A 60948-nucleotide genomic window follows, 5' to 3' on the forward strand; every position below is an offset into this window, starting at 1 on the left:
AATAGGATGACTTGTATGTGTATAGAGACACATTAGATACAAGTGAGATATTAGGAGGATGAGCAAAACTCAAGATATTGATTTAATGTATCTATTTGAGTTTTAATTCTATCAAAACACATGGATTTTATGAAGTCCAATTATGGGGAAAGAAAATGTGCAAATTATGTGAATTTAGCCCAAAGATCATAGTTAAAAATTTATTTTGAAAATGATTTCAAAAATACTTTGAAAAACCTTGGTGAAGTCTATTGTTGATAAGAATCACCATTGAATAGTTTGATACAAAGTTAGAGTGAAGCATTGAAATTTTTAATGGTTTTCAATTTTATATTGGTCTTCGAAAATAAGATATATTTTTATATAAAAAAATATTTTTCTATGATAGTATGTGACATAAGTAATATATATGTGAAGTTTCGTGATTTTTTGAATATCACAGAATTATTATAAGTTTCTTAATTTCATCTGAAATTGAATCTGAAATTTTAGACTCACCAATTGATTGGGCATTATTGTCAATCAATTGGTACGTGTGAAATTGATTGGTCGGAGACACTAATATATTGACATAGGTTGGAATTGATTGGTATATTGATATATACCAATTGATTTGAAGTGACTGATTTTGAGTGAAATAGGTGATTTTAGTCGATTAAGTCGTAGTTAGGTCAATTTAACTATTCCTTATTGGTGCAGGAAGCACTAGAATCGAACCTATATTTTGAAATTATCAAAGGTTTAAGTCTTGTTGTGATATGATGAATTGATCAAGTGTGTAGGATGTTTAATTTGGAGAGTCCTAGTAGGTTAGTTGGACCCGATACTAGACAAAAGAAATCTTAGTAGATCATGGAAACCAGACAGAAAGTCTAGATAGATCAAGTGTACCTGACATTTAACAAGTGGATTCGATAGGTCTGGAGGACTTGATATCGAATCAAGTGGAAGCCCTGATAGGCCTATCTGATGCTAAACAGTTGAAGTCCAAATAAGTCTGGAGGACCTTGGCAGGTGAGTTGAGGTAAGCTCTTGGAGGGAGTGTAGTGAAGTTGTGTCCAAGAAGGGACAACACCTTAGGCGCTGATCCAACTGAATAAAACCAATGGAGATTTCTAAATTGAGTTCAGGACAGTCCTTACTGTCCTACTCATGTATTTATATATTTGTCTAACTTTATTTTGAAGGACCATTATTATTATATTGGCGTGCTAACTTTGTTTTACAGTTGAGCAAAGTTTGGGTTAACTGAGAGTTCGATCGACCGATCAGACAGTTCAATCGACCGATCATGCCATTGTGGCATATATACAAACATGTTCTGCAAACTTGGAAATACAAGGTTATCAGTCAACAGAAACCTTGGTTGGATCAGTCGACCGATTCAATTTTGATAACGACAAAGATCAGATTGAATCAATGTAGAAAAGGCAGATTCAGTTCAGTTAACTGAACCGCGTTGATCCTGTCTGAAAGCTGAGAAGACGGAATGATTGGAATGATGTGGTTGAAATGTTGACCGAATCACCATAATCTCGAGGGAAAAGAGGGGTGAGTTGTCATCTGGGTTGACCAAGTTATCAAAAGGTCTCTGATCAACACTACATATAGACAGCGATCGGGTTACCCTGATTCCTACTATCCTGATGCTCGAGGTAGGTCCCAAAAATATATAAGGAATTAAATAAATAGTAGAATAATAAAGTACATGGAGAATAAGCATGGAAAACATACCCTGGCCTATGTCCTGGTTCCCGTGTACAAAAAATTTGTACAAGTCCTGAACCATTCCTAACAACCTATTGTGTTCTTTAGAAATTAAATTTGGAATTGCAAATAGAACTTAACATTATTGATTCCAAATTTGACTTATCTGTTCTTAGAGGTTTAGACTTGGATCGCAAACGATGCTTAACATTATTAATCCAAATCCACCCATGTTACAAATTCGATTAAATATTTATTTCAGAGATTGGCTTCCAGGTTAAACCTGTCGAGGCACTAGGCCTTCTTGGTTATGGGAGCATCCACCACTTCCTAGACAAAGTCTTTCAATGAAATTCAATATTTAATCTCCTTATAGTAACCCTAGGTTTAACCATTAAGAACAATCTGATCACAAGATCGAAATAAAATAAAATAAACACAAACTCGAATCATAAATTCGAAACCTAGAATCGTTAGCCTCTTGTGTTTGGTATTTCAAAATCTGTACAAAGAAAACTAGTATGATGTGGAACAAGACAACTAGTTATACCTTTCTTTGTAGCTAATAAACCTCATGATCTTCTATCGTATTCCTCTTTTTATCTCGGAAGTCGTGTGGACGACGATCTACCGAGACGAGAATCCACCCAAGCTTCCTTCTTCTCCAAGCAAGTTTTGGCCACCAACAATCTTCAAGAGATGAAGAACTTTCGGCCACCAACCAAGCTCCAAGGGATACTAAGAAACAAAGCCTCCTTTCTCTACTTCTTCTCCAAGCAAAGTCCGGCCACCAATAAGCTCCTTGAGAGTTGATGCCGCTGGCCACCAAAGAAGAAGAAAAAGAGGAGATGAAGAAGATGAGGGCCGACCACCACTAAGGAATTGAGGAGAGGAATAATAGATGTGTTGTTGTGAGGTGAGGCACCTCTACCATCTCTTTTATATTCCTTGGTCTTGGCAAATAAGGAAAGTTTTAATTAAAACTTCCTTAATTTCCTTGCCAATAAAAGAAAATTTTAATTAAAAATTCCTTTTATTCTATTAATGTGGCCGGCCCCTACAACTCTTCCAAACAAGACAAGTTTTAAACACAAAATTAAAACTTCCTAATTTGTTTTCGAAAATTTTTAAAATAAAAATTTCTCTTTTAAAAAAATTTCCTTCATAGTTGGTTATAAAAGGAAACTTTTATAAATTAAAATATCTCTATTAAAACATGTGGATGATTACAAAAAGGAAAGTTTTCTCCAAAATTAAAATCTTCCTTTTAACTACAAATAAGGAAAGATATCAAATCTTTTGTAGAAAGCTATAAAAGAAAAGATTTAAATTTTAAAATTCTCTTTTAAAATCATGAGGATGGTTACAAAAAAAAAAAGTTTTATCAAAAATTAAAATCTTCCTTTTAACTACAAATAAGGAAAGATATCAAACCTTTCTCTTAATCTTTTGTAGAAAGCTATAAAAGGATAGATTTAAATTTTAAACTCTCTTTTAAAATCATGGCTTCCACATAAGGAAAGATTTTAAAATAAACACTTTTTATTTTTTTATGTGGCCGACCACCTAAGCTTGGGCTCCAAGCTAGGGTCGGCCACCACTTGGTCCATCCAAGGCTTATCTTGGTCGACCCTTGCTTGGGCTCCAAGTTTGGCTTGGTCGGCCACCTAAAGATGGGTAAGAAGGTGGGTATAGGTGGGTATAAGACTTTATAAATAAGAGGCTACAACAGGGACCGAGAGGAGGAATTGGTTTTGGTCTCCCGATGAACTTGAGATTCCCGTGTTCGTCCCGAACACCCAACTCAAGTTCATCAATAATATCTCATTCCACTAAAGAGTTATTATTGCACTACCGCACCAATCCCATATTACTATATGGGCTCATTTTTATCATGAGTGTGTTAGTCTTCCTATGTTTAAGATATAGAATGTTCACTAATTAAATGAGTTACTGACAACTTAATTAATATCTAGCTCCAAGAGTAGTATCACTCAACTTTATCGTCATGTCAGACTAAGTCCACCTACAGGGTTTACATGACAATCCTTATGAGCTCCTTAAGGGAACATCATCAACCTAAATTACTAGGACACAGTTTCATTCTATAATCAACAACACATCATATAAATAATATCATTTCCCAACTTATCGGGCCTATTGATTTAACGATCTAAATCACAACCTTTGATAAATTAAAGAAATAAGTATTAAGTATATGTGTTTGTTATTATATTATGATTAAGAGTACACACTTCCATAATAACAGAGGTATTGTTCTTTTATATAGTCAGTATAAAAAGAAATTACCTCAAATGGTCTTGCTCAATACACTCAGAGTGTACTAGTGTAATTTTATAGTTAAGATAAATTAATACCAAATTATACTACGACTATTCCAATGGTTTGTTCCTTTCCATCTTAGTAGTGAGCCACTGTTTATAATTTATAAGGAACTAATAACATGATCTTCTATGTGTGACATCACACACCATGTTATCTACAATATAAATTAATTGAACAACTACACTTAGCATATAAATGTAGTCATTTGACCAATGTGATTCTTTATTTCAAAATAAATGTTTACAAAAAGCTAGGCTTTTAGTATACACTCTAACAGAATAAGCATGAAAAATGTACCCTGGCCCATGGAGCGCCCTCTAGTAGATTGGTGAGCTAGTTGTGATGTTGATCGAGTCATCGTGCCCCAAAAGAGTAGATGACTGTGAGTTGGATGAGGAGCTAGATCTAACGACACATAGTTGGACACAACATGGATTCAAAAGGCGGCACGTAGGCCAAAATATGATAGCAGTACGTAGGTCGGGATATAACTGTTGGGACACTCTGGAGATAGAGGGGGGGGGGATAACTCGTCTCGCTTCGTCAATGATGATTTACAATAGAAAACACAAAGAGAACTCCTCCAATGCTAACACAAAAGATTTACTTGGTATCCACCTCAAGATGAGGTGACTAATCCAAAGATCCACACACGAGCACGCTCTTCACTATCAAAAACACTCATTCTTGGAACAATTTAGAGGTGAAGAAATCTCGTATAACTCAAGAAGAAGAATACAACTTTAAACAAGAAGTAAATGTAAAAATACAAATGGAAAACTCTCTTGCTTGATCTTTTGTTGATTGAAGATGCCTCTTGTAAGCTTAGAAATATAGCAGCACTTTAACCCTAAACTTGCAAGAATCGACGATGAAGAATCATAAACTCGGTGAGTTGTTGTGGAGAAGTGATTTCGCATTTAAACTCGCTAACGACTTTATCTCTACGCTTTTAGAATTTCGAATCGATTGGGTCTGCTCCCAATCGATTGCCACGTTAGATCTACATATCCCAGCCGTCCAAAGCTCTCAACCTATGCAACGATCATCTCCTAATCGATCAGCTGATTTATTAGGGGTAGTTGGATCGATCAGATGATCAATCTAAAAGGCTTCTGTGCTCTCGCAGAAGGCCTCGGAATCGATTGGTCAATCGATTCCAATTGCCTCGCAATATCACAAGAAAACCTTCACCAATCGATCAGCTAATCGATTGGAGTGTCCCATTGGGGAGCACACTGTGCTCTCTTGTGAAGTGCCTTAATCATCAATTAAGCTCTAGATGAATCCATTAGTTGATCAATTCACCTTCCCTCTTCGCGATGACACTCTCAATCAATCAACTGATCGATTTGGTTCTACCCTAACTAAAGTCTAAGGTTCCCATGCCCAACTTCCGGTCAACCATGACTTGTTAGGACTCCCTCATGCCTAACATTTTGTCAACTTTACTTGCTGGGACTTCATCACCAAGTGTTTAGTCAATCTTTTGACCCACTTAGACTTTCCTCTTCGTACCAAGTGTCCGATCAGCCTTGACCCACTTGGACATATTGTCTCGTGCTAAGTGTTCGGTTCTCTATGATCCACTTGGACTTCCAAACATCAGGTGTCTGATTAACCTGGACCCACCTGGATTTACCATCTCATGCCAAGTGTTCGATCCTCCATGACTTACTTGGACTTCCAAACACCAAGTGTTTGGTTAACCTTGACCCACCTAGATTTTCACTATTTAGCTTCACTCACCAAGACTTCTCACCACCTGGCTTCACTTACCAGGATTTTCTCACTGCCTAGGTTCACTCACTAGGGATTTTCACCTGCCTTCACTCACCAGGATTTTCACACTGCCTACCTTTACTCACTAGGGTTTTTCACCTAGCTTCACTCACCAGGACTTTCCCAACTACATGACTTCACTCACCAAGATTTTCCAACTTTCATCTGCCTAGCTTCATTCACTAGGGTTTTCCAACTGCCTAGTTGCACTCACCAGGACTTTTCAGTTGTCTGGCTTCACTCACCAGGACTTTCATACCAAATGTCTAGTCAACACTAACCCACTTAAATTTTCTTATTTTTCCAATCTTTCCGTTGGTTTTACCCTTACCTAACCTCTAATTAGGACTTCCCGGTCAAGTATCTGGTCGACCTTGACCTACTTGAATCTTACGATCAACCTTTGACCATAAATATCACATATGAACAATTACATCTGTAATCTTCATATATTATCAAACATCAAAATTCAAATATCAAGACTCAAGTTTGAGTCAACTCAAGTTTAGTCAACATGGTCAACCTTGACCCAAAGAAAATTATACCAATAATTTCTTCCTTTTTGATGTTTAATAATACATTTAAGTTAGGCTCACACTAGCCTCAACTTCTTCATGCCAAAGCATGAATGAGGGTTTCCTTAATTTTCCCTCTTAACAAGAGGGTAATCTCCCAATAAAGGTTTCCTAACTTAAAACCTACACTCTCCCCCTTTGGCATATATCAAAACTCTCTCCCTGAAGAGTTATCCATATTTTATTCACAACTTTACTTATTGTTCACAATATCATAATAAAGGTCTCATACCCTTCATTGTCTCCAAATGCTCATCTTAGAGTATACATCCATCACAATGAAGATTTCTAATCTTCCATTGTTCTTCAATGCTCAACCTTGAGCACTCGTAATAATGAAGGTTTACATCCTTCCATTGTTTCAAAAAAAAATAATTCATGTCTTTTACGAGTATCTCCCCCTCAAAACATGTTTCAATCTTCTAGCGTTGCACCAACAATGACTTGGAATTCTTAAACCTTTAGAAAATCTAAAATTTGAAGTTTTGAGGTTTAAAATTTAACTTTAAATTAAACCTCATTTTAAACTCCAACTTGCTCTTCTTTAACCAATCCTTTCTTGTTTCATTAAGAAAACTATCCTTAATTATATATAAATGCATTTCTTAGGGTTAAGGATAATTAACACAACTAAAAGTGGCTTAATGGATTGAAATTAGACCAATACAGTCAAAAACAGCCTCTCAATCAATCAACTGATCGATTATAGGTGTTGATCGATCAACTGATTGATTCCGTGGGCTTTTGTTCATGAAAAACTGCTTCAATTGATCAACTAATCTATTGAAGCCGAGGCCAATCAATTGGTTGATCGATTCTACAAACTTTTGTTCATGGAAAACCCCTTCAATCGATTGACTAATCGATCCACACCCGGTTGAATCGATTGCTTGATCGATTGAGTTTCTAAATTTCCTGATTTCAAAATCATATCAAAATTCAGAAATGCCTAACTAATTCTACGTTTTTCCAAAAATCATAAAATTTTATATAGATATTATTTAAGGCATATATTATCATGAAAAAAATAATTTTCTAAGAAAATAATTCCTATTTTCAAATATTGACACAAAACTTGAAACCATTGAAATCTTCAATATTTTGCTCTAGTTTATGTCTAACTATACAATGGTGATTCTTATCAAAAGATAGCCTTCACAAAGGTTTTCCAAAAATATTTTGAAATGATTTTTAAAACTAATTTCTAACCATGTTCCTTGGGCTAAATGCATATGACTTGTACACTAGCTTTCCCAATACTTGGATAACACATAATCTATGTGTTTTGATGAAATTAAATTCAAAAAGATATACTAAATAAACATCTTGAATTTTGTTCATTCTCCTGACATCTCAGTTTTATCTAATGTGTACTAAAACACATACAAGTCAACCAATGGTCTTTGTGGGATGTAGATATTAATTTTTCTTAATATAAGGGTTCATGCATATCTATCTAGGCATTTAAATTATGATCATCCACCTAGGATGTTATTTGATAGCTAATATCATTGTCCTTAATTACAAGGAATTAAACTAATGCATAATAATTTATGACATATATCAAAATGAATAGTTTTTAAAAGAAAACATACTGTAGCTATATGATGATGTGAGTGCAAAATATGATGTCATGGTATATGATGGGCAGACAATTATACAATTTAACATAAATAATATATCTAGATTATCTAAGTTTCCCTAATTAATTACTAAATTTAAAGAATAGACTTAAGTTTGTCCTTATCTCCCAAGAGAATGTCAAACTCCCAACTTGACATTTATTTTACTCTTCTTATTTGTGCCAATTTTATTAAGCTCAAATCTTCAAATTTGGGCACATTTTACTCTTCCAAAGAGTAACTATTAAACCTACATTTTCAAGGTTGACAAGACCTTAAAAATGCCTCCAAACGTCAACTTCATTAAGGTCGGGTTAACTGCCCTTCCAATTGGAGTTGATACTATTTAAATCCATCTATTATATAGAGAACATACTCTTAGGAACTCAAAATCTATTGGTGCTCCTTGGATGTGCTAAATACTCACTAGAGATAACTTCCCTAGTTACCTTCCTAATGACGTTCCTATGCTTCTTAGAAGCCTTGGTCATGCTAGACTCCTCTAGGTCAACCCTAGGGATGACTTTGTTGGTGCGGTTAGCACTAACGGTCTAACTCAGGTTTTGATGAATGACAAATCAGGTTAAGTTAGGTTCGTCGTTATCTAACACTCTGATCGAGTGTGCAGGATAAGTCCAGACAGGTCGACGGGCTGACCGGATGTCTGGCACGAAGTCCAAGCGGGTCGACGGGCTGACCGGACGCTTAGCAAGAAGTCTAGCTAGGTCGATGGGCTGACCAGATAGCTAGCGAGAAGTCCAAGCGGGTCGACGGGCTGACCGGACGCTTGGCGAAAAGTCCAGCTAGGTCGACGGGCTGACCGGATAGCTGGCGAGAAGTCCAGACGGGTCGAAGGGCTGACCGGACGTCCGGCAGGTGAGTAAAGGTAAATCACTGGAAGGGAGTGACTGTGAGGGCGCGTTCCCAGGAAGGGAACATTAGGCGTCGATCCGGCTTAGATCCATTTCGGATATCTAAGTCGAGATCGTGACTAGATTCCGGTCTCGGAAAGACGGAATCTAAGTCATAATCTTCTTTGATTAAAGTATAAACTGTGCTAACATCTTATTTTGCAGGATATACATATTGTTTGCCTTGGACTAACTCTTTCTTGCAGATAAAGGAGTTTCTGGAGAAAAAGTGGTTCGGGCGTCCGGAAGGGATCCGAGCGCCCGGGAGGCAATTTCTATCCTTGGCGTGCGTCGACACGTGGAGCTCGTTGGTTGGACGGGCTACGTCACACCAGGGCGCCCGGAAGGGATCCAGGCGCCCCGAGCATCCTATAAAAAGAGGGTCAGAGGGAAGCTTCAAACACAACTGAAAAAAGAGATCTTCTACTGCTTGCTCTGCTGCTCTGCGCTCCTGCGACGTTAACGAAGCTCCGACAACACACGTTTTCTTTTCGATTCATTCCTTTGTCGGTATTGCTGTCATTTTCATTAGCTTTTTCTGTACTTAGTTTGTAATAAATTTCGAATTGCTAGTGATTGCCCACCGAAAGCGGTCAACGACCGCGGGCCTTGGAGTAGGAGTCGACACAGGCTCCGAACCAAGTAAAATTGGTTTGTGTTAGCATTGTTTCTCAATTTCCGCTGCGTTTATACTCGAACGAATTTCTTATTCGATATTCACCCCTCCTCTATCGAACGTCTATGATCCAACAGACTTCCCTTGTGATCTTCTTAATGTCTTTCTTAGGTTTCTTAAAAATCTTAGTCACATTGTTCTTTTAAAGGTTAACTCTAGGGATGACCTCTCTTGTAACCTTGACTTAACCCCTAGACCTAAGGTTAGTTTCATAACTATATGGAAAATTACAAATGGAAAACCTTCTTACTTGATCTCTTATTGCTTGAAGATGCCTCTTGTAAGCTTGGAAATGCAGCAAGACTTTAACCCTAAGCTTGCAAGTATTGGCGATGAAGAGTCATAAGCTCAGTGAGTCGTTGCGGAGAAGCGATTTCATGTTTGAACTCACCAATGGCTTTATCTCTACGCTTTTAGGGCACCCAATCGATTAGGCCTGCTCTTAATTGATTGTCACGTCAGATCCATGCAATCCTAGCCGTCCAAAGCTTACAACCTGCGTAAAATTCATCTCCCAATTGATTGGCTGATCGATTGGTGGTAGCTGGATCGATCAGATGATTGATCCAGAAGGCTTCTCTGCTCTCATAGAAGGCTCCGAAATCGATTGGTCAATTGATTCTGGTTACCTCGCAATATCGCGAGAAAACCTTCCCCAATTAATGAGATAATTGATTGGAGTATCCTAATTGATCAGCTGATCAATTAGGGAGCACACTGTGCTCTCTCGCGAAGTGCCTCAATCGATCAACTAATCAATTGAGCTTAGACTAAATCATTCGATTGATCAATTCACCTTTTCTTTTCACGATGGTACTCTCAATCAATCAACTGATCAATTGGATTCAACCCTAACTCAAGTCTAGAGTTTCCTTGCCCAACATCTAGTCAACTGTGACCTGTTGGGACTTCCTCATGCCTAGCATTCAGTCAACCTTGACCTGCTGGGACTTCATCACCAAGTGTCCGGTCAATCCTTTGACCCACTTAGACTTTCCTCCTTATGCCAAGTGTCCAGTCAGCTTTGACCCACTTGGACTTACCGTCTCGTGCCAAGTGTCTAATCCTCCATGACCCTCTTGGACTTCCAAACATTAGGTGTCCAGTCAATCTTGACCCACCTGGATTTATCATCTTGTGCCAAGTGTCCGGTCTTCCATGACCCATTTGCACTTCCAAACACTAGGTATCTGATCAACCTTGACTTACATGGATTTTCATTGCCTGATTTCACTTACTAGGATTTCTCACCACCTGACTTCACTCACTAGGATTTTCTCACTACCTAGCTTCACTCACTTGGATTTTTCACTTGACTTCACTCACTAGGATTTTCACACTATCTAGCTTCACTCACTAGAGTTTTTTACCTGACTTCACTTATCAGGACTTTCCTAACTATCTGACTTCACTCGCTAGGATTTTTCAACTGCCTAGTTTCACTCACCAGGACTTCCATCTATCTAGCTTCACTTATTATGACTTTCCAACTGCTTGACTTCACTCACTAAATTTTCCAGTTTCCCGGCTTCACTCACAAGGACTTTCACACCTAGTGTCTGGTCGGATTTTCTTCTTCTTCCAACCTTCCTGTTTTTCTTGACCTTACCTAATCTCAGTTAGGACTTCCCAGTTAAGCATTTGGTCAATCTTGACCTACTTGACTCTTCTGGTCAACCTTTGACCGTCAATATCTCATACCGACAATTGTACCTACAATCTCTATATATTGTCAAACATCAAAACTCAAACATCAAGACTCAGGCTTGAGTTAACTCAAGCTTAGTCAATCTGGTCAACCTTGACCCAGGGAAAATTATACCAATGATAACAACAACACATAGTCTGAACATCGCCAATACCAGAACATAGCCTCGGCTTGAAGGCCGGAACATAATACAAGTCCAGAACATCATATCGTCTCGAACGCCGAAACATCATATCAACTCAAAGGACAGAACACAATAGCTAGGTGCACGACGCGCGGTGATTCAGAGGAGGTTGGATCGCATCAAAAGTGCATGCCAACGTGGATTGGGGGCCAAATCGATGCTAAAAGAATGCATTAGCACGGTTCGAAGGGTGACAACATGTGTTGAGCGGCTTTGGCTATTGGAGGTAGGTGCCAGCCACTAGAGGTGGCAGCGGCCGCGGGAGGTGGCACCAGAGGCGGTAGCTGCTGGTAGCGGCGGTCGCTGGTAGCAGCGCGGAGATGGCAGCTGATAGTGGTGATGGGCGCTGGTGGTGGCAGAGAGGGGAAGGAAAAAGGGCAGCGAAGGCAAGGCTGCTCATAGGAGAGAAGAGAGGAGGAGGAGCGAAGATGTCGTTGTCGGCTACCAACATAATGGTGAGCAGCGTCCGAAGCCCTCCACCGGTGGTGGCGGCGTACGCAAGGTCCTGGCAACATGAGAAGGAAGAGACAAAGGGGACCAACCCTTCTTTTGGTGGTAGTGTGCTGTTGGATCGAGTCGCACATAAAGGGGGGGTGAATCATATGATTTTCAAAAATTTAATTTTTTGTTTGAAATCAAAGTAAAGATGAAGCGGAAAAGACGCAAGTGAAAAGCAAGTAAAATACACGAACGCAAGCGGTTTTTTACTTTGTTCGGAGCCTTCGGCAACTCCTACTCCAAGACCCAGGTCTTGCAGATCTATCGACTGGTAATCCACTAAATGCCTCTTCCAGAACCGCCAGAAGAGGAGATCGAGTACAAAAATATCGGAGAAGTGTAACACACTACACTTCCCGTTTGTAGAAATTAAATGTTATACAAAACTTTAGTTACCAAACAATGTCTAAAGTTGGTCGGCTTGAGCTCGGTGTTTGGTCAGCTTCTTAGTGACAGTCGGGCATAGCAAAGTCGTAACAGAACAGCAGTAGAATACTGGAATAGTCAGAAAGTCATTTGGATGCGCAGAAGCTCTTATATCAGTTGTGTCTGAAGCTTGGGTCGAGAAGCCCTTATAAGGGTTGTGGAAGGCGCCTTCAAGGACCTTGAAGGCGCCTCCAACCTGAGAAATTTGATCCCGACTTTGTTGTGCCTTATTTGCAACAAGGTCCAAGATTTATCCTATGCAAGGCGCCTTCCATGAACAGTAGGAAGTGCCTTCCTTCAGTTAGAAGGTGCCTCAGACACTGTTCACCTGAGACCTTTGTGCTCCTTTTGTCCTGCAAAATATGTTAGTCCAATAATATAAAGTATATCTTACAAACCAGAGTTATCACAATCATAATAAAGAATAGGAATTAGATCTCCTCTCGCCGAGACCAAGATCTAGTCAAGGTCTTAAGTTAGGTTTCTGAAATAGACTTAAATCGGATCGACGTCTACTGTCCCTTCAAACGGGGGCGCGTTCTCACTTAGTTACTCTCCTCCGGTGACTTACCTTTACTTACCAGGTGTAGAGTTACCTCTGGAATCACACATCCGGACTTCGAGAATCACACATCCCGATCTATCGAAATTACACATTCGGTATTCTCTAATTGAGAATTGCACATCCCGATCTATCGACATCCCACATCCGATCTTCTCCAATCAAGAATCGCACATCCCGACTGCCAAGTGGAAATCCAACATCCCAACTGGACTTTCTTTTAGTCAGGAATCGAACATCCTGACTGCCAATCGAGAATTGAACATCCTGAAACCTGCACACTCGGTAAATGTGCTAGATCAAGATAACACCTAACTTAACTCATTTGTCATTAATCAAAACCTGAGTTAGATCGTTAGTGCAAATTGCACCAACACGTGTGTGTGGGGAGAGAAATGGAGGAAAGAGGACTTCTCTGAGGAAGAACAAGACTAAGCACAAAAGCGGTCAACATTGGATGTAGCAAGTATCAGAGGCAAGGGAGGCAGTCTGAAACAAAAGGCTGTGACACCCCCTAAAAAAACGCAGCCAAAGCCCCCTCCCCCCTTAAAAAACATAGCCAAAACCCCTCTTTCATCGAATTCTCTCCTCTAAAAACCCTAACAGTGCATTGACCAAAATGCCCCCTCTCCTCTCCCAAATTCCCTTGGTCCCCTACATACATACGCATTACACATGATTTATGAAATCAGACTGATCATATTTGAGCAAAGAAGGAAAGACACAGAGATTCAGTCAACGGATGGTTGGTTCAGGGTAGGTTCAGTCGACTGAACATGTTTTCAGTCGATCAAACGATGCCTATATAAAGACCTCGAGATCTAAGCTAAGATTAAACTCATTCCATTATTTGTTCTTCTACTATGTTTATTCACTGCTCGTGCAAGCTCCTACTATTACGATGTTGGAAGGCTCAGCGACAACCAAGCTTCATCTTCATTTTTATTTTGTCGGTATACTTGTATTGCTTGCATTTATATCTGTACAAAGATAGTATTATCATTACTATCCTCCTCATTTTATACACTTCAATTATTAATGAATTGTCCAACGAAAGTGATCAAGAATCGTGAGCTTTGAAGTAGTAGTCACAGAACTACGAACCAAGTAAAAAGAAAACGTGTCTTCATTTAGTTTTCTGCTACAAACTTTGTTTTCACTTTGATTTATTTTAAAGAAAAGGTTTTAGACAATCAAGATTCACCCCCTCTTTTACTCTTATGATCCAACATTTCTAACACTATAAATTCTTAAATAAGTGTTAAGGGTAATGTTCTTGATAAAAATGAGAAAAGAATAGTTAAAGGAGACTAATTGAGAGTTAAGGAGGAGTTTTAGATTCAAGGTTGATTTTTTAATCTCATGACTTCAATTTAGAGATTTGCTAAAGGTTTTGGAATTCTAAATTATTACTAGTGCAATGATAGAAGTTAGAGCATATTTTGAGCAGGAGTTTCACCTTAAAGGCATGATTGCAATAAGAAAGTAGAAATTTTGAAAAACGCTGAAGGTTGAGCATTTGAAAATAATGGAAGGTGGGGAACCTTCATTGTCATGGTTAAATGAATCTTGTGAGAATATTTTTGATATATATGTCAAAGGGGAGAATATAGAGTTTAAATTAGAAAACACTCATTTATAATTTGCCATGAGAAGAAGAAGGAAGTTGAGTTAATATGATTAGCATAACTTAATTATATTGTCAAATGTCAAAAAAGGGAAGATTGTTGATATAATCATCCTTAGGTTAAGGTTAAAGTTAACCAGTTTGACTAAGCTCGGGTTGGTCTAAACTTGAGTATCGATGTTTGATAATGTGGTAGAGAGAAGTCATGTAGGTCAAGGGCCGACCATATACTTAATTGAGAAAATCTTAATTGTAGATTAGACAACAGAAAATCCTAATCGGAGGTTAGACAAGAGAAAGTTCTAGTGGAGCTAGGCAGTGGAAGACTTAGTTGGGAACTAGGCAATGAAAGTCCTAGGGAGGCTGGACAGTGGAAATCCTAGCGGAGCCGGGCAGTGAAAGTTCTAGCGGGGGTAGACGGTGGAAATCTAACGAGAACATTGGCAAGGAAAAGTTTAAGTGGGTTAAGGAGGGTCTGACACTTAGTGAGTTAGTCCTAATAGGTCAAAGTTGATCAAATATTGGACAATGAGGAGTCTCGACGAGTCAAGGATGACCAGATGTTGAGCAAATAGAGTCTTGGTAGGTTAAGGTTAATCAAATACCAAGAAAGAGATGAATTTAGTCTTGAGAGAATTGAATTCAGTATTACCAATCGATCGAGATGATGTGTTACTCAATTGGTAAACCCAAAACTCATATTTCAAATTTAGGGTTGGGCAATCGATCAGTGTAATTAATTGGCCTAAAGCAATCGATTAGTATAATTAATTAGACATATTTTCGCAAGAACACAGAATGTCTTGGAATTGATTGGGGCAATATATTAAGGTTAACCTAATCGATCAAGTTGATCGATTGGGAGCTTATTCATGATAGAATAGGAAGTGTTGGAATCGATTAGGGCAATTGATTGGAAACTTTCATAAGAGCACAGAAGGTGCGGGAATCGATTGGGACAACTGATCAACAATGTCAATCGATTAAAGCAATCAATTAGGTAGTATTTTCTTTCGCAAACAAAAGCTTAAGAATCAATTGACTTAATTGATTGATATGACTCACCAATCGATTGATCAGGTGAAAAGGAGTTGTTCTACCGGTTTTGAATGGTTGATTTGAAATGGCAATCGATTAAGGCTAAGGCTAATCGATTGGAAGACATTTTCCAACATAAAAGGAACCCTAGAAAATCAGAGTTTATGGATATTTGAAAGAGCCAGTTCTTAGGTGTTTGGGAGACAAGTGCTACTTTATTTCCTACCACCAAGAGACAATCCAAAGCAAGAAAAGATAAAACAAAGCAATGTTCATGTTGTAAAGTAGTGTTTGATTGTATTTCGTATTTGGTTTTTTATTTTCTTGCTGTATTTCTTGTGTTCAAGTTTGTACAAGACTTTTCCATCTTCGAAAATTTTTGAGAATGAGATATTCACAGTGAAACTGTGAGTGTGTTCAGTGAATCTTTGAATTAGTCATCTCAAAAAGATGTATATCAAATAAAATTTAAATATTAATATTATGAAATCTTCACTTCAAATTTTCCATTGCAAGCGAGCTATTACTTTTAGCTCATACGTGTTCTAACAGGTCATCCTCCACACTCGGGCGAATCTCTCTCCTATCTCTTTCCTTCGTACTTTTTCGTCAGCTTCTCAACTAAATCTAAGATCCTGTGTGTTAACACATGTAGCAAAAAAAAGGCGAAATCGCTCGTCCCCAATGCTCCCGTCACATTCGACCCAAGGTCATCACGAGGGAGGTAAATCACAGCATCCTGAGCGAGCATGTGGTAGGTGGGGTGAGTTGCACAGGGATCGGAGATTTATGCCCCAATTACTCTGAGTTTCGACCCCATGACCTCATGTGGTAAGCATTCTACCACATATCAACTCGGATGACCTGTGAGATCATCCTATGTGTTAACACACGTCACTAGATACCGTTGCGATCCTCCGACAATTAAGTCCGACAATTAAGTCAATGCTAGACTGAGAGTGGAACTCACTGGTGTGTGAGGAAAATACAAAAGAATTGAGAGAGAGCTTGAGAGAAGAAAAGTCTCTGCGTATGAGAGGAAATCATACGTTCACTTATCTTCACCATCCTTATATAGCCGAATAGGAAGAAGGTCTGCATGGACTACCACTTGAGCCGAGAGCCGACTGAATCAACGGAAAAAAGGTCGGCCGCCAGACGAGAGCGGTAGAATTGTACATCTGACATGGTCAGGCTGTTAGCTAGGTGTCTCATCTGGTGCAGGCTACACCGTCAGGGGCAATTATATACCGGTTAGTCCAGATGGACCCTTAAGAGGAGGTTCCAATCCGTGTGGGTGGGCTTGGGTACATCAATGCAAAATATAAATGATGTCTTGAAGGGTTTCTTTTTCAGGAAACGATAGAGGTAGCAGAAGAAGAGATGAAAATTTTTATTTTATTTTTCTCATTTATATTAAAAGAAAATTTTATAAATCATCTTTTACACAAACTCTACAAAAGTAAGAACCAATATCAACATTTTCCTCCTCGACATCTCATTATTCATTGTAAATCGAAATGATTTATTCACCCATTGATATTCATATGTTTCAATTCATCTCCCAACTCCCATGCCATGTCCTTCAATTTGAGCTTCGACTCCCCCTTTGCCTTAGCCTTCGACTTCCACGCCGGCCGCACGCGACAACAAGTGCACATTGACAAACCGCATCGGCTAGTGAACTTTGAGTGGTTGGTGGGTCTTGTAGACACTTTCACGAAGATGCCCGCGGTCGGAGGCGAGTCAAGCCTATTCAACACTCGGGATTTGGGCTTCGGGTTAAGAGGGGGAGGGAGGATGATGTGGGTTCGAACCATGCCGTGTTGTCTACCCTCGCGTCGCATCTCTTCTTCTGCTTTAAAGTACTAACTCGAGGTTTATTCGACTACTTGAATTTGATGGGGGAGGATGGTGTTGGAATGTCGCTTATAAATGAGTAGATTGTGCTTTGATCCTTGGAGATCAAGGAGTTCAACATGATACTTGGGGTGCAAGCCAAGTTCGAATTCTATATATCAGAAAAGATATTCAATGGATATGCTTTTTTATATATAGCAAAAGAAAGTCACGAACATCATTGTTTACTCGATTTTTTTTTTAGATTATTAATTAATGAGAAGGGTAACGATAAAATTGAATGATGACTCGTGTGGTAGAAATCTACCGTCTCATTCGGGGTCACTGGTATATATAAAAATTATTCGGTAGTTATTATAATAAGTAGAAATTATCATGTAATTATTACATTGTTGGTATGAGTTTAGGATTTAAGAATATCTGAATGCTGTATAGTATATCAAAATACTATTTATTAATTTGATTAAAATTATTTATACTTTATCAAAATAATTTTAAAATAATTGTAAAAGTTATTTTGATATAATCAGATATCCTAATTCCTAACCCTCTATTTGAATTGAATTGGATTGGATGAGTGAAGATTCATTAATAAAAAGAGAAAGGAGTGAAAGGGAGGGGAAGAAAAGTATTTATATTTTCTTATTTAGGGGAGGGGGGGGAAGGTTCATTAGTATAACATGTATTATTGTATTTGGGAGGAAAATGAGGGTAACGAAGGTTAAATATATAAAATTACAAAATTACTCTCAGTTTTGTTAAAAACTTAGACATTTAAGAACATAGTGCATCTTGCATATATTTATTGCTTAAGACTTACGCATTCAATCAATTGTAGCTTATTTGTTAAAGTCGGCATGAGCGTTAACGTCGAAGTTAACATTAGCGTCGAAGTTGGTGTTGGCATCCAAGGACGTCAAAGTCGGCGTCGACGTCGGTGTTGAAGTAAGCATCGAAGTGAGCGTCATCGTCGAAGTCAACGTCATCGTTGAAGTCAACGTCGACAAAATGCGAGCGTTGCGAGTGGTTTTCATCGCGACGCAAAGAATACCTTAAATAATGATTTTTGGAATTAATATAATAAATCAAGGATAAAATTGGAACATAAATTTTTTTAATTCTCCTTGCTCTTCCTTACATCCCAAATCAGGATGTAAGAAATTTTTTCGTTTCATGGGTAAGAAAAGTTAAAGTTTACCTTTCCTTACTTTTTTTTTTTCGTAGTTCACTTCCTCCCAAACAAAGATTTCAAGTCTCCCTTCTCCTTCCCTACCCTTCTCTCCCCTTCCCTCACCTCTTCCCAAACAGTGCGTAAATCATAAACTCACACAAACTACATTGTAGTAGTTACTGAGTAGTTTTTATACGGTATAAATTCTAAATCCTAAACTCACCCTAAATATATTATAGCAATTACTAGGTAATTTTTACACATTATAGCAGCTACTTGGAAACTTCTACACATTGTAGAAACTATTATGTAGTTGCTACACATTGTAAAAGCTACCATCTCATGATTTTATTCTGAAATTACTCTTTGACTCAGGGTTGTTGTAGAAGCTATTGAGTATTGTTGTTGTAGAAGCTATGAGGTAGGTTATAGAATGCGTTTAGGATGAGTTTATGATTTACGATTTATAATTTATACTTTGTAAAAATTACTCTGTAGCTACTATAATATTAAAAAAACACTCAGTAATTACTACAATATATTTAGAGTCAATTTATGATTTAAAATGTATACCATATAAAAATTACTCAATAGTTAGAGCAACTCCAACCGGTGCCCTTTTACACCATTTTGGTGTAAAAGGGACACCATATTTTCTCTAACCGGTGTCCTAAAACTTGCACCATTTTGGTGCAAGTACGGATTTTATTATTATAATATATTATATTCTTAAATTTATATTTTAAATATTCTTAAATATTATAAATTAATATTATTTAATTTAATTTATTATGTAAATTTTATATATTATAAATTTATATTAGTTATTAACTTAAATAATTAATATTTAAAATATTTGTTATATTACTAAGATTATCAATATATTAAAATTTATAATATTGATAATTTCATAACAAACACACAATTAAACATTTAAAATTCCAAAATACATAACACATAGTCCATCATACAATTTAAAGATGCCACAAACACTAAAATAAACATACATTTAAATAACTACAATAAAATTGCAATACTAAACAAATCAATATTTAATATTCTGGTAAATTACCTCCTAATAAACCACCGAAGTAATCATAAAATTTACCGGAATCATTCAAAGGATCTTGAGATCCTTGTTCTTCTTCTTGAGACGAATTGATCCTAGATCCTTCTCCTTGATGTGGAGTTGATTGAGATTTTTGGTTTTCAGTCCTCTTTTGCATAATTCTGACTTATTCACCGCGAATAAATTCACGCATTATCGGATCAACAATGGTATTCAAATCTTTGAATAAAATTTTATTCTCTTCCTTGAACATAGCAACATTGGCACTTCGATCCAACGCCGCAACAAGTTCGTCATTCTGTGAAACCATTTTACTGAATTGTTGTTCATTCTTTCTCTTCAGTTTTGTTTTATTCACCCCAATAGGTCGTTTAGTTGAAGTATCACCACTGTCTGAATTAGTGATGTTAAGATTAAATGAAGAGACATGTGGAGATGAAGGTGAATAAACATCTTTCTCGAGATTATATGATTGAGAATAATCAGCTTGAGCAGTTTGTCGTTGCACTCTCGTAGATGCAGCTTTGATGTTGTCACTGTTGAATTTCTCAATACCTTGAAGAATGCTCCACACATGTCCAAATTTGAAGCCCTTTCAGTAATTAGGGTCTTGTACTAATAACATTTGAGCATGATTCATCTGTAAGAAAATAATACAATTATGAAACAAAATTAATAACTAAATTAGATATTGAAAACAACTTGGATAGTCTACAAAAGAAATAATGAAAACAACTTACAATATCTTCCTCTAATGCTCCCCATGGATTCAATTCTTCGATTTGTCGTATGCAACCCTTCAATTTGGAAACAGCAGCAATCATAGTATTCATTCTTTTTTGTAATGATCTTCTCGGTCGCTCTAAATTTTTAAAATTTGGATTTGATTATACTCTATCTCAACTCTTGCCCAAAATTGATCCTTTTTTTGGTTGATTCCTATGATTGGATTTTGAGAAATATGAAGATAAACATGACATAAATGTTTATCTTCTTCTACTGAGTAGGATGATGAACGAGAATTTGAACTCATTTTTTTTCAAGAGTAAAGGTGCATTGTGATGGTCATGTCTAGTATGCCATTATATAGGAAAAAATTATGTGCATTGTATAAGATTTGTGTGTGCATTGTGATGTCCCGTCACCTGTAAAAATAATAGTGTTGTGTGTGAATTGTGATGTCCCATCTTTTGAAATAATTATAATAGTGTGTGCATTGTGATGTCCCGTCATCTGCAAAAATAATAGTGTTGTGTGTTCATTGTAATGTCCCATCTCCTGAAATAATTATCATGGTGTGTGCATTGTGATGTCCCGTCGCCTGCAAAAATAATAATGTTGTGTGTGCATTGTGATGTCCCATCTCCTAAAAAAAATAATAGTGTTGTGTGTTCATTGTAATGTCTCATCTTCTGACATAATTATAATAGTGTGTGCATTGTGATGTCCCGTCATCTGCAAAAATAATAGTATTGTGTGTTCATTGTAATATCCCATCTCTCTTGAAATAATTATCATGGTGTGTGCATTGTGATGTCCCGTCGCCTGCAAAAATAATAATGTTGTGTGTGCATTGTGATGTCTCATCTTCTAAAAAAAATAATAGTGTTGTGTGTTCATTGTAATGTCTCATCTTCTGAAATAATTATAATAGTGTGTGCATTGTGATGTCCCGTCATCTACAAAAATAATAGTGTTGTGTGTTCATTATAATGTCCCATCTCTCTTGAAATAATTATCATGGTGTGTGCATTGTGATGTCCCGTCGCCTACAAAAATAATAATGTTGTGTGTGCATTGTGATGTCCCATCTCCTGAAATAATAATAATGATGTGTGCATTGTGATGTTCCTTCATCTACAAAAATAATAATGTTGTGTGTGCATTGTGATGTCCCATCTCCTAAAAAAATAATAGTATTGTGTGTTCATTGTAATGTCCCATCTTCTGAAATAATTATAATAATGTGTGCATTGTGATGTCCCATCACCTGCAAAAATAATAGTGTTGTGTATACATTATAAATACATACTGATCCTATCCGAATCGCCGAACCAAGGGACGCTGGGCACGCGGCGCTCTCCTAGTCGATGACACAGGCCTCCGGAGCTCCGGCGATCCTGCACAGAAGTCGGGCCGGGAAGGGGTTCCCGGCGGCGACCCTCCGACGCTCAAGTTAGGTAAGTAGTGGAAAAAGGAGCTCCCAAGCTTGTAGAATGCGTACCTCCGGCGAAGTCTACGGTTCTTTATATAGGACGATGAAAGAGCTCCTACACGCCTATCGAGGCACGGGCGTATCCGTAGCCCATGCCTCGGTGTGTGCCTGTCGGAAAACTTACCTGACGCCATACTGCAACAGTCCCATCGCGCCTTCGATGGGACAACAAGACACCCCGTTGTCAGACTAGGAGTATGGCTTAGTCATGTGGCTTGACGGCTATCAGGAGATGTTCCTGTTCTCCTTTACCGCCGGCCGGGACGTACGTCCGGCCGGCCGGACGGAGAACATCGTCCGGACGGCCTTCATCCCCTGCGCCGGCCGGACGGCACGACCCTCACATCTCGCCTGTCACTTGTGCTGAGATGCCGGGGAGACTTCCAGGCGAGTGACTTCCTCTCGGCTCTGAGACATTGTTTCATTGAGCGTTGGAACCCCAACCCGGTCAGGGCGCCTTTTACTACCGAATGTCCATTGGTCAGTCGATCGGCCTTATCCATTTCTTCCAAGTCCGGTCGGCTCACCCTTCTCCGGCGGGCTACTTGGCCATTTGACCTCCACGTGGCGTTGACCCCTCGTTAGGGGGTCCCGGGCTCTTACCACTGGATCACTTGCCTTCCCCTCGAGTCTAGTCGAAGGAGGCGAAGTCCGACTGACTGGACTGCCGATCTGACAGAATAACGATAATTGCATTGGGCCGCTCGGCCAGGTCTAATGATGCTCGCCCGTTCGACGATATCTGGTCCGTGCCTTGTGGTCTCTTGGACTCCATGTCCTATGCTCTTCCCTACTATTCATCACGTGCACTGCGCACGGTAAGAGGAGCTCAATAAATGCGGCCAGTATTCAGCTGACACGTGGCGATCATGCGTTTGTCAGAGTATGGCGGTGGCGTCACTTCCGATGGGACAGCCGCCGTTTGAAATGGACGGCTGGATGATGACCTCGTTATCGACGACCTGGATCGGACGGTGGAGGTTGCTCCCGGGTGGCGATATAAAGCTCGCGACTCCGTTTCCGCCGCCTTGTTGCTGCATCTTCCTCCGGCGCTCCTCTGCTCATTTTTTTCTCCGGCGACCTCGCCCCTCAATTCTTCGCCAACCCCCAGGCCCCCGTCGATCATCTTTCTTGCTCGTAAGACCCTCCTTCTCGTTCCCAACGTTTTCTTCTTTCTATTAATCGCTTTCTTCAGTCGGTTTTCCTCCATTCCTTGCTTGAACCTTCCCTTTTGGTCCCGTATTCTTGTCTGTCGACCATGACTAGCACCTCGCAGCCGACCGGCGGTGCTCCGGGTCTTTGGTACTCGAACATGGAAAGCCGGTTCGACGAGGAGGACGCCTTGCGCCTCACTCGAGTCTATGACCTGCCGATCGACCACTAAATAGTGTTAGCCACACCGGCCGATCGGCCTCACGAACCGCTGCCCGGCACTGTTGTTTTCTTCCGAGACCAATTTCTGGCCGGACTGCGTTTTCCACCCCACAAGTTTTTCTTAGAAGTTTGCAATTATTTCCGCATTCCGCTCGGCCAGGTAGTTCCCAACTCTATTAGGTTGCTGAGCGGAGTGATAGTTTTATTCAAACTGAACGGCATCCCCTTAGAACCAAAAATTTTCCACTACTTTTTTTATCCCAAGCAAGCCGAGTGGGGCACCTTTGTTTTCCAGTCTAGGATAGGCTTCGTCCTTTTTGATAATATGCCGAGCTCCAACAAACATTGGAAGGAGCATTTTCTCTATATACGTTTTCCCGAGCGGCTAACTTTTCGCACCAAGTGGCAGACGGCGATGCCATCGCAACCGGAGCTCGGCAAATTTAGAGGTGACACGGCCTACCTTCATGCAGCCGAACGGCTAGTTGGCCAGCGCTATCATATTGACAAGCTACTCCTCCCGGGAGTAATGCACATATTCGGCTTGTCCTCTACCACAGCCGATCTGCCCTGCAGCATGAGTAAGTTTCCTTATCTTCCCATTTGTTTTGTTCTAACTGATTTATTTTTTGCTCCTGCAGCTGAAGTCATGTGGCGCGCCAAAGCTACCGAGAAGCTCAAACTGAAGGCCGCTCAGATTGAGGCGGTGATGAACAAGGAGGGCGCCGAACGGGGCCTTGCTCCAACTGATCCGGCCGGCGAAGAAGGTGAGGGGACACCAACTGTCCCCGAAGCCTCAGACGCCCCTGTCTCTCACGATGAGGCCGCGGGCGACATAGCACCTCCTACCGAAGCCGAGGTGGAGGGTCGTTCGGCCGATGATGTGCCGCTACGCGCTCGGAAATGTCGACGACCGGAATCTGCATCTGCCTCGACTACACTTGATGAGCCACAGCCCGAGCGGGGCGCGGATGCGCCGGTGCTGTCCGGGACGGTTTCCCTCGAGAGTACTCCGACTCCTCATGGTTCTCCGAGGGCCAGCTCTGAGGTGCCGCCATCCAGCCCTTCAAGAACTTTGCGCCGTATCAGGCGCTTGGGCGAGCTTCCCTCCTCGTCCACCGGTGGGCCGTCCGGTAAGGCCGACGCTTCCCAGAGCGAGCCGAGCGGCCAAAACTTAATTAAAACCGTTCTGCGCCTTCCTTCGGAGGCGTACATGGCTGCTGCTGATCGGCCTGTGGTCCCCGAGCAGCAGATTACCTTGACAGGCCCTCTGGCCCAAGCTTGGGTGGACGCTCGGCGTCGAATAGCCAAGATGACTCCCGGGCAGCTCGGCGACAGCAATCTACAACAGGCCACCGGGGTATGCTCTGTTTCTTTGTTTACGTATTTAAATTATGTTTTTAACCTGTCCCCATTTGCTAGCAGAACTGGGTGGAGCAGATCGATTAGCCGAACTGGAGGACGAGTTGAAAAAACAAAAAGCTGCGGGGGGTGCCGGGCCGTCGACGGCCGCTCTGGAGAAGGCCAAAAAACTACTGGATGCCGAACGGAAAAGGGCTTCCGATCTGGCGAGCAAGGTCGTTCGGCTTGAAACGATGATCAAGCAACGAGATAAAGAGATCAAAACGGCGACCACTCGGAAGCAACAGGCCATCAATGATATGGACCACATGAAGGTGGAGATCAGGGGGCTGGAACAACACATCAAAGATTTGGACGCCCTGCTAGCCACCGAGAAGGAGAGCCGCTCGGCCGATCTCCAAAGATTTGATGGAGATTTGAAGGATCTCCAGGCCGCCAGCGACGCTGCCCACGCCGCGCTTAAAGAATATAAAGAGGGGGAGTCGGCTCGCTCCGAAGAAGTGAGAAGGCGTTCCTCCGCTCGGAAGACTTCGGAGAGAAGTTTACCGACAAGATATCCCTCACTTTCGAGGAGGCAATCAAGGCGGCGGTGGACTATCTGAAGACTAAAGTTAACCTGCCTGCCGAGCTGACCATCCCCCCCGAGGACCTCGCGAGCGTGATGGACGCCATCCCCGACGCTCTTTTTGATTTTGATGTGTGAGGAGCGTTTTTATGAACTTTTTTGTATTCCCTCCGTTCGGCCCAACTTATCTCTGTAATGACTTATTTGATTTACCTAATGAGTAATAGATGACCTTCTGCTCCTTTCACCTCTGTTTTAGCAAGGCATTTTTCCGTCGTCACGCCAAAGTGTTCTTTATATCCTTTCCGCTCGGCACCACGCTTCTGTCCGGCTCAATTCGATCGTCTTAATGACATCTATCATGCGACCGCGCAGCTGCTAGGCTTTCGAACGTAACCGCTCGGCATTTACATGCTAATATCCCTAACCTCCACTAACCCACTTTTTCTTTGTGCCTTACCCCCAAAGGGTTTTTCCGTACATTTTTGATAAGTGAGCCGCTCAGCCGTATAACCAGGCTATCGTTGATTGCATCATGTGACTGGTCCTCCGCTCGGACGTTTATAAACGCCGGCTCGTCTCTCGATATTTAACGTCGGAGCTTGACGGTCTTCCGCTCGGACGTTTATAGACGCCGGCTCGTCTCTCGATATTTAACGTCGGAGCTCGACGGTCCTCCGCTCGGACGTTTATAGACGCCGGCTCGTCTCTCGATATTTAACGTCGGCGCTCGACGGTCTTCCGCTCGGACGTTTATAGACGCCGGCTCGTCTCTCGATATTTAACGTCGGCGCTCGACGGTCTTCCGCTCGGACGTTTATAGACGCCGGCTCGTCTCTCGATATTTAACGTCGGAGCTCGACGGTCTTCTGCTCGGACGTTTATAGACGCCGGCTCGTCTCTCGATATTTAACGTCGGAGCTCGACGGTCTTCCGCTCGGACGTTTATAGACGCCGGCTCGTCTCTCGATATTTAACGTCGGAGCTCGACGGTCTTCCGCTCGGACGTTTATAGACGTCGGCTCGTCTCTCGATATTTAACGTCGGAGCTCGACGGTCCTCCGCTCGGACGTTTATAGACGCCGGCTCGTCTCTCGATATTTAATGTCGGAGCTCGACGGTCTTCCGCTCGGACATTTATAGACGCCGGCTCGTCTCTCGATATTTAACGTCGGAGCTCGACGGTCTTCCGCTCGGACGTTTATAGACGCCGGCTCGTCTCTCGATATTTAACGTCGGAGCTCGACGGTCTTCCGCTCGGACGTTTATAGACACCGGCTCGTCTCTCGATATTTAACGTCGGAGCTCGACGGTCTTCCGCTCGGACGTTTATAGACGCCGGCTCGTCTCTCGATATTTAACGTCGGAGCTCGACGGTCTTCCGCTCGGACATTTATAGACGCCGGCTCGTCTCTCGATATTTAACGTCGGAGCTTGACGGTCTTCCGCTCGGACATTTATAGACGCCGGCTCGTCTCTCGATATTTAACGTCGGAGCTCGACGGTCTTCCGCTCGGACGTTTATAGATGCCGGCTCGTCTCTCGATATTTAACGTCGGAGCTCGACGGTCTTCCGCTCGGACATTTATAGACGCCGGCTCGTCTCTCGATATTTAACGTCGGAGCTCGACAGCCTTTACGACTAACTTTTAACTGATTATATACGCCCTGCCGAGGGGTGAGGGACCTTCGTTATCGAGCGCGCGGCTCGTATATTTATATGCCCCGGCCGAACGGCCAGGGGTCTTCACGCAGTAAGCCGTTCGGCGGAGAATGCTCAATGTGTTTTCATCTTTTTGCTTCCTGCATTACAAGTACATAGGCAACTAGCATATACACAAAAATGAATTACATTCGTGCACCTTTCACCCAGCTCGATAAGGCTGGAGATGATTTGCACTCCACGGTCGATCCAAATGCCGTCCGGCTTCATCCTCCAAATAATATGCACCTGAGCGGAGCTTTTCAATAACCTTGAAGGGGCCCGCCCACGGTGCCTCCAATTTGCCGACGTCGCCGACCGGCTTGACTTTCTTCCAAACAAGATCACCGACCTGGAATGATCTGGGGATTACGCGGCGATTGTAATTTTGCTTCATCCGTTGCCGGTACGCCATCAGCCGGATGGACGCCTTGGCTCTTTCCTCTTCGACCAGATCCAGCTCTGTGTTCCTTCGCTCAGCGTTGCCCTCATCATAGCTTTGGATCCTAGCGGATTCGACTCCGACTTCAACAGGAATGACCGCTTCGCCGCCATACACCAAGTGGAAAGGCGTGACGCCCGTCCCTTCCTTTGGAGCCGTTCGGATGGCCCATAAGACGCCCGACACTTCATCTGGCCAACTTCCTCCCAAATGGTCGAGCCGAGCGCGCAAAATATGAAGAATTTCCCGATTGGCCACTTCGGCTTGACCGTTGCTTTGGGGATAAGCCACGGACGTGAAGTGTTGCTCGATGCCGTAGCTTTTGCACCAATTCTCTAGCATCTTCCCTGTGAATTGCCGCCCATTATCTGAGACCAAGCGGCGAGGGATGCCGAACCGACAGATGATGTGTTGCCAGATAAATTTTTTGACCATCTGTTCGGTGATCTTGGCTAGCGGCTCGGCCTCCACCCATTTGGAGAAATAATCAACCGCCACTAGCAAAAATTTCCGCTGCCCGGTCGCCATCGGGAATGGACCAACAATATCCATTCCCCATTGATCGAACGGACAGGAAACTGTTGATGCCTTCATTTCTTCTGCCGGTCGGTGGTTGAAGTTATGGTACTTTTGGCATGAAAGGCACGTCGACACTGTCCGAGCGGCATCTGCTTGTAAAGTCGGCCAGAAGTATCCAGCTAGCAGGATCTTCTTAGCTAGTGCTCGTCCGCCCGGATGTCCTCCGCACGATCCTTGATGTACTTCTTGGAGGATGTAAGCCGAGTCCTCCGCGCTCACGCATTTCAACAACGGGCGTGAGAAAGCCTTTTTATAAAGCTGATCGCCGATCAGTGTGAACCGACCGGCTCTCCTCCTTAGCAGCTGGGCTTCATATTCATTGGATGGTGTGGCGCCCGAGCGGAGGAACTCTATGATGGGCGTCCGCCAGTCGCTTGGAAATGTGAGGCTTTCCATCCGGTCGACGTGCGCCACCAACAATATTTTTATAATTGGCTGCTGAATGACGACCGGCGTTATTGAGCTCGCGAGCTTGGCTAACTCATCGGCCGCTTGATTTTCTGCTCTGGGTATCCTCTGAACAATAACTTCTCGAAAATCAGCTTTGAGCTTCCCGAAGCACTACAAAAAAAAATAGGTCTTTAGGTGCGATTTTAACAAACTATAGAAGTGGTTTTCAACCGATCCTAAAGCTTTTGAATCGGTTACTTGACCGATCCAACAGCTTGCGCTCCTAGAATCAATGGCATTGGTTATAGCAACCGGTGGTGAAAACAGAACAACCGCTGCTGATGTCTCTATAGAAGCGGTTATTAACCGCCTTAATAGGTTATAATACCAGCGGTCCTTAACCTATCCAAATGTGGTTTGATGCGGCTGCTAACCGCACTTGTTAACTACTACAAATGCGATTAATGACCATTTCTATTGGTATGTAGTAGAAGCGGTTATTAAACCGATTCTGAAGTTAAATAGTGTAGTGGTTGGTAACCGCTCCAAAAGTAATTCAGCAGCAGTTTGTAACCACTCCTGCGTACCATGGTTAGGAGCGGTTATTAAGCCGTTTCTAAATTTATTTACCTGGATCGGTTATTTACCGCTTCTAATAAGTGTATTAGCAACAGTTTAAAACCAGCCCTGTTTCAAATGATGGACCCCAATGAAGCTCCTATAATCATTCCATTTTTCAAATATTTATTTACAAAATCTTTTGAATTCCTAATTTTTAATAATCAATACAAAACATTCAACAAAAAAAAAATTAAAATACCAATAGATTAACCAACAAAACATTCATATTAAATCTTTCAATTCACCAAACCAATAAGAAATTCATTTATAAAAATTTGCATACCCAAAACACCACCATATCAGCAACAAGTACGAACTTCTTTTACAAAAATCTGCATATCCCAAAACACCACCATATCAGTAACAAGTACAAAATTCTTTTACAAAAATGTGCAACCCCAAAACAACATAACACAATAACACTAACAAGTGGCAACATAATTTAAAGAAAGTTTTCTCTAAAACGTTTATCTAATTATTAGATGGATCTGTTGGTGGTGGAGGTGTAGGATCATTTCCTTTTGCATTTGGTGGAGCATCTATATTTCGTTGCATAATCTCTGCCATTATAGCCGCCATCTATTTAAAAAAAAAAGATATTAGTTAAAATGATGCATGTATTTATATATTTTTGAATTGTTCGATTGTTACTAATAAATATTAAATATTTTTATTACCTGTGCCGGTAACAATTCTGGGCCACGAGATCCCCCAACAGCTCCAGATATCATACTCTGCATAATATGTGCAAAATTTTGAAGTTGTTGGTCATGCATTTGCCTTATCATTTGCTCTGTTTCTATTCGCCTCTGTACTTCCCGTGCCTCCATTTCTTTTATTTTTTTCTTGCATTACCTTGAATTCAGTTGTCATATTTGAATTAGAGTGATAACTTGGTGTATAGATTGTGCGCTTACACAGCTTAGGGAAAACTTGGCTAGGAAGTGCACCAGCACCTAAACATCGAACTCGGCCAGAATGTTCAGGTCCAAAAACATCACTACACAAAAAAAAATACTTAATATCGTATAATTGTAATAACTTTAACTACCATAAATAAATAAAAAAATGTTAAGAAATTATAACCGAAATGCGTCCTCATGCACTTCTGTAGGTTGAGTTCCCTCAGGCTTGTCTTGAAGTCGACGCCGCACAGCTTCATCTAGTAAAGCCTATCAAAAAAATATTTGATGAAATGCGAAGAATACTAAGAAATAAACTTGAAAAATTAAAAGAAATTACTACCTCAACTCGGATCACTTCATCATCAACAGGAGCATCTCCTTTCTTTTTACTTCGACGACTTATTTTTATTATCTCAATGCGAGTAGGTTTTCTCCCCTTTTCCTAAAACTACTTATGAAAAAAATCATTTTTAGATCAAGTGTCAAGTAACATTAACAAATATTGTGGATTTTTATCAGTGAATGAATATTCAAAGAGATGAATTATGAAAGGAATTGGAAGGATTTTAACGAGAAAACCTTCTAACTAAATATGCATAAAGACCACACAAAGAAATATTACTTTATTTATGTTACTTTAAGGCACTTCACATCTCTATAATTGAAATAAATTTTGACTCTAACTAATTACATCACATTAATAATATTGTACAGAAAAACACAAAACATATATCAAATCATATTCTTTATCAATTAAATAAGTAACAAAACATATATCAAATCATATTCTTTATCAATTAAATAAGTAACTCAAGACTATCACGGTGGCATTCCATCCATGCTTTCGACATTATGCAATCCTCTTCAAATATTTTTAAATTAAAAGAATTAAAAATTAACAAATAATTTCAACAACAACTAAATAATCTAAACTATTACTCAAAAAACTATATATATCTACATTATGAATTTCATGTTCGATTACAAGAACAACTACCATAGATCTCATGTTAGTGTCTTCGTTTCTTAAACCAAAACATGCAAGGTAACAAAATTTTCTTCCTATAAAACCATCTCTAAAATCAAATATTTGTTATAAATGGGAGAATTTATTTTCATTTTTTTTCAGATAAGATAATACAATTTCACCTACAATCACTAATAACTGAAAAGCATGAGATAAAAATACAAATACAAAATTTGGTGCATGTAACTAGGTACAAAAGATCAATTCATGGTAACTAATAAAACAATAAATCTCATAATCTTTACTCTTCAAATCATCAAAATACATTATTCAAGATTCAACTACGGTTGTTATTCTTGGTCAAGATATACAATAAATAGATAAATAAAAAATTTACTTGCTAGTCCTAATTAAAAGAAGCCATAATAAAATGTTCATAGATTATTTTCATTTCATATAAGTATAAATTGGCAAGTGTTATTTGAGTTCGTAAGGATTAAATTTATTCTTACTTACATTAATTGACATTCTTATTTTAAATTTTAACTAGATAAGTACTCAAATTTGATCTTTATCTAGTATCAATTAAGATCCATTAAGGCTGAATAGGTCATCTTATAATTTCACTATTGTTTCTATTACATTTATTTTGTCTAAGAAAAAAAAAACTCACGTGAAATCAGATACAACAAAGTAATATACTAATATATAATATAAACGAAATGATCCTTGCGCTTACAATTTTCTTCGATGTAAAGAGGAAGAAGAAACACTGGATTCTTGGGGTCTCTCGGCGTCGCTGCTTCTTGTAGCGATTTCAACTCACAGCTATGAAGAGAGGAGTTGCATATTAAAAAAAAATACAGATAAGTACGCTAAGCCTTAGCTTCCAGAACCCTAAACCTTAGGATTCCAACCTTGTTGTTTATTCAAATAAGTGCACAGAAGGCACAAACACAAAAGGATATTCATCAAATTAAAAGGAACATTCAAAAACCAAAGAATGGAGCGAGTGATAATTGCAAGGAATGACTATACCTTGTTCGAACGAAGGATTAACGGAGATTTAGAGCTTCTCGGTGTGAGTAGAGGAAGAAGAAGGGTTTTTCGGCAGGAATAGAGGAGAGGAAAGGTCGCGTGAGATGGGTTTGCGTTGAGGAAGTTTGGGAAAAGAAACCTAAGGAGAATAAAAATAAAAAAAGAAGGAAATAAAATGATATAAAGAAAATTAAAAAATATATATTAAGTACGGCTATATTAAAATAAAACAAACAGATTATAAACTCATTTTAATTATTGATTAACAATTAAATAATTAAGATTGGTCATGCGTTGATTAAAAGTTTAATTATATTATAATAATTATTAACTAAATTTTTTATTTTTTTCGACAAACAAAATTAAATATTACCATATAAATTTAACTATTACGGGTAAAAAATTACACATGGTCAAATATATTTGGCTAGTAAAAAATTAATTATTACTAGCCAAATCAAATTTTAGTTAGTAAACAAATTAAATATTACATACGATCTAATTTTGATAGGTAAACATTACCTACCATATTAAACTTACGTCAATAATAAATTAAAATTGCCTGCCAAATAAATTTTTGTCGATAATTAAAATTATTTATTAGCCAAAGTACAATTTAGCTGGTAAATCTTTTATTTACCAGTCAAATTCAATTTAGACGGAATATTTTCGCTAGTAAACACAACTTTTTTCATAGTCAAGATTGTATAGACAGGGATGCAATCGACCCATAAAATAAATATTTAAAGGTTTTTCTGACATAATTTTTGCCGCAGTTACATACCGCTACTAATTAAATGTTCTCGTTACAACTATAGGAGCAGTTATAGAAACTGATTCTAAAATATGCCTTTTGTCGCGGTCACAAACCGCTTCTAATATTGATATCATGTAGCGACCACATTTGGCAGCTGCAAATTATATAATTTAGAGTCGGTTATGTGAACCGCTGCAAATCAAGATATATAGCAACGGTTTCTATAAAACCGGTTCAAGCCATAAGAGCGGTCATTTGACCGGTTCTAAAAAACCGATGCTGAAACCTCCATTTTTTTGTAGTGGAAGGCTTCAGCGTAGAGCTTGAGCCGAGCGCTATTGATTTCGAAGGTACCAGAGAGCTGCTGAGCGGCCAACTGCGAGTCCGAGTGGAGTGTTACCCGACCGGCTCCCACATATCGTGCTGCCTGCAAACCAGCTATGAGGGCCTCATACTCTGCCTCATTGTTTGTAGCTTTATAATCCAGCCGGACGGATAGATGCATTTTTTCTTCTTGTGGGGAGAGCAGCAATATTCCAATCCCGCTTCCGAGCCGGGTGGACGATCTATCCACATATATTCTCCACATAGCTTCCGGCTCCGGCCTTTGCACCTCAGTCACAAAATCGGCCAAGGATTGCGCTTTGATCGCCGAGCGGGGTTGGTATTGGATATCAAATTCACTTAACTCCGTCGTCCATTTAATGAGCCGTCCGGATGCCTCCGGATTTAGTAGGACACGTCCGAGCGGGCTGTTGGTTTTGACAATAATGGTATGCGCCAGGAAATATGGACGAAGGCGCCGAGCGGCGAGGACTTTTCGAGCCCAGTGTAGCGAGATTCAGCATCTTTTAAAATGTGGCTCAGAAAATACACCGGCTGCTCATCGCCGCTCGACCTCACCAGTGCTGAGCCTACAGCATGCTCAGTTGAAGACAGATAAATATAAAGTGACTCACCCCCGATCGGCTTGGCAAGTACAGGCAGAGAATTAAGATATGTCTTCAATTCTTTGAACACCCGATCGCATTCTTCGTCCCAGTGAAATTTTGTAGCTTTGTGTAAGATCTTGAAAAAAGGAAGGCTCCGGTCGGCGGTTTTGGAGATGAACCTGGACAGAGCGGTGATCCGACCGGTCAAACGCTGCACTTCCCTTGTATTTCTTGGAGGCGGCATATCCTGTAGAGCTTTCACCTTGCTGGGATTTACTTCGATTCCCCGCTCGGTCACTATGTACCCCAGAAATCGCCCTCCTTTTGCTCCGAACAGGCACTTCTGGGGATTTAGCTTGACTCCATATTTGCGCAGCATTCGGAAGGTTTCCTCCATGTCTTCGAAGAGATCGACCGCTCGGACGGACTTAATGAGAATGTCGTCCACATAAACTTCTAGATTCCTTCCGATCTGCTCTCTGAACACTTTATTCATCAAGCGCTGATATGTGGCCCCCGCATTCTTTAATCCGAACGGCATTACATTATAACAATAAGTGCCGTCGGCCGTCACGAAGCTGACCTTTTCTTGATCTTCACGGGCGAGCGGCACTTGGTGATAGCCCTGGTAGGCGTCGAGCATACAGATTAATTCGCAGCCGGCCGTAGAGTCCACCAGCTGGTCTATCCGGGGCAGAGGATAAAAATCTTTCGGGCAAGCTTTGTTGAGATCCCGGAAATCTATGCACACTCTCCATTTGTTGCCCGGCTTGGAGACCAATACTACGTTAGCCAACCAGCTTGGGAATTGAACCTCGCGTATATGGCCGGCTTCCAGGAGCTTCTCCACCTCCGCCCGGATGATGACGTTCCGCTCGGTGCTGAAATATCTTTTTCTTTGCTTTACCGGCCGAGCGTCCGGCCGGACATGTAACTCGTGTTGCGCTATGTTCGGCGAAATTCCGGGCAGCTCATGTGTCGACCAGACGAAGACATCATGATTTCTTCGGAGGCATTGGATCAGCTCTTCTTTCTGCTTCTCCTCCAGATCGGACGCAATGAAGGTTGTGGCTTCCGATCGGGATGGGTGAATCTGCACTTCCTCTTTTTCTTCATAAATTAAAGAGGGTGGCTTTTCGATGATGGCGTTCACCTCGATCCGGGGCGCCTTCCGAGCGGAATTGGCTTCTGCTCGGACTATCTCTATGTAACATCGCCGAGCTGCTAGCTGATCTCCTCGTACTTCTCCCACCTTATCCTCCACAGGGAATTTGATCTTCTGATGGAAGGTTGAGACGACCGCTCGGAATTCGCTGAGCGCCGGTCGTCCTAGAATGACGTTGTAGGACGAGGGAGAGTCGTGTTGGTTGCTACTCGGAAAACCTATAGGTTCCACTGTACAAAAATTTTGTACAAAGGTCTGAACCTTTTCCTAGCTACCATGTGTTCTTTTAAATTAAATTTTGGATCGCCTGCGGAACTTAACACGTTTGATCCAAAACTTAATCTATTTGTTCTTTTAGGTTTTGACTTGGATCTCCTGCGGAACTTAACACGTTCGACCCAAGTCTCCTTAAGTTATTAATTCCATTAAATATTAATTTCCATAATTGGTTCCCAGTACTTACGTGGCGAGGCACATGACCTTCTTGGATATGGGAGCAACCACCACCGACTAGACAAAACCTTTTATAGAAAGCTAATATTTAATTTCCTAAAATAACTTTAGGTTAACCAAAGAGAACAATCAAATCACAAGGAAAAGAAAAAACAAAAGAACACAACATCGAAAAACATATTCGAAATTCTAGAACGTAAGCCTCTTGTATTTGGTATTATTTCCATAAATAACTAGTATGATGCGGAAAAGGAAAAACTACTAGTTATACCTTTTAGAAAGACCTCTTGATCTTCTACCGTATTCCTCTTCTAACCTCGGACGTTGTGTGGGCAACGATCTACCAAGATGAGAAACCACCAACCACCTTCTTCTCCTCCTAGCTAGGTTCGGCCACAACAAGGAAGCTTCACCAAGGAAGAAAATCAAAACACCAACCAAGCTCCAAGAGATGCTAGCTTCCTCTCCTTCTTCTTCTTCTTCTCCAAGTAGTATCCGGCCACCACAAGAGCTCCAAGCAAGATATAAGTTTCGGCCACCACAAAGAGGAAGAAAAGAAGAAGATGGCCGGCCAAAATAACTTTCTTCAAGCATGAAGAATTTCGGCCACCACCAGTGCTCCAAGGGATGCTAGAGACGAGACTTGCTTTCTCTCCTTCTTCTCCTTCCTTGATCCGGCCACCAACAAAAGCTCCACCAAGAAGATAGGTTTCGGCCATCAAGAGGAGAGGAGAGAAAGAGAAGGGCCGGCCACCATACCAAGGAAAAAGGAGGGAGAATAATAATAGAGGTTCACCCATGAAGGCACCCTCACCCCTTCTTTTATATTCCTTGGCCTAGGCAAATTAGGAAATTTAATTACAATAAAATTTCCTTAATTTCCTTGACATGATTTAATTGAGAAAAATTAAATAAAATTTCCCAATTTAATCTCTAATGGCCACTTCTAGAGGAAATAAATTAGACAAGTTTTAATCAACAAATTAAAACTTCCTAATTTGTTTCGGAAAATTTTAAAAAATAAAATTTCTCTTTAAAATCTCTTCATGGTTGATAAAGGAAATTTCTATAATTTTAATTTTATCAACATGTGGATAATTTTTAAAGAGAAAATAAAATAACTCATCAATCTACAAATAAGGAAAGAGATCTAATCTCTTTCTTTAATCTTTGTAGATCTTTTACAAGAGAGAGATTTTAATTTTAATTCTCTTTAAAAATTATTTCTTCCACATAATAAAACTAAAATTAAAATCCCTTTTAATTTAATTTGGCGGCCCCACTAGCTTGGGTTCAAGCTAGGCCGGCCACCCAATAGCAGGCCCTAGCTTGGTTCCCAAGCTAGCTTGGCCGACCCCTTATTAGTGGGTATAGAAGGTGGGTATAGGTGGGTATAGAACTTCTACAAATAAGAGGCTACGATAGGGACCGAGAGGAGGAATTGGTTTTGGTCTCCTGATAAAATTAAGCATCCCGTGTTCGCCCCGAACACACAACTTAATTTTATCAATGATAATTCATTCCACTAGAGAATTATCATTGAACTACCGCACCAATCCCAAATTACATTTTTGGGCTCCTTCTTATTATGAGTGTGTTAGTCTCCTGTGTTTAAGATATCGAATGTCCACTAATTAAGTGAGTTACGACAACTCATTTAATTAATATCTAAGTCCAAGAGTAGTACCACTCAACCTTATTATCATGTCGGACTAAGTCCACTGCAGGGTTTAACATGACAATCTTTATGAGCTCCTCTTGAGGACATTATCAACCTAGTATCTCTAGGACACAGTTTCCTTCTATAATCAACAACACACACTATAAGTGATACCATTTCCCAACTTATCGGGTTTATTGATTCAACGAACTAAATCTCACCCATTGATAAATTAAAGAAATAAATCTCAAATATATGTGCTTGTTATTACATTAGGATTAAGAGCACACACTTCCATAATAACCGAGGTCTTTGTTTCTTTATAAAGTCAGTATAAAAGAAACGACCTCAAATGGTCCTACTCAATACACTCTGAGTGTACTAGTGTAATTATATAGTCAAGATAAACTAATACCTAATTACACTACGACCTTCCAATGGTTTGTTCCTTTCCATCATGGTCGTGAGCTACTGTTTATAATTTATAAGGTACTGATAACATGATCTTCTGTGTGTGACACCACACACCATGTCATCTACAATATAAATTAATTGAACAACTACATTTATCATAAATGTAGACATTTGACCAATGTGATTCTTATTTCTAGATAAATGTTTATACCAAAAGCTAGGCTTTTAGTATACACTCCAACAAGTCGACCACCACAAAGTTTGTTGTCCTTGTCCTTCTGAGCGGCTCTTCTCCCAATGAGGTAGCCAGCCGGATCTGTCCGACCGGCTGAACTTCGTTACCCGTAAACCCGTAGAGCGGCGTTGTCATGGGTAACAGCTCGGCTCGATCAATTTGCAGCTGATCGAATGCCTTCTTGAATAAGATGTTGACTGAGCTCCCTGTGTCAACAAATACGCGGTGAATTGTGTAATTGCCTATTACCGCTTTGATGAGCAGAGCATCGTCGTGGGGTACTTCAACTCCTTCCAAGTCCCCTGGCCCGAAACTGATTTCCGGTCCGCTCGCCCGTTCTTGGTTGCAGCCAACGGCATGGATTTGGAGCTGCCGGACGCTCGCCTTTCTGGCTCGATTGGAGTCTCCTCCGGTCGGCCCGCCAGCAATAACGTTGATCTCGCCTCGAGAAGTATTGCTTCTGTTTTCCTCTTCCCGAGCGGACGGTCGAGACCGTTCCCTGGACGCTCGGCGATTCTCCTGCCTTGGAGAACGATGCCGATCGGGAGTTGGTTGCTGTGGCCTACCAGCTCGCGTTCTATCGGCTTCATGAATTCTCTGTCGCCTGTCGACTGAGGGAGACCGTCGTCCGGCATTTCGGGGTACAGGATGAGACACGAAGGGAAGACTTCGACAATCCCTTGTGTTGTGCGTATCCGTTCGGTGGAAGGAGCAGAACATCGGGGTTCATTTCTTCTTTGGCTTTGGCCGAGCGGCAGCTACCTCTTGCACGTGGGATCGGACATGGTGGGCTCTGATTGCTTCGGCCCTCGGTCCTCTGGGCGGCTGATGAGCGGCATGTTGTTTCCGCTCGGACGGAGGGGGCCGCTCGGCTGGAATTTCTTTTTTCCTGGCCGCTTGCGCTTCTTCCACGTTGATGTACTCGTTAGCCCGGTGTAGCATGTGATCATAATCCCGGGGCGGCTTTCGGATGAGCGATCGGAAGAAATCTCCATCCACTAGGCCTTGTGTGAAGGCATTCATCATAGTTTCCGAGGTGGCCGTTGGGATGTCCATCGCCACTTGGTTGAACCGCTGGATGTAAGCTCGAAGCGATTCACGGGCTTCTTGCTTGATGGCGAACAGGCTCACGCTCGTTTTCTGGTAGCGTCGACTGCTTGCAAAATGGTGGAGGAAGGCCGTTCGGAAATCTTTGAAGCTTGTGATGGATCCGATCTCTACGAGCCAGCTGAGCGCGAGAGAGTGGTAAGAAAAACTCGGCACTTTACTCCATCTGTGTATTGATGGAGAGTAGCTGTGTTATCGAACTTACCCAGATGATCATCCGGGTCGGTTGTTCCATTGTACTCGCCGATCGTCGGAGGCGCGTAGTGCTTTGGCAGAGGGTCTCGTAGGATAGCCTCCGAAAATTGGCGATTGATCCGCTCGGGCGATACGTCCGCTCGGGGGGCTTTCCCCTTTCTGTTATCTCGTCTAGGCATTTCATCCGAAGAAGATCCCCTATCCCGGTGGGCTGCCACGGCTTCAGGGGTGCGGAACAGAGCCCGATGAAATGCGACGGTGGCAGGTGGTGCTTCCGCTCGGCCGCCAGACGCTGAAGTTGCTTGCTGCTCCGGCCGCTCGGCTGATGCCTTCTGTTTTTGCTCCACAAGCTTGGCGGCCCTTATCTCGATCAGAGCGTCGAGTTCCTCAGTCGAAAGTGTCACCGCGTGTTGTCGTCCAGCCTCGTCCATTGTTTCCGATCGGATGCAGGAGCGTTCCCACAGACGGCGCCAAATTGATCCTGTCCGAATCGCCGAACCAAGGGACGCTGGGCACGCGGCGCTCTCCTAGTCGATGGCACAGGCCTCCGGAGCTCCGGAGCTCCGGCAATCCTGCACAGAAGTCGGGCCGGGAAGGGGTTCCCGGCGGCGACCCTCCGACGCTCAAGTCAGGTAAGTAGTGGAAAAAGGAGCTCCCAAGCTTGTAGAATGCGTACCTCCGGCGAAGTCTACGGTTCTTTATATAGGAAGATGAAAGAGCTCCTACACGCCTATCGAGGCGCGGGCGTATCCGCAGCCCATGCCTCGGTGTGTGCCTGTCAGAAAACTTACCTGACGCCATACTGCAACAGTCCCATCGCGCCTTCGATGGGACAACAAGACATACCGTTGTCAGACTAGGAATATGGCTTAGTCATGTGACTTGACGGCTATCAGGAGATGTTCCTGTTCTCATTTACCGCCGGCCGGGACGTACGTCCGGCCGGCCGGACGGAGAACATCGTCTGGACGGCCTTCATCCCCTGCGTCGGCCGGACGACACGACCCTCACATCTCGCCTGTCACTTGTGCTGAGATGCCGGGGAGACTTCCCGGCGAGTGACTTCCTCTCGGCTCTGAGACATTGTTTCATTGAGCGTCGGAACCCCAACCCGGTCAGGGCGCCTTTTACTACCGAATGTCCATTGGTCAGCCGATCGGCCTTATCCATTTCTTCCAAGTCCGGTCGGCTCACCCTTCTCCGGCGGGCTACTTGGCCATTTGACCTCCACGTGGCGTTGACCCCTCGTTAGGGGGTCCCGGGCTCTTACCACCGGATCACGTACCATAACTGAAAACAATTCAATCACATTCTTCATCTCAAAAAATGAGTGCTAGATATGAAGGTACATCAAATTTATCATACTCAAGCTCTGAAGATGATGATATATTTGAAGCACACAGAAGGCTTATCACTCAAGCGATCTACCGAAACAATCAGGTCATTTTTGAAACATCTAAGTGAAGAAAGCAACAAAGGCAAACATCAAGGATCTATTCCTGGTCACATAGTGATCAATCGTAATAGAGAAACTGCTGATCGTAATCTATTCAATGATTACTTTGCCGAAAATCCTACATATAATGCTGCAATGTTTCGAAGAAGATTCCGGATGGGAAGAAATTTATTTATGCGTATTTTTAACGAGGTTAGTAATCATGATAATTATTTTGTGCAGAAAAGAGACGGAGTTGGAAAACTTGGTTTGTCAGGTTTACAAAAAATGACAGCTGCATTTCGAATATTAGCATATGGTGTACCGGCAGACGCTACTGATGAGTACATCAAAATAGGAGAATCAACTGTCATAGAAAGTGTGAAAAGATTTTGTCGTGCTGTTGTTGAAGTATTTGGAGGACAATACCTGCGATCACCCAATGCTAATGATGTTGCTAGACTTCTTCATATTAGTGAGCAGCGTGGTTTTCCTGGTATGTTGGGTAGTCTAGATTGCATGCATTGGAGGTGGAAAAATTGCCCAACAGCATGGGTTGGGCAATATTCTGGTCGTAGTGGAAAGCCAACAATTATTCTAGAAGTTGTAGCTGATTATGATCTTTGGATATGACATGCATATTTCGATTTTCTTGGATCTAACAATGACATTAATGTTTTGGAGTCTTCTCATCTTTTTTCTAACCTTGCTCAAGGTATTGCTCCCCCTGCTCGTTATGTCATTCAAGGAAAAGAGTACAACATGGGTTACTATTTAGCTGATGGTATATACCCAAAATGGTCTACACTTGTTCAAACAATTCAAGATCCACGCGGTACAAAGAATAAGTTGTTTGCAATAAAACAAGAGGCATGTAGAAAAGATGTTGAGCGAGCATTTGGAGTGCTTCAATCACGCTTTGCAATTGTTGTAGGACCTTCACATTTTTGGCAGAAAAATATTTTGCATGATATAATGACTTCATGTATTATTATGCATAATATGATAATTGAAGATGAGCGCGATATGAATACCTCAATTGTTGATCAAGGTGAAGTCTCGTCGGCTGCAGCTGTTGATACAGCAGTAGATGACAATATCCGATTTCAAGAGTTTCTTGCTAGATATGAAGGAATCAAAAATAAAAATGCTCACTTTGTCTTTAGAAATGCATTAATTGAGCATTTGTGGGAACAATTTGGTAATTCTGATAATTAAGGTTCATAATGATGTATTGTTAATGAAGTGTTATTTGTATTATTAATGAAGTGTTATTTGTTTTGTGAAAATATTTAAAAAAAATATTATCTAAATTGTTTATGATTGTGTAATATCTTTAAATATTAAATATTAGCATGTTTATTAAATTATTTCTAACAAAATTACAAAATACTAATTTTAATTTTCTTGTAACTAAAAACATAATATCATAAAAATTAGTTATCATGTACAATAAATTTTTTAATTTTAATAATAATTATTATCGTAATAAAAATATTTAACAAATTAATATACATGTTGATAATAAATTATAAGATGGGAAAAAGGAATATTCTAAAAAATATTCCTTTTAGTATAGGAAATAGTGTGCATTAGTTGGAGTTGGAAAAATTTGTGGTGCTCAAATGATACCAAATTGATGTTGAAAAAGTACTAAAATAGATTTTATGATTGGAGATGGTCTTAGTGCAATAATGTGAGGAGTGCCTATTTGTTTTTTTTTTAAAAAAAATGTGGCGTTCTTTTATGATTTGTAAAATCATTTTGTTTTCAACTTCGGATCCAAAACAATTCGGATCGGGTTTTGTATGGATCCATTATCTTCCCGGTCGTCACCGCTCTGGTCCACTCACCGGCCGACTTCGGCCTAACTATTCGACCGGCCTTCCACAACAAATCTCACGCCTTTGCTTCATCGCCTCTTGTCCGATGTCTCTTCTCCTCCCCAATTCTCGTCCCGAGATCGTCTTCGCCGGGAGCGCCCGAGGCCCGATCCTGTTCGAGCTCGGCGAGATCTCTTGGCTGTAATGCCGGATCGCTCGGATTCTGACTCCTCCCCCAAGTCGCCCAACGGCTCGCAGGCGAGCTCCAGCGGGGAGGAGGTGAGGCCGCTCCCTGATCCGGGATCGCCCAGCAACGCCCAGCAGTCCTCCGACGAGGGCGGCAGCAGCGACGGGGTGCTTGTGGATCTCCCCGGACAAACGGATCAGGTACTCTCTTTGGATCTTCCGTTTTTTGTTTTTTGTTTTCCACCCTCTTTCCGTTAAGGTGGTACCTTTGAGCGATTGGGATCGGTTGTATTGCTCGGATGGATGCTAACGGGGTCGTGACGCAGGATTCCAGGAGCATGCGAGGGGATCCCGACACTGGCATCCTGGTAAATATAGATGGATCGATGCAGGAGTCCGTCGATGAATCCGGGAGGGAGGAGACGTTTGAAGATGCGTCGGATATTCTTAGCAGGACGGAGTCTTCCCGGAGCCTTGCGCTGGAGGATTCTATGGCTGTGATCGAATTCGGGGAGCGTTCTGATAGTAGATTGGGGGGCGATGAGCTTGCTAGGGTTCAGGCTCGGCTAGAGGAAACCATTGCTGAATGCCAGAAATGTAAGGTATGGTTTTTTTTTTTCTGCCCGCGTGATTTAGTTGAACTTAGTTGAATTCGTACCAAGATGAAACTGAAAGCTATTTTTTTGGCTCAGGAAGAAAGAGAAATTTTTGGCAAGGGGATTGTTAGCCTTCGGCAAAGTCTTCAGGACATCCTTGACCAGCATTCTTTACTTGGCATTGGGAAGAATAATGACTCCATCAGTCTCCCTCGTCTAGAAGCAATTGAAAGCAACGATAGAGCATTGTCATCTCCCACACCTTTGCACTCTATGTTTGATGATTGTTCCAAATTGTTAACTGACTTGAAAGTCATTCTAACCGAGAGAATGGACTCTGATAGTAAAATACTAGAGCTTCATGGTGCTCTGGATGCAAAAGACCAAGAAATCGAGGAACTCAATGCCAGAGTTTCAGAATCTTCTATTTCTCATGATGTCATTATTTCTTTTTTGGATGCATTCAAGGAAACACAGTTAAGGACTGCCGAAGAGTCGATTAACCTGGTCACCAAAAGGTTGCTTGATTCCCTAGAAACAGTAGTTGGCCAACATGCATCTGCTGAAGATTCTCCGAATGATGGTCTCCCTCTTGTTGAGAAAAAAACACTTCTTCTGATAGAAAAACATTCTAAGATCATATCAGAGATCCATCTACTGAAGCAATCCTTAGAAGAATGCAACCCTGCATTTGCAGCTATACAAGATGATGATTTGGGTAAGGTTTTCAGTTTTGCGCGTGAGAAGTTGTTTGAAAGCAACAGAAATGAAGCTAATGTACTGGATAGCATTAAAAAATTTGAGGAAGAGAATAAGAAACTTCTTGAACAGGTTGAGAAAATAAAAGAGAATTTGGAGAAAGCTCAATTGGAGACGAACAAAACTAAGGCAGAACTTGAACAGGCAGAAAACAAGTACATGACAATCAAAGAAAAGCTAAGTATGGCAGTGTCAAAGGGGAAATCGCTTGTCCAACATCGTGATGCATTGAAGCAATCCTTGGCAGAAAAGACAAGTGAGCTAGAAAAATGTATGGAGGAGTTGCAGCAGAGGTCTGAGGCCTTGCATACTACTGAAGCTAGTCTTGACGAGCTGAAGCAGTTATTGAACCAAAACACAAATGAGCTTGAGACGTGTTTAGAAAAGTTGCAAATTAAAACTATTGAACTAGAAAATGCAAAGCTAAGCATTGAGGATTTGAATGCAAACTGCATCATGGTAAATTCTTTTCATGAGTCCCTTTCACAAAGGAGTAAGTGTCTTCTGGACATTGAAGAAATTACGTCACTTGCACATCCTCCACAGGAAGTTCTCTCCTTGGAGATTGTTGATAGGGTAAGGTGGTTCATTAACCAAAAGGCTGCTGCAGATGCCATTGTCTTGGAAAATAGGAAAATTAGGGATGCTGTATCTTCCATTGAACTACCAGAAATTGTTTCATCTAGAGAACTGGATTATCAAATTGATTGGTTCGTGAAAGAATTCAACCATGCAAAAGATGATAATGGTAAGTTGCAAAATGAAATTAGTTCTGCCCAGATAGCCATGGCATCACAACAATCAGAAATGTCAGAAGCACATAAGGGAATTGATAGCCTCGAGATGTATCTTTTGGAAGAAAAGCTAGCAAAAGAGGTTCTTCATAATGAACTCAAAGAACTACAGTGCCAATATGATGACATGGTTCAGAGATTGTCATCTCTTTCATCTGATAAAGATCAATTGCTCAAAGCATTATTAGAATTATCTGAAAATACATTAGATTGCCAACTTCCTGTTGATATAAGTCCAACAGTAGATAGATGTGTGATTAAGATCAGTGAAAAAATGGCGTCATCTCTCACAAGAATTGAACAAATTGAAAGGATGCAATGCATACTGTATATAACAGATCAGGATTTGAAATTATATGAGCAGATTCTTGATGATGATTTGCTCGAAAGATCTGCCACTACAAGGCTATCAGATGAGCTGACAAAGTTGTCAAATGAGGCAGTTGTATTGAAAAATGATAAAGAGTCGGTGCAGAAAGAACTAGAGCGAGTTGAAGAAAAAAATTCTCTGCTAAGAGAAAAACTATCCATGGCTGTGAAGAAAGGGAAGGGTTTAGTGCAAGAACGTGAAGGGTTCAAAACTGCCTTAGATGACAAAACATTTGAAATTGAGAAACTAAAACGTGAACTACAGCTAAAAGATGGAACTATTAATGAGTACCAAGAGCAGATCAACAATTTGTCAATTAACATTCAGCATATTGAGAAACTTGAGGCAACTATTGTTTCACTGAAAAATGAAAGAGACCAGAGCCAACAGAGCTTGCATGAGAGTAGCACCAAATTAGATAACTTAATTAGTTGTGTAGAGAAAATTGCTGTTCCTACAGTTAATGTCTTTGAAGGGCCTTTGGAAAAGGTAAACTGGATTGCTGAGTACATTCAACAATCAAAAGTGGCAAAAAGCCATGCATTGGAGGAGCTTGAAAAACTACAAGAGGAAGCTAGTCTGCAAGCTAGGAGGTTATCTAGTGCCACTGAAACTATAAAGGCATTAGAAGAAGAAAAGTCTGAAACAGACAATTATATTTCTTTGATTTTTGAAGAAAAGAATGCAATTCAACTTGGCAAAGTTTCTGTCGAGCAGGAATTGAAGAAGCTTAAAGAGGAGGTTGATTTTAGTGTCAGCAAATTATCTGAGGCTTATGCTTCCATCAAATTACTTGAAGATGAATTGGCAAAAGCACAAAAGGATATTACCCAACTCCAAACAGACAGAAACAATTTGGAATTTAAAAGTGATAGAGAGATTTTTGAGTTGAATGCCGAGTTAGCCGAATGCAGGGAAAAGTTGCTAGAAAGTCATGGAAGCATGGAGAAATATTCAGCAGAGATGAATAGTCAACTTGGACATCTGATAATGTTTATAAAGGACAAGAGTCTGTTATCTATAATAGCTGAAGAATCTAGCAAAAGCACTGATGGTTTCAGAAAAATGAACAGTATGATGCAGAATATGCACAATCACTTTGCTTCAAAGCAAACACATGTCCTTCTAGACTTGAAGGTACATTTTATTTGGTTTTTGTTAAAAATAACACTTTTATGGTGGCAAAGGTTATAATACTTTTAGCTCTTATGGATAATTGTAGATTTCATGTTTCCTACTTTCTTTCAATTACTGCTAATCAAATTTCTCTTTTGTCAATATTGATAGTGAAGAAAATAAACATGAAGTGAAAATGAATTCAGTCAACTCATATCCTACCTCTTGTAGATGATGATATATAACTCTCCCTCAATCATGATATATGAGAAAAATAAACATAATGAGGAGCATGGTTTAAAGTGTCGTGCTGAAATGGGCAAAACGTCTCGTTCTGCTCGATGACCGGTGCCGGGGTCGGCACGACCCCGGCACCAGACCCATGACAGGTGCGACGTGTTGCGCGACCCCGTGATCACAGCAGAGGGGTCGCTTGACCCTGCAACAGTAGCGGAGAGGTCACATAACCCTTCCGCTGCAGCCGTGGAGGCATCGTGCGACCTTGCGGTCACTACAGAGGGGTCGCGCGACCAACGTGGTCGCGCCGAAGGAGTCATGCAATCCCCGCGGCCATGACTGGTCGCGCAACCCTGCAACAACACCGAAGTCGTGTGGGCTCGCGAGTGGTGTCGGACTTCAGATTTTTTTTAATTAAACTTAGGTTAATTTTTTTAATCAACTCCTAGTTATGGTAGAGATAATCTAAAGAAGCTTTATTAAACCCTAATAAAATTATCTAATTAATTTTATATTTCATTTATTTTAATTTAAAAATTATAATAAAATTTTTTTTTATTTATTTATCTATTTTCATATCTTTTCCTTTTTTAAAAGATTATTTTTTTATCTTGTTTATTTTTTAAATATTTATGTTAAATATTTTAGTTTTTAATTAATATATTTTATATTTAAAAATACCGAAATTATATCGGCACGGCACAATACAGTACCGAAACCGTATCGTTTTGGTCCAGGACCGAAACCTCGGCACGGGTCGAAATTTTAAACCTTGATGAGGAGTCAGATGACTAGACGACTATTTTAGGTGAAGTTCTGAGTCTACTTGACGATTGAGATATCCGTTAGGATTGGATAGCCGAGCTAAAGGGGGGTGAATAGCGATTGTGCGATTATATCTCACAAGCACGATATTAGTAGAGGTTCACACTTATCAATCACAAACACACAGGATTTGACCTAGTTCGGTAGTCTGCTTCTACTCACCTATGATCTGTCGACAAAGACACTATCTTTCTTCTCCTTGAAACCCTTTTAGAGGTTGATAAATCTCTTACACGCACAAGGAAATTCAAGATTAATTACAAGGGAAGGAAAACACAGGGAATATAAGGCTTATAATAAGGTTTAAACAACTCTGTTTTGCTAGCTTTAGAAGCCTCCAACGCTTCTCCTTTTATAGCCTTCTAATAGGGTTTAACCAATTCAACATAGCTAGACATCTTTGAGCATAATCTAATCTAAAATAGAAATTAACCTCTAAAGACCACTTTAAGTCTGTGAACCTAGACTCCTAGAGGTCAAAGGAAGGGAATGTGAGCACAAAAGTGCAAACTGGGTTAAGAAGGTATATGCATGACATAATATCTTATATAAGAAAACACAAATATTTAGATGAAATTTCATATTTTCTTAGCATCAAATAATTATCATTCAATTATTGATATTTCTCTTAGGCAGTTTCATTATTAAACTTTCTTTTTTATACTCTTATGATTTTTTTCTCCATTTCATTTCATCTAGAAATCATTTTATATAGGCCAGATGACTCACAAACCCACTCAATAAAGGATGTATTATTTATAAAGGTCGAACGACACTTAATCTACCTAATATGGATATTGTTGATTCTTACCTTGTTAGATTTTCAAGTTGGATATGCTGATGTGTTAAATACCATCCATCTTTTCTCTCAATTTACCATAACCTTCTGTTGTTTAAATATATATATCAGTTATTCTCTTGTTTCTTCTTTACTGAAAATTTGGCAACCTTGATCTAATTGAAGGATATAATTCTCATCAGGATGAACCTGCATTTGAAGAGATTCCTTTACCAGAAACTGATGACTTTACAACCAACTGGAATGTACAGTTTGAGGAAAAAAGTGCAATTGACAGTGAAGATGTTCCTGATATTACTAAGATTGTAGCATGGTCGCATGCTCGAGCTGAGCTTCTTGAAAATTATTTTAGCACTTTCTTCGAAGGTCTAGAAAAACACATTGCAAGTATATTGCGAGGTCTGCAAGTTACTAGAAATGAATTTGTTCATCTTCTTGAGCTTAGTGAGACCATGAAGTCAAAGACACATAAACTAGAAGCTCATAACGAGGCTCAGGCAAACAAACTTGTTTCTTTACAGAAAGGGATCACAACATTATTCTCTGCTTGCAATGATGCCACACGAGAACTTGCTGAATTGAGTGATTCACGGGACTCTTCAGGCAACACTGTCTCTGACTCACATAAGGAGTCCTTTTCAGGTGGAACTGAAGAGGATGCCGAATTTTATCCAAATGTGTCTGATAATTTATTATTTTCAGTAAATAGAATTAAGAATCACTTTCAACAATTATTGAATGTAGAGAACATCTGGTTAACATCAGTAGAAAACATGAAAAACAAACTGAATGAAGCTGAATTGATCTCTAAAACTTCAGTTGAAGAGAGGATGATCTGCGAAGAAAGAGTTTCCATATTGGAGAGAGATCTTGAAGCATTGACTGAGTTATGCGATGACTTGAAAACTAAAATCGATAATTATCAGGCCAAAGAGGATTTGTTGAGGGACAAAGAACTTTTGACAACAAAACATGCTTTAGACAGAGGTAATTCATCTGAGTCCACTTTTCTATTGAATCCTGCTACTAATGTCCTATTCAACTCTCATTCTTTTTATTTGATTGTCAATCAGGAATGAATACTCAATTATTATCAGAGAGTCAAATAAGTGTGCTGATGGATAAAGTAAATAAATTAGAAATTCCTTACATCGAGTCAGGAACACTTAATGCTGGAGTTCATTTCTCAGATTCTGCTGAGAAACTCTTTTTTATAGTTGATGAAGTCAATGCGATGCAACAAAAGATGGAAATCCTGAAGCATGAGAAGGAGGATATGCATTTAGTACTTGGATCCCATGTCCATGAAATTGAACATCTAAAGAAGACAATTGAAGAAAATAATACCTACTTTCAGGAACTGGAATTAAAGAAGAATGATTTATTGGAAATGAATGAGGATTTGGAGAGAATCATAAAGAAGTTAGGGGGATATGATGCACTACATGACCAGAAATCTTTAAGTAGCAAGCTCCTTCTAACAATGTTGGATAGATTGATTATTTCCTCAATGTTGGAATCTGAAAAATTAAAATCTAGAGCGCAGGAGTTTGAAGCTAATTTGCAAGCAAAAGATGATCTTGTTCATGAATTATCAGATAAGGTAAAAACACTTGAAGATTCAATTCATGCTCTAAGTTTGCTGCTGGAGAGCACAAAAGAAAGTACTATTTTTGAAGCGACTCCATCAAAAGGGGGTTCAGAGATATCCGAAATTGAAGATGTGGTAGGATATTTCTATCTTTTTTACTTGTTTCTGATTATCATCACAAAAACTTCTAAATAACTCAGTGAACTTCTAGTGCTACAAAATACAAATACAGTGTATGATGCTGGAACTTGCTGGTCCTGGTAGTATGCGACTGTTATTGCATTAATGAGCCAAAATGAGCTATATTTATTTCTTTAATACTGAAGATGATTGCAAAATTAATTATTTAGCATAAGTTGAAAAACATTATATTACATGAATATATTTAATATATCTGTGAACTCAAGGGGATGATGGACCCAAGATAATTGTGTGTCTGGATATTGAAGTAATAGCTTTTTTATTGATTTTGTCACCCATATAGTGAAGCGTTCAATTTATGAAACATTTTTGAACTGGGGAATTATATGATATAGTGGATGACAGATGAGGAACACTGTTCTGACCCATCTCAGTGCCATGAGAGTATCCCAACACTAGGAGAACCGGTAATTATTACACATAAGATTCAACAAACCATATTACCACAAAAATTGCAACAGAAGAATTTGATAGAGGAGCCATGTATAACTCTAGCTAATCTGATATGGGTGTGTTATTGTCATTATTCAGATCAGACCATGAGATACCTGTTTGTATATTCAGATATATAAGTGAGATGCAAACTACTGCTTTTTTCACTGTTGACCAGTTAGACCACTGACATTACTTTTCAATGCTTGTCTGAGTATGTGCTTCCAGCCTCCCAGCCTCATTTAATGAATATTTGCTTATTCTTCTGGATGCTGAAGTAAAAGGTGCCTATTAAGTTTATTCATTTAAGATGAAGATAATAAGCCTAAAGTGGATTCATATAGTGTCAACTTAAGCATAGATTGAGATTCATATAATGTAAATAACCTGGTTAATATGTTAGACATTTTGCCATTAGAAATTGTTATACTTACCTACTTTGTCATCATGAATCCCAGTTTAGAGAATACAAGATTACAAGAAAATCTATATCGAAAAAGGTCTATTGGCCAGCTGATATCAGATGGCTTGTATTGTACGATAACTTGAATCATGGCGAAATTACAGCTTTGTAACATAAACGATGCTTTACCTTTCTTTTGTAGGGGTTACTAGGAAAGAACTCAATATTACCAGTTTCAACTGCTGCTCAGTTGAGGACAATGCGAAAGGGTTCTGACGACCATCTTGTTCTAAATATTGATTCTGGGTTTGCTCAGTCTGTTGTCGCTGCAGAGACTGATGCTAAAGGTTCACACATCAACCTTCTGATCGTTAAAAGAGTTCATAATCACTGGTGCAAATGTATTACTGAATGTGACTATCCGTCTTGAACAGGTCATGTTTTCAAGTCTCTGAACACTTCTGGTCTAATCCCAAAACAAGGAAAGCTGATTGCAGATAGACTTGATAGTATTTGGTGAGTTGTGAATCAAATCTTAAAGTTTAATGCTGTTTGTTTCTTGCCTCCTTAAGTTTTTCAAATATCCTCCTACAAGATCTTGCAACAATTTTTAGATGCAAATTTATGCCTAATCCTGTACTGTAGTATACATAACAAGTAGGGCATCATTAAAACTTTAAACTACCTGATTTGTTTATACTTTTTTTTTTTCGAAAAAAAAGCAAAGTCAGTGAAGATAAAGGTTATGAACTATGCTTAGACCAGATAAATACAAAGATCTATAGCAGTTCCAAGAAATGTCTTCAAATTTGAAGAGTTTAGTTTCCTTGACAAAACAAACAGATTGTTTCTTTTTCAGACACTTCTCATGGTAAGTTAATTAGCACCAGTAAACTTGTTATCAAGAAACTAAAGAATATGCAACTTCGCCTACAAGATTCTCCTATTTCATACTACCAAGCTGTGTTATTATGGAAATTCCATTCAATCTGACACATCATTTTTGCAGGGTTTCTGGAGAACAGCTACTGATGCGTCGGCCTGGAGCAAGACTAGGCCTCATCGCCTATTGGTTCCTCATGCATCTATGGTTGCTAGGAGCGATATTGTGACACATATATTTAGATTATTAATCATAAAATTAGAATGTAAAAATATGTTTTCCTTTTCTTTCCCGCCCAGTTTATTTCATTCTTTCTTCTTCAATCCACTGGAATTTGTCTTCAATCATTTATAAACAGATTTCCAAAGATGAGAAGTGATAAAAATTCAGCATTGTTTTTACATGAAGTAACTGTTTGAATGGTGGATGACATGGATTCAAAAGGGGTAAGTGAGTTTTGGTTATGTTGTGAATGCATAAAGTTAATTAAATAAATAAATTTAAATACCTTATTAAATTTTATATATATTTTACCTTGCATATTCCTAAGCAACCATCACATGTTTGGGCACCTGGATGTTCGTTTGGACATCCCGATTCTTAAAAGTGAATAGGGGCATCTGGGTGGACATTAGAGCGTTGAGACCTGTGAGGGTTGTTCAAGAGCCCTACTCATTGTGTGCGACTCTATCAGCTACTGACTCATATTTACTTCTCGTGTGCGACTCTATCGATTATGACTTATATTTACTCCTTGTGTGTGACTTTGTTGGCTTTGACTCATATTTCTGGATGTCTCGCCCATATATATAAATAGAGAGAGAGAGTATTGTTACACGGCGGACGAAACGCTACGCGTTGGTCCGTGTCACAGTGATCTAGCATCTAAAAATTTTTTTCTTGAACACGATAACCCAAGAGGGAAGCCTGAACACTAGAGAGAAAATCTTATTAGCTTAAATTCATTATAATCCAACCCCTAAATTTTAAAATCTTAAACCCTAAATACATATAATATATCTTGTGAGATTTTAAAATTTTTAATCTTGAACACTATAATCCAAGAGGGAAATATGAACTGTTGGATCGAGGCGCACGTGAAAGAGGATGTTGAATCACGTGGTTTTCTAAAAACTTATCTTTTTTACTTTTTGAAATAAGTCTGCAACAGAAAAACGAAACACGAAAGCAAAACAAAAAACTCAAACTCGGTTAGTTTTATTTAGTTTGGAACCTTCGGTGACTCATATTCCAAGACCCAGGTCCCGCGGACCTATCGATGAGTAATCTACTAATAACATTTTCCAGAACCGTCAGAAGAGTGGATGAGTACAAACAAAAATCAGGACAAGTGTAACATGCTACACTTTCGTTTTCTGTAGAAATTAAGTACAATAATAATCGTTCTTTGCCCAACAACTTTGAAGATGATCGGATTAGGCTCGGTGTTGGATAGCTCTTCTATAGTAGTCAGGCACAGTAGTGTCATAGTAGAGCAGCAACACGAACTGGAGCAGTCGAAACATCAAGTGGGCGCGTAAAAGCTTATAGAAGAGTTGTGTCTTGAATGTTGTTCAAACAGGATTTATATAGGCGGTGGAAGGCGCCTTTAACCTCCTTCGAGGTGCCTCCACAAGTAAATTTTATCCCTTATCTTCGACGATGATAAAATCTACCAACTTTGTGTTTTATCCTCTAGAAGGCGCATTCAAAGCAGCTCAAGGTGCCTTCCAACAAGCTCAAGGTGCCTCCGGAAGTATGCAAGGCGCCTCCAACTGCTGGTTTAACATAGCAATCTTCCGGAGGCTATATCTTTTGACTCCGAACTCGAAATCAAAATTTGTCAGTTGCCACGCGTGCATAATTCGAAGGTCTATGTTTGTCTCTACAACATAGAGTTAGAAAAATATATGGATAAATATATAGATTTATGAGTTAGATTATGTCTTCCCGAGATCATGATCTAATCCGGGTATCAATTTAGGTTTCCAAAATAGACCTAAATTGAGTCGATGTCTACTGTCCCCTCAAATGCCTCCACTTACCAAATGTCAAGTTACCTCCTTGACGTGACCAACTAGGTCTTCCTACCGGAATCGCACATCCGGACTTCGCCCATCGGGAATCAAACATCTTGACCTCTTGCCGAAATCGCACATCCGGACATCAACCCATCAAGAATCGAACATCCCGACCACCTGTCAGAATTCTAAATCTAGACTTCACCAATCGAGAATCGCACATCCCGACTGGACTTCCTGCCTGGTGTCGGGTCCTCTTGACCCGTCAAGTTAGTCAACCTTGCGCACTCGGTAATAAGGTTAAATCAACAACACATCTAACTTTAAACCACTTATCATTCATCAAAACTTAGGTTTGATCATTGATGCCAAATATACCAACAATCTTCTTAATTTTGATGCAATAAAAACTTGGGTTAAAATTAGAAAAATAATACAATAATAAAATAACAATATGAAAATGTTTCAAAGAAATTAATGATTTTTGAATTTATTCTCTTGAGCATTTTTAAGGTTAAATTTTTTTAGATTTCCTTAATTTTTTTTTATTTAACCCCTACTCTTCTCCTTGGCATTCATAAAAAATTATACATATACCAAAAGGAAGTAAAACATGCAAACATTCCTAAGTAAATTTACCGAATACTAAAAGTAATTTGGTCAATTTCAGGGAGGAAAAGATAAATTGTTCAAATAAAAATTATTGCTTGAAATTTAAGACCTATATTAGGGGAGATTTAGAAATTTAAAGATAATCTTTTTCCAGATAAATTTGCAAATTTAAAAGTCAAATTTTCAAAGCAACTTTTGAAAAGAACTTTCAAACAATTTTCAAAGAAATTAAGCAACTTAGGCTTAGAAATATTTTTAAAATATTTTTCAAAACACACACCATTTTTCAAAATAAGTTGCAAATAAAAGCTTTTTTAATTCAAAGCAAATTTTGTAAGGGAATTTTTGAAGTTGTAAAGTAATTTTTAAAGTATTGTTTAAAATAATTTTCAAGATGATAAAATACTTTTCAATAGATCAAAATAGACATTTAAAAAAAATATAAGAATATTTTTTAAAGTAAATTTTAAAATAAAATTTGTAAAATATTTTTTACAAAGATTAAGTAAAATAATTTTTTAAAGATTGATTTTTATTGCAACTTGTAAAAGTAAATTTTTCAAAGTAAATTTTAAAATATCTATTCAAAAGATTTTAAGTAAATTTTAAAATATTTTGTGTTTAAACTATCAATTTGTAAAATGTAGCCAGAAGAAAAAAAAACTCAAAATAAGATATTTTCAAAGTAGTTTTGAAATATCCTCCCATAAATATAATATTATTTAAAAAAAAATATTAAATAAAGCCTAATATTATCAAAAAAAATTATTAAATTTGTAAAAAATATTTTTTTAAAAAAAAAAATAAATTTATATAAGTTCATGTTAATAATATAAAGGTTTTAAACAGTAAAATAAAGCTCGATTAAGAGTTTAATATATCTAAAATGATTCAGAATAATTGTTTTATAACTCAATTAATAATTATTTTTGTAACTTAGGGGGGCGTTTGGTTTAGGGGAATAGGAGTGGGGAATGAGAATGAAAATCATTGATTGTCATTGCTAATGTTTGAATTATAGGAATAGGAATGCAAATAAGGGAATGAATCCTTGAAATTGGGTAATAACGCATTCCCATGTACCTCCCCTTCAATGAGCTATTACCCTATTTTCATCAATCAAAATATTCCCTTATTCTAAAAATACCCTTGACCTAAAACTAAAATTTTCTCCCTTAATATCAAATATCAAAATTTATTTATTTATTTTTTCTTTCATATCACTTCTCTCTCTTTGTTCACTCTCATCATATTTTCTCTCTCATCATTTTATCACACACTTTTCCCCTCCTTAATCTTTCTTATCACACTCTCTTTCCTCTTTTTTTCTCATTATACTTTCTCTCTCATCATACTTTCTCTCTCCTCAATCTCTTCTATCGCACTCTCTTCCTTCTTTTTTTTTCTCATCATACTTTCTCTCTCCTCAATCTCTACCATCACACTCTCTTTTCTCTTTTTTTCTCATCACATTTTTGCCCTCATCATATTTTCTCTCTCCTCAATCTCTCCTGTCACACTCCCTCCTTTTTTTTCCTCAACACACTTTCTCTTTCATCATACTTTCTCTCTTCTCAATCTCTCCCATCACACTCACTGTTCTCTTTCTCTCTCATCATACTTTCTCCCTCGTCATACTTTCTCTCTCCTCAATCTCTCCCATCACACTCACTGTTCTCTTTTTTTCTCATCACACTTTCTCTCTCATCACACTTTCTCTCTCACCATACTTTCTCTCTCCTCAATTTCTCTCATCACACTCTCTCTCCTCATTTTTTTTCTCATTACATTTTCTCTTTCTTCATCCTCTCCCATCATACTTTCTCTCACATCATATTTTCTCTCTCATCTTCTCTCATCATGCTCTCTCCTGTAAAATACGGCAACAAATAATAATTAAATAATAAGGTTTAATAAACAAATAACTTTATTAGAATTTTTAGGAATTTTTAAAAATTTTTTTGGAATTAATCGGAGCACGTACGACGTATTTTGAGGGGATGCATTTATGAGCTCAAGAAAAAGCCCGTTTGGAATACCCGGAGGTGGGAGTTAATTGAGAAACAGATCTAGTGTTTAATCAAACTTCCCTAAGTTATAAAAGGGAGAATTTCCCTTGCCCTAACTCCCCACACGACGCCAACTCCTTCTTCCTGAGCCTTCACCGCGCGACCTCCCTCACCCCCGAGCCCTCACCTTCGCCGGCCTCTTCCTCTCTCAAGCCACAGCCTCCTACCCTCCTCCCTCACGCAGGCCACACAGCCGGCGATCTCCTCTTCACCGAGCCTCTTCCTCATTCTTGTTGAGCTCACGACGTCGGTGCCCTAGCTTCCGATCCGCCGCCGATCGATCACCGTCCCTGTCGCAGCACCGGTTGCTTCTTCCACGTGACACCAACCCTCGGGCTCACTCCAGACTTCACCGAGTAGTGCCGGCAGCCGGCCAATCTCCTCTGCCCTAGCGTTGATCGTGTTGCCACGAGCTTGCTTCTTTCTCCTCTTTGCCGAGCAGTGCCTTGCCTTCTCTGCCCTAGCGACAATAGTTCGGTTCCTTTTCACCTCCGGCCAACCTTTCTTTCTGCCCTACCTCAAGGTCTTCGGTATTGCTGTGGTCAGAGCCGCCATTGTCGTGGAGCAAGTTGTGTATCATTGTGGTAATAATTTAACTCTAGTAGCATATGTTTGTGGGTTGAATTGCTAGGGTTCTGATTTAGGGAATCTGGTATAGGGGTCAGCTGCCCTACCAAGCTCCGATCACCAATTCCCGACAACAAACTTCTCCGATTGCGGGTCAGCATTAACACGATCGAATTTGGGTGAGTTTGTTTGGATATGGTTGATTCATTACATAGTTGGTTGTTCTTATGCAGTTAGGTTAACTGGTGGTTAAGTTAGGAATGAATTGTTTTTAATTTGATGTAAGGTTAGGTTGGTTAGGTCTAGATTATAATCTAATCGATTGGTGGAGCGATTAGGGTTTAACGAAGTTAACCCTAGTTAATCAATGGATTGGATTTTAGCCGGAGATTTGTTTTAGCTAATTAACTTAAGTAATTAGCTAAATCTGTATATTATGCGTTACAGGACTTTGATTCAAGTCGGGCGTCTCGACGGAGGATTTCTGGATTTGATTTTCTATTGAGGCGGGTACTTCTTACTTTGACTCTATAGTTCTTTGAACTTGGTGCATGAACTATTTTTGGATAAGGACTATTTTACCTTGATTTCACTCTTATTTTTCCTGCGCTTGATATTTCCACGTGATCTTTGAGATATTCATTTTCATATCTATACAGTCTCTTGTTGTCGTCCATAATCCATAGCAGATATTAGATGTCATGTTTGTATGCTTTGACTGTTGTTTATTATGTACTAAATTGAGCATGCTGGCTTCATGTAGCATACCTAATTTTTGTTTATATTGGTATGATGATTGTTGTATTTGGCGCATCATGTCATGACATGCATGTCAACGACCGATTCTCCCTTATGGTCGAGAGGGTCGTTGATCAAGGCCGCATCCTCGGCCACTCGAGAGAGTTGTAGCTGGAGTTGATGCCGCTTGTCCTGTCGTGCCGCACTCGGCCACTCATGGAGAGTGGTAACTGGAGTTACGAGCAGCAGGTGTTGAAGCAATCTAGGTGCCCTAGGTTTTGATGTTTGGGCAAAGGTTTAAGTTAGGTTTATTGTTGTATTTGATATGCATTGTGAGTGTGCAGGATATATAGGTACAACAAGGAAAGCTCAAGTGTGATCTTGGTAAAGGAGGAAAGTCCAAGAATGAGTCTTGGCGGTGTAAGTCCAAGCATGTAGTCTTGGCAACGTAAGTCCAAGTGTGACTTGGCAATGGATGAAGTCCCGGAGGTGAGGAGCCTCTTGGCAAACGAAGACCCGACAATATAGACAAGGCAGAAGGAAGCTCCATAAGGCAAGACGTGAAAGATGGGGAGACATCCGAGGGACGCGAGGCTGATGGAGGAGGCTAGAAGGCTAGGTCTAGGTTGGTCGGGCGAGGACGAGTGCATGAGAGATTGTACTCAGAGTAAAATCCTAGTTTTAGGGTTTACTGTAGCGTTACTGCAACAGTTACTGTAGTGTTACTGTAGCAGTCGACTGGTGCATGGACCAGTCGACTGATGCACTGTAGCAGAGAGCCGTTGAGAGAGTCGTTGGGCTGGCACCAGTCGACTGGTGCATGGACCAGTCGACTGGTAACGGGCAAATCAGGTTGCTGATTTGTTCCAAGCTCTATAAGAAGGAGCTTGGTATGGCTGGCCAAGGTGACGAAATTAGACTTGGTTAAAGCCTAATTAGTAGTCACCAAAGTGCTCAAGGTCTCTTGTGTCCAAGTGGTCTTGGTTGGTGTTGTGGTGAGATTTCTCCACCCACAAGGAGTTACTTGAGTAGCCGGAGTTTACCGGGGGCTAATCCACCGAAGGATCGGGATCATCCACCTTACGGACAACCGTGGAGTAGGAACATCATCTCTGAACCACGTTAAACAACGTGTCATTGGGTTTGCTTCTTGTTTATTGTCTTCTAGGGTTAGCTTTCTTTTTGTTTGTTAGTATTTTTGTATCCGCTGCGACTAATAGTTGTAGGAAGCTATTCACCCCCCCTCTAGCGAACGTCAAGATCCCAACAGCAGGGACCCCGTCGCAGATGTAGCTAGTTAGCTACTATGCAACTATCCCCTCGACCACTTGAGAGAGTGGTAGCTGGAGTGGTGTACAGTCTGTCACTGACCCGGCCTCTCGACCATACAGGTAGGGCTGTAAATGAACCAAGCGTTCGTGAACAAACTTGGTGTTCGGGTTGGTAAGAGCTTGTTTATGTTCGTTCAATATACATTAGATTAATTAAACAAACAAACTTGAACAGCTCGTTAAGTTAAACAAACAAGCTTGAACACATATGTGTTCAGCTCGTTAACGTTCGTGAACAATGTCCGTGAACAACATTCTTGAATAATGTTCATGAACAACGTTCGTGAACAATGTTCGTGAACAACGTTCGTGAACAATGTTCACGAACCATATTGATTAATAAAATTCTTTTCAATATGCTAAATAAACAATAAAATAAAATAAATAAATAAATTTAAATTATCAATCTTAATAACCAATCAAATAATTAAAAGTTTCAAACAATCAAACAATCTTGAATTGAGAGCTTGATAACATTTAAACGAACCAAGCTCAAACCAAGCTCAAGCCAAGCTCGAACCAAGCTCAAGTCAAGCTCGAACCAAGCTCAAGCTAAGCTCGAATTGAGAGCTTGATAACATCTAAACGAATCAAGCTCAAGCCAAGCTTTAAACAAGCTCAAGCTCATAAAAAATAAACGAAGCCAAGCTTGAACACTCATTTCAAAAGCTTGGTTCATTTTAAGCTTGACTCGGCTCGGCTCGATTATCTTATCAAACAAGCTTGAACACCCCAAAGCTCGGCTCGGCTTGGCTTGTTTACAGCCTTACATACAAGGGTCATGGTGCAGAGAGGTGGGCGGGAGTGACCATTCGTGCATACGCTGTTGTTATTATGTTTGCTTTGGCTGTTGCTGTCTATATATGCTGTTATTGCTTACTTACTGCTGTTGTTCACATATGCTGATATGCTTATTTGTGTTGAGATATATTCTCATTGTAGATGTTTAGTCATTGGAAAATTGTATATACCTTGCTTATTGCCTCAGTAGTTATGAGCAGTACTGTAGTAGATTAGTACCAGTTCTGACCTACTATATCTAGCCTAGGATATGGTTTCAGGCATGAGCATTTATTTTGACTCTATTATCTGCTATTACCTTTATGAGACTGTATACTCTTGTCTCACTTTCTAGTTGTATTTTATGTTCATGCACTATATTTCCTTACCCGCTGAGTTCCAATACTCACCACCTCGCAAATTGATTTTCTTTCGCCAGGTAACAGGTAGATGAGTCATGGGTGCTTGGAGAGTCCCGACTGCCAGTCCCACATCACACTCGAGGATAGTTTTCGTTTTGGTTTTGTTATCATTTGGTGTGATATATTGATTTTGTGTATTTTATTTTTCAACAAGTCGATGTGAATTTTGGGTTAAGTCTGTGATGATAGGTATTTTGTTAGTGCCGTTGTTGGTTTTACGTTCGTATCGTTTTATGTCTTCCGCTGCTGTGTGTTTATGTTCAGGCAGGTAGGCTTATTAAACTGTGTGGTTGTGTTTATTTTGTTCCAGCGAGTGGGCTGATGATATAAACTGCGTGGTTGTGTTTATTTCATTTTTGTCCAGCCGGGTAGACTGAGTATATTAAACTGCGTGTTATGTTGTTTATATTTTGTATATATATTCCAGCCGAGTGTGGCTGAGGTATATTTTGTATGTAGTAATTCTTCAGTTTGTCACCGTACAGGGGAGATGTTGTCGAAATTTCTTCTGGCAGGGACTACCTGGGGCGTGACATCTCCTATCACATACTTTTTTCTCATTTTCTCTCATCACACTTTCTCTCTCTTTATTTTTTTCTCATCACACTTTCTCTCTCATCATTCTCTTTTATCATATTTTCCTCTCACATTCATCTTTCTCTCACATCTAATTTTTTCTCTTATTTTCCTTTAAGGGTAAAAAAGGAAATTTTGATTTTTTCCGATAGAAAATAGGCAACTAACCAAACATTGCTTTTAAGAGTGATATCCATGCTCATACTCATTCCCATTCCACAATACAATGATTCTCATTCCGATTCCTATTCCTAGGAAAGAACCAAACGCCCCCTTAATTAATTTTAGATTCAACTTGCAACCATTATAACTAATATATGATAAGAAAAATAAACGAGGACACAAGGTGGATAAAAAAATAAGGGTGCGTTTGGTTTGTCCCATTTTCATTTTCATTTTCTGAAAAACGCGCGTTTTTCATTTTTTAGAAAATGACTTTTCCGCGTTTTTCGTTTTCTTAAAAAACACCCTCTCATTTTCTTAAAAATGAACGTGGAAAACACAAACCAAATGCGTTTTCCATTTTCTCAGGAAATGAAAAC

At 40.0% G+C, this 60948-nt stretch overlaps 3 protein-coding genes and 1 long non-coding RNA gene across 4 annotated transcripts; 2 read left to right on the plus strand and 2 right to left on the minus strand.

Annotated features, from left to right (window-relative positions):
- Nucleotides 1-19928: 19928 nt before the first annotated feature.
- LOC121986939 lies at nt 19929-23103 on the minus strand. The gene is made up of 3 exons (XM_042540864.1): nt 22951-23103; nt 20503-20559; nt 19929-20354 (listed from the first exon to the last, which is right to left on the minus strand). Exons 1-3 carry the CDS (start codon nt 23101-23103, stop codon nt 19929-19931), a joined length of 636 nt encoding a protein of 211 aa, XP_042396798.1.
- A 6879-nt stretch (nt 23104-29982) lies between these two features.
- Nucleotides 29983-30391, minus strand: LOC121987750. The gene is made up of 3 exons (XR_006113715.1): nt 30258-30391; nt 30099-30184; nt 29983-30012 (listed from the first exon to the last, which is right to left on the minus strand). It is a non-coding gene; the product is annotated as an uncharacterized LOC121987750 (long non-coding RNA).
- Nucleotides 30392-40218: 9827 nt separating this feature from the next.
- On the plus strand, nt 40219-41493 carry LOC121986940. Its single transcript, XM_042540865.1, has 2 exons — nt 40219-40771; nt 40991-41493. Exons 1-2 carry the CDS (start codon nt 40219-40221, stop codon nt 41491-41493), a joined length of 1056 nt encoding a protein of 351 aa, XP_042396799.1.
- Nucleotides 41494-42157: 664 nt separating this feature from the next.
- Nucleotides 42158-51691, plus strand: LOC121985437 (putative leucine-rich repeat-containing protein DDB_G0290503). Its single transcript, XM_042538896.1, has 8 exons — nt 42158-42485; nt 42611-42886; nt 42977-45940; nt 47963-48767; nt 48854-49506; nt 50610-50754; nt 50842-50923; nt 51417-51691. The coding sequence occupies exons 1-8, from the start codon at nt 42303-42305 to the stop codon at nt 51517-51519; spliced, it is 5211 nt and encodes a 1736-aa protein (XP_042394830.1). The 5' UTR covers nt 42158-42302; the 3' UTR covers nt 51520-51691.
- The last annotated feature ends 9257 nt before the right edge of the window (nt 51692-60948 follow it).

This window comes from Zingiber officinale, chromosome 5B (assembly GCF_018446385.1).
Source record: "Zingiber officinale cultivar Zhangliang chromosome 5B, Zo_v1.1, whole genome shotgun sequence".
NCBI classification, from domain to species: domain Eukaryota; kingdom Viridiplantae; phylum Streptophyta; class Magnoliopsida; order Zingiberales; family Zingiberaceae; genus Zingiber; species Zingiber officinale.

What these genes read in the sequence shown, in the direction of transcription:
- LOC121985437 (XM_042538896.1), top strand. Translation starts at nt 42,303, where the DNA reads ATGCCGGATCGCTCGGATTCTGACTCCTCCCCCAAGTCGCCCAACGGC. An exon ending in TCCCCGGACAAACGGATCAG is followed by an intron (nt 42,486 to 42,610) that starts GTACTCTCTTTG and finishes GTCGTGACGCAG; the next exon opens with GATTCCAGGAGCATGCGAGG. An exon ending in AAAACATGCTTTAGACAGAG is followed by an intron (nt 48,768 to 48,853) that starts GTAATTCATCTG and finishes ATTGTCAATCAG; the next exon opens with GAATGAATACTCAATTATTA.
- LOC121986939 (XM_042540864.1), bottom strand. Translation starts at nt 23,103, where the DNA reads ATGATCGACGGGGGCCTGGGGGTTGGCGAAGAATTGAGGGGCGAGGTC. An exon ending in ACCCGGGAGCAACCTCCACC is followed by an intron (nt 20,560 to 22,950) that starts GTCCGATCCAGG and finishes TCCAAATTGAAG; the next exon opens with GGTTGCATACGACAAATCGA. An exon ending in GAGCATTAGAGGAAGATATT is followed by an intron (nt 20,355 to 20,502) that starts GTAAGTTGTTTT and finishes AATTACTGAAAG; the next exon opens with GGCTTCAAATTTGGACATGT.
- LOC121986940 (XM_042540865.1), top strand. Translation starts at nt 40,219, where the DNA reads ATGATGATATATTTGAAGCACACAGAAGGCTTATCACTCAAGCGATCT. An exon ending in TGAGCAGCGTGGTTTTCCTG is followed by an intron (nt 40,772 to 40,990) that starts GTATGTTGGGTA and finishes ACCTTGCTCAAG; the next exon opens with GTATTGCTCCCCCTGCTCGT.